Genomic DNA, 62,614 nt, shown 5'->3' with positions numbered 1-62,614 from the left:
CTGAAAAAATACCATGTTGACGCAAGCAAAATGCAGTTCGTTTTTTACCCTTTCCTAAAGCCAAACTAAATTTGTAAAAACTCGACCAACCTAATACGAGAATATGGTAAGTCAAGGGTCGAACTGAAAGGAATGAGTAGGTGTAAGCTATAGCCTATGTCAAGCTACTTTGAAGAATGTAGAAGGTTATGGTTGGTAACTAAGGTCTTGAGATAGCTAAAATAATCGAGAAATTCATTATACTAAACACTAGGGATATAGGCTCCACATGTAAGCTCAGTGATTATGCTAATTAATGGATCACTCAATCAATTCAAACATTACAAAGGACAAACAATAGTTGCAATAGAGGGTATCAAACTTTCTAAAACAACAATGGTAAGCACGTTCTAAGATATCGAGGGTTGATTGAAACATAGGACATGCTAAGTATAGAGAACTACCAAAACGCAATTCACTTTCATCTAAAATTTTTTTTAGCACATTTTCCCAATTGGCTTCAAATCTTCTTTCAGCAAGCATCTATATAGTTCCTCAAAGGAACCGAAAAAATAATAGATTTGAGGTTTTCTTGACATCTTGACATTGCATCCCCTCTCCTTAGGCTTTAACTCATAATGCAATCCCTCGGTATATGACTCAACCACTAGGTCAAAAGGGCTTTTCCAAAGGTTTTAACGTAAGGGCAAAAGGTTAAGGGTAGGCTTAAAATTTAGAATTTGGTGGTACACCTAAGTTGTAAAGCAAAGATAGGCCAAATCTCAACACCAAAACCAAGTGGTCACCAAACAAAAAAAAAAAAAAAAACTAACACCCCCAAGCTTATTCAAAGCTATACCTACAATCATATATATAAAAAGCGTAAGACGCTTCCTCCCAAGCTAGAAAATAGCATTGTCCTCAATGCTTAAAAATAAGGAGATACGTTTACATCAAAATGTTTTAAACTTTTCATTTTTCACTTTTTTTCAATTGTGCCAAAGCTAAATGAAATTGCTTTGCTTTTTCTCAACTTTTCAAGTTTAAACACATTCATTTTTAGGGGGCGCTGACTTTGCATTGACTTTTCTCTTTTCTCTCTCTTCCATGGTTATGTGATTTTGATGGTTCTTCTTCCTTGAGGTCGTTAACAATGGCAAGAAAGAAGAAGCAAGCTACTCCTCTCCCCTAAACTGTTGTAAAACAGACTCATATAGCTCCTATTGATAAAATTTTGTAAAGTTTAAGGAATTATGGGACTACTTTCAACCCAACTTCGATTGATGAAACTGAAGAACTTGTTACCCCAGCTCCTGGGTTAGTTCATCCATCTGCTAGAATGTTTCCCCGTAGTGATGTAGAAATCATTGCTGCAGCTGAGGGTATCAATTTTGGCTTGATTTCAAAGGAATCCAATCGAACAGTAACTAGGGTTTCTCCGATTAATGTTCCATTGGATCCTAATCTCGATATTGCTTCTTTACCTAAATCGAGTGTTTCCATACCAAATGCTGATATGCCAATCCTGGTGGTGTGGATCCTCCTGATTCAAGTTGGGAGACTTTATTCCGAGGGAAACTTGCTGCAAAAGGATCTGCTCTGTCCTATGTTGCCCCTGTTCTTAAGAAAGGTAAGCCTGTTGCAAAATTGGTTACTGCTGATTTGCTAGAGGGTAATAAGAAGTGGTGTAATGATGTAATATTCTATGTTATGGGGTATTACCCTACCATGCTGCTGTTCATAGGTTTATAGCACAGAATTAGAGTGATTTTAAAAAACCAGAAATCTTCTGGCATGATGATGGTTATTTTATCATCAATTTACATTCTGCAGCTAATATGAATACATTGTTATGCTCTGGGCCACATATGTTTTATGGGAAACCAGCTATTGTTAAACCTTGGAGTGAGAAGTTTGATTTTCACTCTAAAGTGCTCAGAACAATTTCTTTATGGGTCAAGCTCCCGAACTTGCCCTTGAACTGTTGGGGAACTGATACCCTAAGCAAAATTGGTAGTCTATTGGGTGTGCCTATTTGTGCAGATGAGTGCACTTCTAGGAAACTTAGGGTGTCTTTTGCTAGGATTCTTGTTGAAATTGATGTGACTAAGGCCTTACCTGATTCTGTCTGGGTTGAGGGACCAACTGGTGATATTGTTGAGCTAAGGGTTTAGTTTGAATGAAAGCCTCTATTTTGCAAGAAGTGTGATAAGGCTGGCCATGATTAATCTTCTCCTAAGGCTACTCAGAAACAAGCTGCTCCTGCTCAGAAAGAAGCTGCTCAGACATAAAAGCAAGTTTGGAAGCCTAAAACTAAGCCTGCTATTTCCCAGGTAACTGTTACTCAGCAAAATGGAGCTAAACCTGCTAATCCACCTATGACTACTCCTGCTCAAGATAATCAATTGGTCAATTCTGATGATGGGGGGAGATTGGTGGGTAAAAAGACCAAGTCTTAGACTACTAGGCAATCACAGCATGTGGTTACTAGAGTTAATGCTTATAATGTGTTAATGGCTGATGAGGTGGCTTCTATTCCTATCGGGGTGATGGTAATCCCCCTCTGGTGCCATGATTATTACAAATTGGAATATTAGGGGCCTTAATGACCCCAATAAAATAACTGCAGATAAGCAGCTGCTTAATGATCACTCAATTGATGTTATAGCTATTTTGGAAACTAAAGTTAAACTTCATAAGTTTGATCTATGAAAAAGAAGTTTGGTAAAGCTTGGGATTGGACTTGCAACTATTCTTTCTCTCCTAAAGGAAGGATATGGGTTGGCTGGAAACCTGATGCTGTCTCTCTTGATGTTATTGCAGTTAATGAGCAATTCATTCATGTTGTTATCACTACTGATGATCAACAACACCAAATTTCTTAGCATAGGTCTCTTATGTTGTCTGGCATTAAGGCCTTAGGTAATATTCAATTGCCTTGGCTTTGTATTGGTGATTTTAATTCTGTTTTGGCTTTTGAGGATGGATTCAATGGAAATCCAGTTACTGATTATGAGGTTAAGGATTTCAATGATTTTATTCATGACTTGGAACTTGTTAAATCAAGAGTAAAGGTTCTTTCTACTCTTGGAAAAATAAAGGTCATGGTATGGATAAGACTGCTTCTAGAATTGATAGAGGTTTGGTTAATGAGGCTTGGTTGATGACATATTGTTAAATTGAGGTTGTCTATCATCCTCCTTCTCTTTCTGATCACTATCCTATTCTTGTGGATATTGTTCATTTTATTGCTGGGAAAGGCAAACCTTTCAAGTTTTTGAATTGCCTTGCTTCTCATAAAGATTTTAAAGAGGTTGTGTCTTCTCATTGGGATGTTCCTGTTACTGGAAGCTCTATGCTGCAAGTTTGGAAGAAGCTAAAATCTGTCAAGATTGGTCTTAAAAGTTTGAATACTAAACATTTTGCTAAGGTCACTGACAGGTTAGAAGAGGCTAGGCTTTCCTTGGTTGAGGTTCAATCTCAGTTTGCTGATGATATTACTAATGCTTCTCTTTAAGCTCAAGAATCTGTTGGAATTGAGAAGGTGAAGTATTGGATGAACACTTGTGAGAGTATCTTGAAACAGAAATCTAGAGTTGATTGGATCAAGCTTGGGGCCTCTAATTCTACTACTTCTTTTCTGTTCTTAAGCAAAGACAGAATAGGAATAGAATTGACTCCATTTACGCCAATGATGATGTTTTGATAAAGGATCCTAATTTGGTTCAAGCTGAAATTCTCAGTTTTTATCAAAATCTATTAGGTTCTGCTGCTAATACTTTACCAGTTGTTGATATTGCTGTTGTTAGGGCTTAGAATTAGTTGTCCTATGATGATAATGATATTCTTGCTGCCCCTGTCTCTTACTCTGAAATTGATCTTGCTTTAGCTGGTATTGGTGATGACAAAGCACCTAGCATAGATGGGTTCAATGTTGTGGTTTTCAAACAAGCTTGGAACCATATTAAAGCTGATGTGTATAAAGCGGTTTTGGAATTCTTTGATACTGGTGTGTTAGAGAATTCTTTGATACTATTACCCTTGTTCCAAAGGTTCAGATTCCCTCTTATGTAAAGGAATACAGGCCTATCGCTTGCTGTACTCTAGTATATAAACTGATCTCTAAGGTCATTATTGCTAGATTGGCAAAGGTTATAGGTTCTGTTGTAAATGAAGCTCAAGCTGGGTTTATCCCAAGCAAGCACATAGGTGATACTATTTTGTTAGCTACAGGGCTGATTAAAGGCTATTCTCACAAGTTTTTCACTCCCAGATGTAGGTTGAAAATAGACCTTAGGAAAGCTTATGACTCTATTGTATGGAGTTTTCTAGAGGTTATGCTTGGTGAGTTGGGGTTCCCTAATAAGGTCATAAACTGGATAATAGGATGTATAACTTCTGTCACTTACTCAGTTCTGATTAATGGCTAGCCTCTGGTCCCTTTCCAAGCTAAAAAAGGTTTAAGATAAGGTGATCTTATGTCCCCTTTCCTCTTTGCTCTGTGTATGGAGTATCTTTCAAGGTGTTTTCAGGACATGACTAAGAATCCAGACTTTAATTTCCATCCTAGGTGTGAGAAACTTGGAATTACTCATTTGATGTTTGCTGATGATCTGTTGGTCTTTGCTAGGGCTGATATGGAGACTGTTAAGCTTCTTTTTCAAGCTTTATAGAAATTTTCTGGGGCTTTTGGATTGTTTGCAAATCTAGATAAAAGTGATGCCTATTTTGGGGGTGTCTTGCAACAAGAGAAATCTGATCTTCAGCAAGTGCTGGGAATGGCTAATGGTTCCTTACCTTTTAAGTACCTCGATGTTCCCCTTTCTTCTAAAAAGCTTACTATTTCTGAGTGTAGGCCTTTAGTTGAAAGAGTTACTTGTAAAATTGATACTTGGGCTGCCAAACATCTCTCTTATTCTGGTAGATTGCAACTAATTAAAAGTGTTCTTTTTGGCATTCAAGCTTTTTGGGCTCAGATTTTTATTTTGCCAAAGAAGATTGTAAAGGAAATGAAGTCTAGATTTAGGTGCTTTTTGTGGACTGGAAAAATTAACCCCTCTAAGAAAGACTTGGTTGCTTGGAAATTTTTATGCTTACCTAAATCTTGTTGGGGCTGGAATATTTCTTCTTTGGAAGAATAGAACAAGGCAGCTATAACTAAGGTTCTTTGGGATCTGGCTAGCAAATCTGATTATCTTTGGGTAAAATGGGTGCATATATACTATTTTGCAGGCAAGGAGATATGGATTGCTGCTATTCCTAAGAAAGCTTCTTGGATTTTAAAGAAGGTTCTTGCTTCAAGAATGCTTGTGAATGATATTGGTGGTTGGAATGTCATTGTTAATGGAAAAATGCAAATCAAGAAGTTGTACTGTGTCATTAAGCCCTAGAGACCTAAAGTTCCTTGGAAGAGAATTATTTGCAACAACCAGGGCTCTCTAAAGAGCTTATTTGTCACATGGCTTGCTATTCTAGACGGACTAGTTACTCAAGACAAACTGCTGTCATGGAAGATTACTTGTGACCCTTGTTATTTTTTCTGTGCTGCAGAGAATGAAACAGTGTAGCATTTATTTTTTGATTGCAGGTTTCTAATGGAATCTGGTCTTCACTACATTAGATTCTGGGTTTCTCTAGACCTATTCTCAGGTTTTCTGAGGAGCATAACTGGATTGCTACGCATTGCAGGAAGACTGACAGTAGAAGCAGAATTGTAGCTATGTGTTTCTCTGAAACAGTTTACAACATATGGTTTCAGAGAAATGCTTTGATGTTCATAGGGAGTTGCAAAACAGGTACTGATTTGATTAGAGATATTGTTTTCCTTGTTGCTTGTAGGTGTAATAGTGCTGACAGGTTTTTATAGTATTCTGTTTAGGCTCTTTGTCTGGTCCTAGTTCTTAGTACCCTTCCTAGAAGGTGCCTAAGTTCTTGAGTCCAGTAGTTTTGTTTCTAGTTCTTCCTAGAACCCTTCCTAGAATGTGGCTAGGTTAGAGCTAGGGACTGGTTTTGGTGTTTGGTGGCCTTTGTGGTCTCTTGGTGTTTGGGTTGTTACAACTTAGCTTTTTGTAGGTTGTAACTTTATTCTCCTTTTGGTAATAAAATCTCTATTTACCAAAAAAAAAAAAAAAAAACTTTTCAAGTTTTCATTTTGGAAAAATTAGAAATAATAATCCCAACTTTCATCAATTTTGGTAGAATAATCCCAACTTTAGATTATACTGGAATAATCTGAACTTTGGGGGGTTTTCTTTTTCTTCAATCCCAAATACCGATTACCGGTTGAATGGTTTTTTTTTTAATGTAAGTAACACGTGTCACAAATTAATTGGTTAAAAAATATTTTAAAAAAAAACCACCAGTTATCACCCAACCTCCAACCCCTGCTCACCGGAGCCCCCAACCCCACCCACTGTCCTCTCCCTCTTTCACTGAAAAACACAAGCTCAGACCCGGAACCTAACCCCGACCCTCCCCTACCCCAAAAAACAAACATCCCTCATCCCAAAACCCCTAACCCAGCCCCACCCGTTTTCGAATTAGCGGCGACCGGATTTGTGAATTAATGGCGCGTAGGGAGGGGATTTAGCGGCGAAGGGGGAGGGAAATTAGCGCGCGCAGGGGGAGGGGGAATAAATGGCGTAGGGCGCGCGGTGAGTTTTGGGGTGGAATTGGGAGGGTTTTGTTGGTGGTTGCGTGGAGGTTTCACGAAGGGGGATGGTGGTTTAGATGGTAGCGGCTGCATCGGCGACTAGGGTGATGGTTGCGTGGACGAGGTGGTGGCTAGGCTGGCGGCGACTAGGGCGGTGGTTGCGTGGGGTCCGACGAGGCTGGGCAGCCTGGGCTGGGTGGTTTTTCTAAAAACAAATTGATTTTTTTTAATTATTTTTTTAAAATTTTTGAACCAATTAAAACTCGACACGTGTCAAGTGACTTGATATAATAGGTCATTGACTTTTGTTGACCGGTTAGGGATTGAAGAAAAAGAAGACCCCCCAAAGTTCGGATTATTCTGATATAATCTAAAGTTGGGATTATTCTACCAAAATAGATGAAAGTTTGGATTATTATTTTTAATTTTTCCTTTCATTTTTTTTACATTATTTATTGTCCTCAACTCTTTTAACTATGGACGGATTTTACAACTTTGAATTTGAATGTCCTTGCCTTTTTTTAACTTTGGACGACTTTTTGATTTATTCACTTGCTATTATTCACAAGATATACAAAACATAAGCTTGCTCACAAATAAGAACCAATATCCAAATTCAAATACCACAATCTCCAGGCCAAGAACATGATCATTTGCTTCACAAAAACCAAAATTGGAACAAAATAAAACAAAAGGCACAAAGTTCTAAAGATGTGGCTTGAAAAGAAGGGCTAAGGCTCAAATGGTTAGCAAGTAGGCAAATGTGAACCCAAGAACTAAAAATAAAGAAGATTAACCTAGAAAAGAAAAATAACCACCCCGAAAAGATGCTTTGTCCTCCCTAGATAGTTCAATATCGTGTTTGAGAATTATGAGTCAAGAGTCAAGATTAGGTCCGCAATAGTCAAGGATCTAATCCGCTCATACAAGTAATTAAAGAAGGCTTGAAAACTATGAAACCTCACAAGGATGTGGCAAAAACTCACTAAAAGCTTCAAAATCACCAAAGGGGAACAATTGCGAGTTTTCAAAAATAAGAGAATCCGGTTTCAAGGTCCCAATAGTTCTAAACGACTACTTTAGCATGTTCTATCCTAGAGTCAACCAAAGAAACTCTCAAACCGTGCAAAACATTGTTCTTAGGAAGAATGATAGCCAATGTGCAAGCTCAAGTGGTACTAAATCCAAAGCAAAAGCAAAATTATTAAGAAAGAATAGCAATGCCTCAAAAACATTTTATTTTTATTTACAAAACATTTTTTGATTTTAGTTGTTTCATTATTTTTATGATTTTTCTAACTTTTTATTTTTTTATTTTCATATTTCATCATCATTTTTTTTGTAAGAAAAGGAATGTTTAAAATCAAAACATATGAAAGCAAAATATAAAAAGGAATGTAGAAGAAAAGAGAAAAAGGAAACAAAAAGAAAAAGGAAAACCATAGGAAAATAGAAAATGAGGAAAAAGATATAAAATGAAAAATAGAAAAGCAAAGGAGAAGTAGAAATGCAACAAGTAAGTAAGCTAACACATAAGTCCCAATCGACAAACGAGTGAACATTTTGCCACAACGCCAATGTTCCCGAACACACTAAGGTGTTAAAAAGCAAACATCCTCGAACCGTTCAACTTCTCTTAATCTAAACCTAAACTAAGCAGCCAAGAAAAGTAAATAAAAAGAAGAAGAACAGAAGGATCTCACCGGACGTCGAAGTTATGCTACATCAAACAAAGTGAAAGAGAACCTTAATGAAGCATCAATATCCAAAGCATAAGCGACGAAGCAAGGTGAGAAAGAGAAAGACTATATACAAAGAAAATTGTTAGTAACTTCAATACAAAAGAAAAGAAAAATATAAAAGAGAAAATGTATGCAAATAAAGAAAAAAGCAATATATGATAGCATCAGGAACAGGGTCAAGTAACGAAATTAGGAAACAGAATCATCATATAGAAGCAGAGTCAAGAAACAAGACATCAAACAATCATCATTAGGAAACATAATCATAAAGAAGCAAAGACACACAGCAGACAACGATCAGAAAAACAAACAACAATACCAAGAACTGGACAGATAAATCAGCAGAAGTACATCATCATCATCATCAGAGAAGAAAGAGATACACAGTGATCAATACCAGAAGCAAAAGAGACCAAGAGTGAACTACAAAAGCAAGGAGGGAAACGGTGAAGCACATAAATAACATAAATCGCCCCCAAGATCAAAATAAACTACCCCCCAAACGCTAAACCTAATAACATATAGGCAAAAGAGAACATCATATACAACACATCTGTAAGGGGGGTAGTCATGATAGTCTCACTTCGCAATATGGTAAGGGGTAGAATGAGAACTCCTATCACCGATCTCCATAACATGACTTGAGCTAGCCATTTCGCTCACCTCCACGGGGGCCTTTCCCCTTAACCTTTCCTCTCTCCTAGGTCGATCAACCGCAAAGAAATGAGACCAATAATCTAAGACCGGCTCGTCCGACCTACCCCACCTACCAAAAGTCTCGGGGTTTGGAAAAGGCATAGGGTTAGCGGGATCATATGTATAATCGCATCCACTGGGCCGCTTATAGTCGTAAGTGGTCAGGGTGGTGCCCATAATAGCACTAGGAGGGATATGGGAACCCTGCCAATAGGGGTAACAAGGTCGAGGACCCACGGTAAGGTTAAAGGGTTCCCATTGAGGGATAGGTCCTTATTGGATCGGGAGGTATGGGTAGTTCAAGTAAGGTTCAATCTCCCCCCTCTTCACATGGTAGTCATACAAGATTAGCATGAAAATCATAGCCAAGAGACGAATCCCGCATCGAAGGCATGAAACACAATACATTAGCAATAGAGTCAAGCTTGGCATGAATAGTAGATAAATTAAATGTATAAGTAGAAGTAGAAGGAGGGATAAGAGTACCTCCCCGTTCAACCAGGGGTAAATCTTGGAAGTCCGTCGAGAGAGCATCAACGGAGGCGGTTCTTGTATGATTCGTCTTTTTCCAAAGAGAAGGGTCAATGTTGCACTTTGGAGGTCTCCAAGTCAAAGAATTTTTCTTCATTTTGCGGTTAGTAGCCTCTTTTCTTAGGATAAAGAACCAATCCTCCACTCAGGATACCTTCCATATGAAAACATCACGCCTCTTGGTACGATCAATGAATTTTTTGTTTACAAGGGCGTAGACATTGAGGAAATGAGAAGGTGTCCTTTCCCAATGGTCGACTATAGGAGGGAGCTCGCATAACAAATCCCTGTAAGAGTCATAGAGGAAAAGAGCGAGGATAGAGATCATCCCTCCTATTTGGATGCTTCCCGAAAGGATATCCATAGACAATAAAGCTTCTCTCGGTAGATGTCTCCCAAAGAATCCTTCGAGCAAACGGCGTATGTGAGAATACGGTTGAAATACCTCATAGCCGGATGAACAATCGATGCGGACTTAGAAGTTTGAGACTCATACTTCCCCTCATCGATGATACGCCACTACCATCGTTGCTCATCATACCCATGGTAACTTGTCATTCTACCATTGGTCGGATAGATAAGATGGTCTTCATCAACGGCCCATGGAAACCGGAAGTAAGAACATAGTTGTGACTCCGACAATTTATGATCATTGTTGAAAATTTGAATGGTTAAAGTCCTAGAGGAGTCACCATTTGCTTCTCGGACCACTTTAAGGGATGATAGAAATTGAAAGGTCCCCCTAGCATAGGTAGGGGCTCTCAAATTCAAGAACTCTAAGAGACCGAAGTTCTTGGCTAGGTAGCGAACATCGTCATCAATTCGAAGTAGCTTGGTTGTTGTTTGATCGTAGAATCTTGTTGACTTAAGCTTCTTCTTGGATAGTTGCTTGAACCAATCCCAATGTAATTCCTTTGAAAATTCAATGCTGTATGTTTCTACCACCTCGGGAGGAGGTGGAACAACGTGCCTAGCTTTGCTTGAACTTGATCTAGCACGCTTCTTTTGACGAATAGGAGCCATCAACAAGAAGCAAAGAAATTCATGAGAAATTCATTTACAATTATTATTATTCAAGAATATGCATAAGAAATTGCTCAAGAATCAAGCACAAATGTAATTCACTTAGAAATGAAGCAAGAAATGGTCACACATGAACTATGCCATGAATATAGAAACATAAGTTGAATCAACTAGGCATGAGTTAAAGGCAAAAGTGAACATAAGAGTCCAAATTATGAAGCATTATGAGTAAATTAATCCCAAAACATTGAATTATCAAAGAAATAAAGCTATCATGAAGAATACCCATGAGAGAGAAAATGACAAACAATGGTGATTCAAGTATTCAAGCAAGGTATACAAATACATTATGAAAAAGCTTCAATTCAACATCCAATAACATCATTCAACACAAATTACAAGTCAAAAGAACCATCAATGGAGTTCTACCATGAAAGCAAAAACAAGGGTTTCAAGCTTCAAAAATGAGGAAGAAGATGACTAGAAAGTGAGAAATTATACCTCAATGAAGTTTTGAATTACTTGAAAATTTCACAATTTGAAGAATATAGAACAATTAGATAAACCAAAGTCAAGTTTCAAGCACCAAAACAAAACCCTCAAAATTCAAAATTTAGCCCAAATTTTCTAAATTCTATTCGAAAATTTTAGATTTTTTTGTTGTTTTTCAAAGATTTGATTATGGTTTAATGTAATTTTGTGAAAAATGGTAAACTAACCCTTTATGTTGGTGATGATTATGTTACTTTTAATCTAGGGAAAGTTTTTGAAAGGGCCTATGCTAGAGGAAAATTGTTGTTATATTGATATAATTGATATAATGGATGATATTTGTGATGATAGCTTGCCACAGGTTCTTGCAAGGGATCCCTTGGAGGAAATCCTTTGTGGGAATTTATCTACAGACAATGCAAGCGTTAGGGGTAATGAGGTACAGGATATTGAAAGAGCTCTTTCATTAAAAGAGTTAGACCCCCAAGGAAACAATGAAGGTAGTAAATTTAGTTCAGGAATCGAAACCTGCAGAGGTCAAGAAACCTGAACTAAAACCTCTCCCTTCTCATTTGAAATATATTTTTCTGGAGGTACTTAATGACCTACAAACTTCCCAACTTCTAGGGGTTCTTCAAACCCATAAGAAAGCTATTGGGTATAGTATTGATGATCTCAAAGGTATTAGCCCTGATTTTTGTATGCACAGGATACATCTAGAGGATAACTATAAGCCCTGCATTCAACCCCAAAGAAGATTGAATCCTAAAATGCAGAAAGTAGTCAAGAAAGAGGTTATGAAATTACTTGATGCATGTATTATCTATCCTATCTCTGACTCCAAGTGGGTAAGCCCTGTGCAGGTAGTTCCCAAAAAAGGTGGGATAACTGTGTTCACTAATGAAAAAAATGAATTAATTCCCACTAGAACTGTAATAGGGTGGCATATGTGTATTAACTATCGTAGACTGAATATCGCCACTAAAAAGGACTGCTTCCCCCTCCCCTTTATAGATCAAATGCATGAGAGGTTAGCTAACCATAAGTTCTTTTTCTATTTGGATGGGTATTCGAGATTTTTCCAAATTCCGATTCACCCTGAAGATCAGGAAAAAACAACCTTTACATGCCCTTATGGCACTTTTGCATATCGTAGAATGCCCTTCGGTTTATGTAATGCTCCTGCTACCTTTCAACATTGTATGATGAGAATCTTTTCTGATTTCATAGAGTCTATTATGGAAGCCTTTATGTAGAGTGTATGGTTCTTCATTTGATTCATGTCCAATTAATCTCGCTAAAATTTTAAAACGATGTGAAGAATGCAACTTAGTTCTAAACTGGGAGAAATGTCACTTTATGGTGATAGAGGGAGTAGTTCTAGGTCACATTGTATCTGATAAGGGCATTCAAGTAGACAAAGCTAAGATTTCAGTGATTGAGCAATTACCTCCCCCAGTTAATGTTAAGGGAGTTAGAAGTTTCTTGGGTCATGCGGGGTTTTATCATCGCTTTATCATAGATTTTTCTAAAATTGCTAAACCACTAACTCAGCTTTTGCTCAAGGATGCTCCTTTTATTTTTACTAACGAGTGTCTTGAGGCTTTTAACAGAACTAAGCAGGATTTGATATCGGCACCCATCATATGTGCTCCCGATTATAATCTTCCTTTCGAGATCATGTGTGATGCAAGTGACTTTGCACTAGGAGCCGTGCTCGGACAAAGAAAGGACAAGGTTTTGCATGCTATTTATTATGCAAGAAAAACTTTGGATGAAGCCCAAGTCAACTATGCCACTACGGAGAAGGAGTTTCTTGCTGTTATATATGCTTAAGAAAAATTTAGATCATATCTTGTTGGTTCTAAAGTCATTGTTTTTACTGACCATGCATCGTTGAAGTACTTGATAGCTAAGGCGGAATCAAAGCCAAGGCTACTCCGATGGGTTCTTTTGCTCCAAGATTTTAACATCGAAATAAAAGATAAAAAGGGATCAGAGAACGTAGTGGCAGACCACTTGTCACGTATCAGGTATGATGAGGGTAAGGATTCTCTTCCTATATATGATTCTTTCCCTGATGACAATCTATACGCAGTTGTAGAGCAACACCCATGGTATGGCGACTTTGCTAATTATTTAGTGGGTGGTACTCTACCTCCTGACTTGTCTACCAACAAAAAAAGAAATTCCTTTCTGATGTTAAACATTATTTTTTGGATGATCCTTTTTTGTTTTGTGAGTGTGCAGATGGATTATTTTGCAGGTGTGTTCCCGAATGGGAAGTCCACGGTGTGCTTACTAGTTGCCACACCTCACCATATGAAGGACATCATGGCCCCACTAAAACGGTGGCCAAGATTAATGAGTCGGGTTTTTATTGGCCTACAATGTTTAAGGATGCTAACACTTTTTTGCAGGCTTGTGACTCTTGCCAGAGGACTGGCAACATCTCGCGACGGCATGAGATGCCTCAAACCAGACTTTTAAAGAAGACCATCTTTCCAAGATTTGGCGTGCCTAGAGCGATAATCAGTGACGGAGGTTCTCACTTTCATGAGCGGAAGTTAGACACCCTCCTCAAAAAGTATGGTGTCTACCATAGAACAGGTTTAGCTTACCACCCCCAAACTAATGGCCAAGTTGAAGTTTCTAACCGTGAGATCAAGGCCATTCTAGAGAAGGTGGTAGCAAAGTAAAGGAAAGATTGGAGCGATAAGTTGGATGACACCCTTTGGGCGTACAGAACTGCATTCAAGGCCCCTATAGGTACTACTCCATATATACTCGTGTACGGTAAAGCGTGTCATCTCCCGGTCAAATTAGAATACAAGGCATATTGGGCTATTAAGGATCTCAATTTGGATGTCAAATTAGCGGGAGAAAAGAGGTTACTTCAACTTAACCAACTTGATGAGTTTAGGTTAACGGCCTATGATAGTGCTCGTGTCTAAAAGGAGAAGACAAAGAGATGGCACGACAAGATGATCTTTCCGAGAGAATTCAAAGAGGGTGACAAAGTGTTGTTGTTCAACTCTCGACTTAAATTATTCCCAGGAAAGTTGAGGTCAAGGTGGTCGGGTCCTTTTATTGTAAAAAGGGCCAATAAATTCGGTTCTGTGGAGGTTTTCGATGAACATGGTTGTTAGTTGAGACGATTAATACAAGAAGGGGGGTGAATTGTATCGAGTTCCTAATGTCTACTTTTCGCGGATTAATAAACAATGCATATAGGAACTTAAAGGCACACACAGATTTTACGAGGAAACCTTCCAGGACCCAACTGGAAGTAAAACCTCGACCCTGCCTTAGGGATTTCAAACATACAAACTCCACTATAATAGGGCAAACACCAAGTTACAACCTATTAGACACGGACCTTTAGTTTCACAAGTTCCTCTCTGGAATTGCTACTTGATAGGACCCTATCCTACCCAACCTAAGCACCACAATTAGATTCACTCGTACTGCCAAAGTACTACACGTACTGCCAAAGTACAAACACTCAGCCTCACCACGAAGCTTGCAAAACTGTGTATAATATAAACGATAAACACACCTAAATAACCCAACCCAATACAAGAATACGACAACTAGTATGTTATGCAAGCAATGCACGAAATTCGAAACTAATATGACAAGTTAGAAGCTTAGTAAACTTACTCAATTACGTACAGAGATTTCTTCACGCATAAACTCACAAAAATCTAAAACTATTTTGCTCTCTACTATTTATACAAGTCACACTTGTATAGAAAGTAGGTTTTCTAAAAGATAAATTAGTTAACTTAACTTATCTTTAAAACACGGTTTTATGTAAATCATATGAATAAAATCTTTTCCGGAAAATAAAGAAAAAAATATATTTTGTTAAAAAGAATTATCTTTTTTACAAACCGATTTAAAGGAAATAAAACTTTTAGAAAATCTTTTCCTAAAATCTATATTTTATTATTTTTCGTTTTATATTATTTACCAAGCTAACTTGTCACGCTTCTAATAAATTTCGTGCAATAACCTACTTAACATATTAACAATAATCTAGAAAGATAAAAACCTTAACTAAATTAATAGTTGCGCCGCGGTTTTGTTCGGCCAGATTACTTGGGCTCCAAGCTTGTTAAGTTCCACCAAAGAACCTCAGCTTGCTGTCTTCAAGTTCCTGTTAGGGAACTCAGTTCGTGTTAGAGAACTAGTTCTTGTTAGAGAACTCTTCTTTTGATTTGTTTAACTTCTTTGATAAAGATCTCTTCATGTCTTCTTAGTTCCAGCTACTTCTTCCCTCACCACGATCAACTTCACCTAAACTAATCAAACACTTGAAAACCTTTATTAGTTGAGTTTGCTTTAGTTTGAGTTCCTCATCATCAAAACCTTTATGCTTCAACAATGGTAACGAGTTCAAGGTTAATGGCTAAAGACTCAAGCTATATCATGAGGGGGCTACGATTGGTGCAGTTGAATTACTTCACCTAAGCGGTTCCGATTCATTTTGAGCTTCAATGTGGTAAGAGGGTCGTGCGGGACCTAGATAAACCAGCGCTTTGCAGGAGGCAACCCGTATTTCTTGCTTTCTAGACTAGTTCTTCGTTATTTTTATTTCTTATCTTTTTTGTTAGAGAGGTGAGGAGAGTGAAATTTTACCTTTCATGAGTGTTTTGTACAGGTTTTAGATAACAAAGTAAGGATTTTTCAAGAGAAAAAGTTCAACGAAAAGAGAAGCTCCAAATTGGGTACGGGCCCGATCGGGCGAACTTCGCCTGATCGGGCGCGCACCTGAGGGTCAGAATCGAGCTAATTTTCGCCCGATCGGGCAAGGAGCCTCGATCGGGCGCGAAATATGGATTTTATCGGAGCATATAATCGCACGATCGGGCGATGCTCGCCCGATCGGGCGCACAAATAAGGAAGAAAATCAAGGGTAATTTCGCCCGATTGGGCGGAAATTTGGAGAAATCGAGTGCCACAATAAGAAATATCGGGCGAAGCTCGCCCGATCGGGCGCGCATTTCACACATCGAGCAAACCTATATTCGCCCGATTGGGCGAGGCTTGCCCGATCGGGCGCGCCTAAATTCCGGAGGATTAAATCCTCCTTCTCCCCATTTCTTTTCGTTTTCTTTCTTACTTCTTCTTCTTTATTCACGCTTTCTCTCTCTAAAACCTCCATTTTCAAACCTTCAACCTCACTTTCTTTCCAAGATCTCCTCAAATTTATCCATCAAAACCTTGAAATTTTTACATATTCTTAATCCTCACACCTTCCTCTACATTTTCCACCCACTTTCTCTCATAATTTCTTAAAACCCTTAGAGAGAGAAAGCTTCAATACCCAAATTTCTCACTACAAATGGCTTCCAAACGACCTAGACAACAAAGGGGTGAAAGTTCAAGGCAACAACAACCAATGGTCGACCCGGAGCTTCAAATAACGGGATGGGAGGAGGTTGTTATCACCTCAACGGAACAATAGGCAAGGATGCTTAACCTCATCGAGAGGCGGGTAATCTCCACTTGTTTTGTTTATCATCCTACATTATCTAGATTAGGTCTTGATAAACATGTAGAGAAATTATTTAAGGGTATAGGCATGAGTGGTTTCTTCCAAATGCATCATGATACTTATGATTACTTGACATTAGAATTTATCTCTAGTTTTACTTTTATTAAAATGAATGCTTTTATCACTCATGTACAATTCCGATTGCTAAACAATGATGTGCGATTAACTCTAAAAGAATTTTGTAAATTGTTTGAGCTAAAATCGGACAAACCTATCGAACCCTCCCAAGACCACATTGTCGTGGTCTACAAGAGACTCACCGAGAAGGGTTTGATTAACCTCCAACACGCCAAAGGGACGTGGTTCAACATCCCGTCCCAAAGTTTTGGCAAAGGTTTTTCGGCCTCACAATTTTTGGGGGCATGAACCGGGAAACGTGAGGAGGGATGAACTTGAATGGTTGGCATCCTATATGATCCCTAATGTTGAGAAATTAAACATACCACATAGGATTGCCCAACACTTTCAAAGGGTGGCCAATGCGGTGGAAACGGGTAGGTCTAGGGCACCTATCTATTTTGGGGGTTTGGTGACCCATATTGCTATTAAACACCTAGGATGGAGCACAAATGGGCATACAAAAGTAGTGGGTTCAACCCTCAGGGACCTAGCTTACTTAGGGAGCCTAAACTGGGTGCAACCCATGGGCGGTGAGACTTGGTGGATAGTCCACCGGGAATCGGGTAGGAGAGATCAAGCTTTTACCCTACCCAACCCCGCCTTGACCAAATTTGATAAGGGGAAACCTTATTACACATTTGAGATAAACGGTCAAGGCGAGGTTCAAGAACCTCACCTTTCACCACAACCCCACCATTCCCCCCAACACCATTCACCACACTACCCCCAACCACCACACTACCCCCAACCACCACCCCAACCCTTTACCTATGGCATGCCCACCTCCTCCGTCGATTATAACATCGACCCCAATGCCCCTTATGACTTTTCGACTTTTTGGAGCCAACTCGACCGTATAGAGATGGGGCAAGGGACGTTAAAGGGCATGGTGAAAAACCTAGATTCTAGGTTAGGCACTTTGGATAGTCGGGTGGGTCATATAGAGAGGAACCTCGGGAGGGGTTTATACCGGATGTACGATGACTTTGCACGCCGCGGGGCTATTCCCCCCGAGGCATTAGTTCCTAATTAGTTCCAATACCCCCAAGGAGGGTATTCCACCCTCGGAGCTTTTGGTACTTATGTGGACTACTCTTCGGTCCATGGATATGGAGGTGATGCTCCTTTTGGGGGTATAGGGGGAAATGTGAACCCTAACTACTTTGCAGGTGGTTCGGGCTATGGTGGTGCTGGAACGAGCCAGGGTGGTGCCGGTTCGAGCTATGGAGGAGGGTACGAGAGGATGGATGATGATGAGGAGTAACTTCTCCTAGCTACCTTCTCAAGTCAATGAGGGCATTGCTTGGTTTGGCTTGGGGGGAGATTTCTTGTATATATGGTAACTCTCTCTCTCTCTCTCTCTTTTCTCTATTTATTGCTTTTCTAGTGTATTTTTTTTTTGCTTTCTTTTATGAAAAAAAATACAAAAAAAATTTGAAAAATAAAAAAAATTCAAAAATACGTCCCAATGAATTGTAAATCATGCTTCCCTGTGTCCCATACTTAGAAAATATTATTTTGATTCTTGGTATATGATAATGAGCTCTGTGAATTTGTTAATCATGATTTGAAGCTTAATTGTTTGGATTCCTAAACATGCGTCAATTTTGCAAACTATTTGTGAATATAGTGCTTGACTAGTTGATTTGGTTAGGAATGTGTGATAGTTCCTGGTATGTCAATGAATTTGAGTATTGGTTTGCAACTATTAGTAATGTTTATATGGCTCAATATTATACACATTGAGGAGGACGAAGACATTTGTTCTCTTAGGTAGCCTTCAGACGATATTATATACATTTATTCCCTTCTTGTTACCCATGTTGTTGCTTGTGCCCTTTTATTGTTTATTTAGCCACATTACAAGCCTATATGAGCCCCATTAGTTACTAGTCCCAAGCTTGGCTTGGGGGAGCTATTTAGTTGGTGAGGTGAGGGAGTTGTGGTGTGCATATCATTTTCACAATGTGGGAATAAAAGAAGAGTGATTGTTCATTGATATTATGACTGGAAAATATTGATGTTTTGTGTTTCAAAGTTGAAAATTTCCAATATGAGGTAAAAAAGAAAAAAAAAAGAGCAAAGAAAAAAAAAAGGTTGCTTCATATGTTCAAATGTTCTATATGAAGGTTGCTCAAGAAAAAAAAAAGAAAAAAAAGAATAAGTAGTTCAAAGTTTGTTTTAATTCACTCTATTTCATATTATCATATTTTGTGAGTGAATATGTAAGTGTTAGGATTGTGTTGTGTATATGATTGTTTGGCGAACTTTTGTGGAGTTTAGTTGTGATTGGAGATGTTTTAGTCATCACTTGTGGTGGCCTTGGGTTTTATTAGGATATGGCTCCCTTAAGAATGATTTTTTTTTTTTTTTTGGTAAATCAGTGTAAAAGTTTTATAGCTCAAGAAAACTTTTTACAACTTGTCCCAAAGAGGGAGCAGACTGAAAGGCTACAGGCAGCCTGGGCAAAAAAACAAAGAAAAACCTATACAATGAGTTTTTCTATCCTTTCTTTATCTATCAACTTCATCTTCCTAGAATTTACACCTAAAATCCTAATTTTTACCTCAAACTTTATACATTTTACAACTGTTTCTATACAAAGAATTTTCTTATCCCAAAAAGCTGCATTCCTAGCTTTCCAAATCTGATATATGACTGCTAAGGCACAGACTGTTAGCAATCTTCTCTGAAACTAAGTTTTTTGCTTCCTTATCTGCCTCAAGAGTGTTGACAAAGTGCTAATGTTACAATCCAGAGTGATCCAGCTCAAGATCTGCATCCATATCTTCCTGCTGTAGCTACAGTAAAAAAAATAGGTGCTTATGTGTCTCCTTTTTATCTCCACATAACAGACAGTCTGTTAAATTTCCAGCACCAAAACTGTGTAATCTGTCTCTTGTCATTAATCTTCCCTGAAGTGCCAACCAAGAGATAAACTTATGTTTAGGCACAACCCATCTTTCCAAAACAAAGCTATCCCATCTGCAGAAAGGGAAGTCAGGCCTCAGAGCCTTGTAATGCTTACTGATCTTATAATCACCTTGCCCAAATTGACTGTTAGAGTATATACTCTTTAGCCTCTCTTTTACAGCACAGAGTTTTTTTCCAATACCAACTTGCATCAGCTTGTGGCTTGTAATCAAACCAATTCTTCCCCTTCAAATACACACTATTCACCCATCTAATCCAAAGATTCTCTTTCTTTTAAGCAATAACCCAAATATGTTTTCCAAGAGCTGTTGTGTTCAAGGTTTTAGCATCCTGAATACCTAATCCACCTGCAGCCTTTGTCTTACATACATCATTCCATGCTACATAACAAGCTTTGTAATGCAAACTGCCATTCCAGAGAAAATTTCTGCATATAGCCTTAATTTTATCAAAAAACAACCTTGGGAAGGATCATTATCTAAGCCCAATACACCTGAATACTCAAGAGAATAGAATTGATTAGAGTTACTCTTGCAGCAAAAGAAAGATTCTTGGAACTCTAAGTTCTAATCCTAGAGCACATTCTATCAATCAGATGTTCGACCACATTCAACTGCAGAAATCCTTTTTGAGCAAATTGGGACCCCCAAATATCTGAAAGGAAGCATGCCCTTTAAAAAAACCAGTAATTTGCAAAATCTCCTGTATTATACCTTCCTGAACACCAGCACAATAGACAGAGGTTTTCTCAGGACTAGCTTTTAATCTAGTGGCTTTGGAAAAAGCCTGAAAACCTTTCATTAGCAATTTAACAGATTTCACATCCCCTTTGCAACAAAGAATAAGATCATCTCCAAAACAAAGGTGGGTGAGCCCTGCTGCTTTGCATCTAGGATGAAACTTGTAATCAGTTTTTAAACTGATAATTTTCAGAATTCTAGAAAGATACTCAATACATAGAACAAAAAGAAGGGGAGAAAGGGGATCCCCTTGTCTTAATCCTCTTTTAGACTGAAAATAACCATGCAAAGAGCCATTGATCATCAGAGAAAATCTAGTAGATCTGACACAAACCATAATCAGCTTGATGAAATGCGCAGGGAAGTTCAGCTCTTGCACCATTTTTTCAATAAAGTCCCACTCAACAGTATCATAAGCTTTCTTCAAATCAAGCTTAATTAGACAACTAGGATTGGCACCAGAACGTCCATAATGCCTCACTAAATCTTGACAGACCATAACATTGTGAACTATGTATCTGCTCTGGACAAATGCACTTTGATTCTCAGAAATAAGAACAGGTAACACTTGTTTCAATCTTTCACAGAGAACTTTGGAGGTACATTTGTGAAGGACATTGCAGTAGGCAATGGGTCAAAATTCAGTAACATTTAGAGGAGATTTGGTCTTAGGAACCAAAGTAATAGAGGTTGAATTTATTTCTTTCAACATTCTTCTAGTTTGCAGAAAATTAAGCACAGCATTGCTTACTTCCTCCCCTACTGTATTCCAACTTTTCTTGAAAAATTGCTCCTTAAACCATCAGGGCCAGGTGCTTTATTATCATCATTATCAAACATTGCTTTCTTTATTTCCTGCATAGTGAATTCCTTTACCAGAGTATTCTGCATGTCTTCTTCAAGAATGGGACCAGAATTAACAACATACTTATGAACATGTGTTCTCTGAGTATCAGAGGTACCTAGCAAATAATCATAATATTCTAAGAAATCTTTAGGAACATCATTCATCCCAACTAGTGTACCTTTCATATCATGAATTGTATAGATCTTGTTTTGCATTTGTCTTTTCATGAGAGCTCTGTGAAACATAGCTGTATTATGATCTCCATCCATTAACCAGTCCATTTTAACTTTCTGCCTCAAAACAGAGAAGTAAGTATCCTGAGCTTGCAACATTTTCTTCCTAGCAGCAATCTCATTGTCCCTAACCTCTTTATTATCTGGATTTCTGTGAAGATTATCTTAGCATTTGTCCAGATCATTCTTTGCCAAGTTATACTGAATTTCCACATTTTGCACTCCATTCTTGTTCAAAGAAATTAAACTTCTCTTCACTGCTTTCAGTTTCTGAACCACACAGTATATGGATGTCCCCTGAACTGGAGTTTTCCAAGCCTGGGAAGCTGTATCACTAAAATCATCTCTGCTCCTCCAAAGATTAAAATATATGAAGGGTTTCTTGCCTCCCATGTGATCATAAACTGAGATAATTCCTGAGCAGTGATCAAAATCACCTTCATTCCCAAAAAACATTTCTGCTTGTCTAAACATATTATCCCATTTCTCATTAATCAAGCCTTTGTCTATTTTTAAGAAGACCCTAGCATCACCACTCTGCTTATTATTCCAAGTGTAAAAATTCCCACCATACTTCATATCAAACAAGTCACAATTCTCTATATAGTTTCTAAAATCAGCCATATCACTCCATGACACAGCAGCTTCAATCCTCTCATTAGCCTCAAGGACACAATTAAAGTCACCCAATACAATCCAAGGTTCCTTAATTGAGGTGCTTAAGGCAATCAAATCCTTCCATAAAGGTACCCTATCATAGTTAGCATTAAAAGCATACACAAAGGTGCAATGAAAGCTTTCAGTCATGCTTTTTGGCTTAACTAACCTTAAGCATGGCTTTACTCTTACATTTTCCTAAATTTATCCTACCCTTTACCCTAGCCTTACATTACAAGCTTTAAATACCTTCCGACCTTTGTGCATAAGAGTTGTATGAATGTGAAAGTGTTGGTTATCAATGCAAGTTATGATTTGACATATTTCGAGTCGACTAGTAGGTTGAGCGTTCATTGTTTTAAACACACGAGAGTGTGAGTTGGGAGGGCATTGTTCACAAATAAAGGGGTTGGTTGGAGAGCGATCGAGTACATCTTTTACTCGTCACATAAATGTGAGTTGAGTGTGTGAGCACTAGTCTTGAATTCTATATGCTTATGTGGTTTGCTCTACTTGAAAATTGTTGGGGATGAAGGATGATTAGATGAATCAGATTGATTGACATTGAAGCATGTTCATTAGATTTATCTTGAATCGTTTGTGTTTGATTTCGTTTATTGGGATGAGGCATGTTTTATATGTTCATTGATGAGCTCTTTGCTTAGGGACAAGCAAAGGTTTAGCTTGGGGGAGTTTGATATGTCCAATTTATATAGTGTTTTACCCCCGTCCCATGGTCATAATTAGTAGTGTTTTTGGCTCTTTAGGGCCACTTTTATTACTAATTTGTGTTTTCTAGTGTTTTTGTAGTTTTGCTTGAGTTTTGTAGGAAATTGCATACTTGGAGCGTTTTTCGGGTTTTTCACGAAGCAACTACGAGTGTTAGGAGGACACGACCATCCTTGAAGCCCAGGACCGGTGAGAGCCGGTGATTAAGGGCTCGATATGTGATACCGGGGCAATTGGATCAAGTAATCAAGACCCGATGAGGAAATCCGGATTGGGCCGAGGAATCGAGCCCAATCGAAATCCAAGCCTCGAAGAAGAAGCCGGGCCCGATCGGGCAAGCATATGCCCGATCGGGCGGTCGCGCGCAAAGCAGCATCAAGAAAGAAGCCGCGCTCGATCGGGTGAGCGTAGGCTCGATCGGGCGCAGCACACTAGCAAGGGCGTAGAAAAAAAAGGCAGGCACACTAGCATCAAGAAAGATGTATGGCACAAGTTACACAACTAATCCACTGACTTCAGAATCTGATTTCATGAAGGTATGATATTTAGTTGAAACTAATACTTTTAATGTATGTTAATTGTTTGATTGTATATGTACGGAGTTGAAAATAATAATTTTTATCTCTTTTCTATTATTGTTAGGATTTTCAAGACAAGAGTTTGTCGCTTCTCCTAAGAGTGAGCTGGAACTTTATTTAGAGGAAGCAAAGTTACCCCCATGATGCAAAAGTTGATATTCTTGCTTATTGGAAGAACTACCAGTTTCGGTTTCCTGTCTCTCTCAAATGGCAAGGGATATTTTAACTATTCCATTGTCTACTGTGGCTTCCGAAGCTACATTCAGCATAGGAGGGAGAGTGCTTGACAAGTACAGAACCTGAAACAGTTGAAGTTGTGATTTGTCTTCGGGATTGGGTATATGAGGAAGAAGGTAAATGGTTATTTTTTACACATCTTAATTCTTAAATACTTCACATATTATTCTTTATATCTTTAACAGTTAGCAATTAAATCTTTTTTTTTTTTTTACTTGTCAGCTCTTGAAGAACTCAAAGTCAATGATATTAGTGATGATATAACTCAGCTGAAGTTAGATGTGGATGATTCTCCTCCTTCAAGCTCAAATGAAGCAAGTAGCAGTCAAAGACCTCAAAGTGGAGCAGCAAGCACAGTTAAATAAACTTAATCATACATGTAATCCCCGAAATTAAGTATTGATGCATGTTTTAGAAGTTGTCATTTTGAAGGTTGGGACTTGGGACAACTCTTATGTATTGGTTGGGTTGCTAAAACCACTAACTTTAAGTTCTTGTAGTATCTTTTGTTAAAATTAGTAGCTTTAATCTCTTGTAGTATCGTTAATGATGTATGTCTTTTTAATTATTATCATATTATGTTGAATATTAAGTAGTTTATTATATAATTTATGTGGGCTAAAAGGTTACCCGGGTAACTCGTTTAATAAATGGGTTAGGTTTGGGTCAAGGATTTTCAACCCGTTTAATAAATGGGTTAGGTTTGGGTCAAGGGTTTTCCAACCCGTTTAATATTGACACGAACAAGAACACGACACGACACGTTTGACAGCCCTATGATTATGTTTATATTTCATCTTTAGAGCATTTTGAGACTTGTTTTACTCAATTTTGTGAGAAAATAAGCAAATTGCAATTGTTGAACCCCTTGAGTTCGTGAGAACAATGTGACTTGTTTCTCGTATTTTTGCTAGCCATTCTTGTCAAATTTGTCATAGTATTGCAAGAAATTGTTTGATTGTTGAAAATTACTATTTATGTTTGAATTGAAATTATACCCTGTTTTAGTACTACGTACTCTGTTTTTTGCGAAGATAATATCATGTGGCTAGGCGAACTATAGATACTATAGAACCTTAATTTTCTGTCATTTTTCATAATATAGCATGGCTAGACGACAAGGTTCCAGTTCTCGTTCTAGGGAGGCTCATCGGGAAGATGATCCCGTTGATGTCGGCGTAGGGACCTTTTCTTCCCTAGTGAGGTTCCCAGAGTGTGACAAGCGCACTCTGTATTTCGCGCCCGAGTTTCACATTTCGGAGCGCGTTCAGCGAGGGATTCACAGCGGGAGAGTTCGCAGCCATGGTTCAGGCAACATGACTGTCGGCTCTTTGTACGATACCTATTTCCGAGACCATAACGGTCTACACCTCCTGTGGGAGTTGTAGGGAATATTTTAAGCATTATCCCTAGCTTGAACCCCACTGTGATCATACACTAAAGTATGGTGGCGTCCAAAGGGAAAGAAGATAGAGCAAAAGAGTCGCCAACAAGTTTTAGGAACTTGTAAACCGTTCACAGGGTGAAGGTTACACCCCTTAACGATCCAAGAGATCGTCAACTCCAATAGGTCTGGAACCATGACTGGTAGTTCGGGGATGAAGGTACAAATCCAACCTAAAAGAGATTGAACCTGCCCTAATAATAGACCTCTACTTTATTCTGATCATATTCATGTGCGCTTTCTGACTAACATGCAATCAATAAGTTTACCCTAAACCTGTTTATCTATGTTGGTTGAATATTAATGCACAAATAATACTATTGGCGATCACTTGAATTATAATCATATTAACCCTAACAAGATTATTAATGATCTTATTACGCGTGATTACAAGTACCATATTCCCTTTAAACATGCATAAAAGGTGTGATCAAGCAATAACAATAAATATCAAGCAACATAATAATAATCATAAATAATAATCATAATCATAATCATAATCATAATCATGACAATTATAAAAATAATCATGTTAAAGCATAATAATAATAGCAAGATCCTAGGCATGATACTAACAAGATTAATAACAAACCCTAGCATGTTACTAAACATTAAAGATCAAAGCTTTAACCCTAACATGATACTAACATGATATTAGGAAAGAAAAAAGGAATACGAAGCATCACAACAATCATACTTGATATCAGGAATTTTTAGTTGTTACCCTGAACATGATACTAGGAAGCAATAAAACATCCTAACATGATACTAGGAATCAAAATAATAATCTAAATATGATTTCTATATCATAATATCAATGCAAACAATTAAAGTACTTACTTTGATGCCTCGTACCTCTTTCTAATAACAAAATACACACGTTAGTAACTTCAAGGAAAATATAAAATAAACAATTAAATTAAATAATTGAAATAGAGATTAAGAAAGTTTAGACTAGATTTGGGACCAAACCCTCAGAAATTAAAACCTTTCACGTCTAGGGCGAAGGCAACTTCGAACTTGGCTAGGTGTTTCTAGATCTTGTGCGGAATTTCGTATGTAAAAGGCTAGTTTAGAAAAGAGAGAGAGAAGAATCTTAAAAACTAGAGAGAATAAGAGAATTGATGATCGAAAACAGAGGTTTTAAGAGGCTATTTATACAGAAAATCACCCGGATGGATAGAAAAATAAATCAGAGTTTCGAAGAGAATAAAACGACTATTGGCGCCAGACGCCAGACATTAGCGCCAGACGCCAAGCCTTAGCGCAAGGCGCTAATGCTGTCGTCAGGCGCTAGAAACAGTTTTCACACGTTTTCTTAGTTTTGATAAAATTTAGCCGTACAAAAGGGCAAAATCGTATTTTCCTTAAAAACACTTTTTTTATTCTGATTAAAACTCTAAAAATTCAACTAAAGTCAATTTATCAATGCTAATTAAATTACGAATGAAAAGAACCTTCTAGAAGAATCTAGAAGACTAAAATCAATTCTAATTACATTAGGAATGATAAATCAATATAAGGATCTCCTCTAGATCATTGGGCCGCACGTAAAGATCAAACCGGACCCAGTTTAGTAATTTGGCCATAACTTCCTCATTATTCATCGAAATTGGGCTTATAATATATCGTTAGAAAGCTCTTTTCAAACCCCATCCAACTATTCTATTATTGGACCCTTGATTTGGACCAAACCAAACTGTATTGGCCGTTTTCTTAAAATAGGTTTTCAAAAACATAGAGAAAGAAAAGAATTAAAAACTAACCGCAACACTAGACTTTCCACACTTTCACTTCATTCGATTATGATTCAACGTGAAAGGTACTCATCACCGGGTTTGGTTTTGGGGAGACACAAATGGGTGTCTACATGAGTCTTGCGGCTGGACTCCTATGTTGCAAGCCACTCGGGCTATGTACTCTTTCGGACAGAGCCACTATGTAGTTCGAGCTTTGGTGGAGTTCTTTTGGGACACCACCAACACCTTCCATTTTCCCTGGGGTAAGCTAACTATTACCCCTATTGACTTCAGTCTCATCACGGGATTGGAGTTTACTTCGGTCGTGCTTCCTTTCGATAGCGAGATCTCTGTATTTTTCCAGAGGTACTAGAGATGTTGGGCCCTATCCCCATTCGGGCTCGTAGTGAGGCTGAGCCGACACAGCTAGCTCTAGGTGCATTCGTCGGTCCATGCTTGTGACAACCTTTCTAGACAGCGCGACCACCCCTGAGCAGCGGGTGCGCATATTCGCTCTCATCTAGTTGTCAAGGACCTTTTTGCCTGACAGAGGTAGTCGAGTGCTACTCTACTACCTGCCTGCTCTTTGCGACCTTGCGATGGTCGGGTCGTATGATTAGGCCATCTTGGCCTACGCGAACTTCCTAGTTAGACCACAAATTGTTAGTCGTCATAGCTCCTTCGAGGGAGATATCGCTCTTTCCAGGTTTTGGAGAGTCGTAGAGGTACACATTATTTCGTTTATTAAAGCAAAATTGAGCATAATTGGGTTTGGATTTTTCAAAAACTGCGCATGAACATGTTTAAATTCAACATAAACCGAGATGATTTTGAGAAAACCTTACATAGATCAGGAAACTAGATGAAATAAGCTTTGATTTGCAAGAAGTTTGAGTGAATTTGGTGGACAAACGAGCAAGAACGAGTGAATTGAAGTTTTCGTGCGCAACACAAACAACAGCAACAACCATGACAAAAATGAAGAAAAAGGGGTTTTATTTCGGAAAACCCAACATCAGCACCAGACAACAAGCTTATCGCTAGGCGCTAACCTATGTCGCCTGGCGACAGAGCAAAATCCTGGCGACGGCGTGTTCCAATGTGCGCTGGTGCGGCGATAGGATGTGTTGCCCCCACGAATGACTACGCAGACTTATACATCAATTTTGGGTTCCTTGGTACGCTAGTAAGCCCCTATAATCAATTTAACATGATTAAGTAATCGACTCGATTACAATCACAGTAGGTGATCGACCTAATAAAAGATCGTCTCACTTAGCTTAAAGCGCCTAAACATTGGCTCATCAAAAGCACTGACGTAATGGTTTATAAGCAGCAAAATGCGCTGACGTACTGGCACCGCGGTAATTTCAGCAAATATCGCAACAACAAAGTTCAAGCGAGCTTTAAGGATTACCAAGCGTTGGTCTTCGGTAATTTTCTTCAGAATATTATCACAACAACTACAGATGGATGCAGACGGAGTTATCTTCGACGGTGTTCCCTAGCTTACGGAGGGTTGTCACAACAACTAAGGAGGGGTTCAAGCAGAGTTATCTTCGACGGCGTTCCCTAGGATGTGGAAGATTGTCAGAAAGCAGGAGGTGACTTCAAGTGGGGTTATCTTCGATCATGTTCCCTAGGATGTGGAAGATGGACTTAAAACAGCGGAAATTGAAGGCAGCTGCAAGCGGAGCAGTCTTCGGGCTGTATCCCCTAGCTTGAGGAAGATCGTCAAATAAAATCGGTTACTCCAGAGACGTGTGCTCGACGGTGAAAAATACGCATTTCTTAACTCTTTTATTTGTTTTAACTAACGCTACTTTGCAGGTATCGACGTTACAAGAACGATTTAGGATCGCCTAACGTTCTGAATCATTCTCCGTCCCTATCGCTACTTTGACTTTTATTTTCGAAACTTGCGTTTCTCCAAACTCTGTCAAAGTGGGGGCTTCTATAGACACCCAAACGTGTCTCCCCAAAAACAAACCCAGTGATGAATACCTTTCACGTCATTTGATTATCGAACAAAGTGAAAGTGTGAAAAGCCTAGTGATGAGGATGTTTTTAATAAATTATTTATCTTTCTGTTTTTAAAAATATTTCTTTTCTTAATCTATTTATGAATAATAGCCAGTCCATGATAAGGGTCCAATAATAGTGTAGTTGGATTGGGTTTGGAAAGAGCTTTCTAATGATAAATTATAAGCCCAATTCCGATGAATAATGAGAAAGTTATGGATTAAATTAAATTAGGCCCAATGATTTTAAATGTGGCCCAATAATCTAGAGGAGGGACTATTAGTTATTATTTCTAAAGTAATTAGGATTGACTTTAATCTTCTAGGATTCTCTAGAAGGTTCTTTTTAATTCTAATGAGATTAGGATTGATAATTATAAAAGATGTTTTATTTTGAATAAAATATATTATTTGTCACAAACATGATTTTAAATATTCTTAGACCCGGAGTTACTTGTTAACCGGTTTAAAAGATGGTTCCGTGTATGAAAACATGTTGTATTTTTGAATCAGCGCAAGACGACAAAGCTGTCGCCTGGCATTGATAGCTGTCGCCTGGCACTGCAGCTGTCGCCTAGCGCTGCTCTTGTCGTCTGGCACTGAATCATGTCGTTGGCAACATGAGGTATTTTATTCCGAATATGACTTGCTTTGATCCCAGACTATTTTTCTATAAATAGAGGTCGTATTTCCCCATTTTTTCATCATTCACAACAACAATCATCTCTCTCTTTCTCTCTCTAAAAGCTAGGAGGTTTCTCTCTCTCTATTCTTTTTCTAAACCTTCCCTCCCACAAAATTCTTCACTCATTAGAGCTAGATACACCTAGCCAAGTTCGAAGTTGCCTTCGCCCTAGAAGTGAAAGGTTTGATATTTATGAGGGTTTGGTCCCAAATCTCTATTTCAATTTTTTAATTTAATTGTTTGTTTATTATTTTTCCTTGAAGTTACTAACATGTGTATTTTATTATTAGAAAGAGGTACGAGGTATCGAAGGAAGTACTTTAATTGTTTTATTGATCATTTGATATAAGGATCATTCTTAGATGATTTTGTTGATTCCTAGTATCATGTTAGGATGTTATATTGCTTCCTAGTATTATATTTAGGGTTAACTAAAATTTCTAATATCACGTATATTATTATGATGCTCCTTACTACAAAAGGTGTGTTTTTTCCACACTGTTTCCTCGACACTAAGGGGAGTCAACAGGTAAATTTATCATCCCGCGTCTTTACAACGCTTTTAGGTGACGAAAGCAATTTTCGTCGATATAAGGCGTCGAGAATACAAGCACATGTACGTGAATGTAAGTAGTGCCTCGTGACTCAGCCCACATTTTCAATTTTAGGGGAAAGAAATTAAACCAATAAGAAAAAAAAAACAATTCTGACTACTCAAGTTCTCAACCCTAACTTTTCATCTCTCCTTTGTGAGATTCATGGATTGTAAATCGAGATCTTAACTCTCTCACTGCAATTCCCCAAATTATTGCTTGGTATAATTTCTCTTCACTTTGAACAGTACTCAATTTTGTCATTCTTTATGCCGTCGTTATTTCTAAGGTACATCTTTCATTTTAGAATTTGAATTTCGTCTTTGATTTGAAGTCTAATTAATTCTTTTTAGCAATTTTTTTTAACATCATCACAAAATTATGATCTGGTATTGTTTGATTTTTGAATAACAGAAATTATAGTGTTTTATTATATTTATATATATTGTTATGCTTCATTTTGCGATACTTTTGATCTGAGTAAATATTTTATTATAAGAAATAGTATAGTCAGATTTCATGTATGAATTCAAAATAAGTTTATAATTGCTTTAATTGGAAATTTATAAGTAAATTTCTAAAGAGAACTTGAGATTTTAAGAAGCATTAAGAAATTAAGCAAAAAGAATTAAACTGGAACGAAAGCTTCTTGTTCCTTTTGACTGTATTTAATGGTGTTTGATTAATTTTTGTTTATTTTTGGTTAGTTTTATTCAAATTCAATTCATCTTTGGTTGTTGAAAAGCAATTGTTACTTGTAATTTTGTCATATCTGATATGATTTTTCAATTGAATTATTGATTCGTCCTCTATATCTATGCATCAATAATTATAGTGTTATAATGCTTTTGGTTTGCTTTTGTCCATTCTTTTGTCCATTTTTGATTTTTGTTCTTCACATACATAATTGAGGGGTTTCTTTTCCCTGACATTTTTTTTAGAATTTTGATTCAAAATGAAATTAGTGGTACTAAATTGTATAATCAGGTATAATTGTTATTTTTTGATTATGTACTAATAAGTTGATTTTGTGATGGAAATCAGAACCACTACAAATTTTAAAAACAGATCAACTTGTAGTTAAAAATTATGAGTGCTAAACATCCATTTTAGTGTATGATGTTTCTATGGGGTGCAATAATGAATTATACTACTGATTACATGGCAATTTACTACTACATACACTTTGGTATTTATTTCTCATGTGATTTGTGACTCTGGGAGTTTGCATTGGATTTCAGAATAGTGATGCCAAGATTTGATATAGTTGGTGTAATGTTAGAGGTGTTGTCAAAGTCCACTTGCTTGGTCAATGGGTACATCACTTTGCATAATCTTTTTGTTAGTTAAGAACTGAGTTGAAGACTACTTATTATCAACTATGAAATGAGAGGATTACTCCATGCTCGATCAGTAATTTAGTGGCTTAAATTTGTTTTTTTGTTTACGAGTTGATATTTATTTAGATAATAATTGAAAATTCCTGTGTAGGAACCAATACATGAAATGGGTCTTGCTAGCTTTTTGCAGTATGACACATCTTTGTGTAATCAATGAGATCCTTCATATTTGTTAGAGAAAGTTAGGGATAGTTAATTTATTTTTGGTTTTATTTGATTTCAACTGAATTCTCAATGGGGAGTATTTAAGACTGCCACCTGTGGCTTCAAGGTCTTTCATATTACTCCATGCTCGATCAATAATCAAAGAGATCTTTCATATTTGCAAACTAATTCCTATTTTAGGGTCTATTTAAGATTGCCACCAGTGGCTTCTAGTCTTCAAATAAAGTAGGAGAAGGCAGCTTTGGCTCTGTCTACAAGGTAGCAATAATTTAAGTTATTTAACTATTTGACTAAGATAGCCAGTTCGGTAGAAATAAGTCTTTTTGATTAGCTTAACGCAGTTTTTTATTGGATATTTTAAGGCATACCTCAAAGATGAATCAACCGTGGCAGTCAAAGTACTTTCAGTTGAACTCGAGTCACTGCAAGGAGAACGAGAATTTATCACTGAAATCACAACATTATCTAACATCAAACATGAAAAATCTTATCACTCTTAAAGGATGTTGCAGATCTGTTGCCAACAGATTTTTGATCTATGACTACATGGAAAAGAACAGCATGACACTGGCCTTCTAGGTAATTAAAGAGTCCGCTTGTTCTCTAAATTTGATAACCAATTCTTTCTAATTCGTGATCATGGAAAATACAGGAGGATAAGAAAGCAGAAGAAAGTTTAGTTGGAAAATGAGGAGGGGAATTTCGTTAGGAGTAGCACGAGGCCTTGCTTTCTCCACGAGGAAATTGAGCCTCACATTGTGCACCGTGGCATCAAATCTGCCAACATACTTTTGGATAAGAATTTCACGCCGAAGATTGCGGATTTCTGTTTGGCAAAGCTGTTTATGGACAATACATCTCATGTGAGCACTCTCTTCTCATGTGAGCACTCTCTTGGTAGGCACATTGTAAGTGAAATCCTAAACAATTTATTTCTTCCATCTTGTGTCTGCTTGCTGTTAATATTGATTATCTTTCTTGCTATGTCAAAATTTGAAAGGGGATATCTTGCTCCAGAATATGCAGTTTCTGGTCATTTGACGAGGACATCAGACGTATATAGTTATGGGATACTGCTATTGCATATTATTAGGGGACACGAAGTTGTAGAATTCAACTTAGAACAAGGAGATCATACTTAGTTGACAAGGTAATGTATTATTAATGTCTAATTTTCCATCAAATAAAACTGAAACAAAAGAGATGTTTAATGCTTCGTATTAAAAAATTCATGAATTATGTTTGGAAGGAGTAAAAATTTGACAACCTTCAACACCTGTTCGACCCCTCACTCGATTAAGAGTATATAGATGAAGCTAATGAACTGCTAAAACTTCTTGAATTTCGCTTTACGCCCTCTTGCAAGCATATTAAGGAGCAGCTAACTGGATATTGATTGAAGTTTTTTTGAGAAGAAATGAGCAGATTTGTTCCTCTAGAACTAGTCACGAATGAATTATAAGTTGGAATTATATCTGTTGTAATAGAACACTCATTACTATGTAATGTGGTACATGTACTATAAAATACTTCTATGAAATTAAAAAAAAAAATTGGCCCAATTTTTTTTGGTATATATACATATCTTTGTTATACTAGTAATACTTTTTTTCAGTATGAAATACATATTTTGGTAAATTTTTTTTTTTTGGCGCATGTTTTTTGGTAAATATATTTTAGGTATTATTTTAGAAATATGGACAAGAAAAAGTGTCCCCAAAATTAAAATAAAGAAAGAAAAAAGTGTCGCCAAAATATTGAACATCAAATACTTGGAACTCTAGACACAAAAGAGCATCACCAATCTAAGGATTTTAGACAAAAAAAGCGTCGATAAAATTGAGAAAGTACGCCAACTACTGCAAATTTCGACGCTCGATGCTTTTTTATGTGTGGCAAAATTCTCGACTAGCTTATTTTCGACGCTTTTTAGAAGTGTCGAGAAAGATATTTGCGACGCTTTTCTGTGTCAAAAATAAGTCTTAAAAGCATCGAAAATTACGCCTTTTGTAGTAGTATATTTCTTTCCTAATATCATTTTAATGTCATGTTAGGGCTAATTGATCTTTATTGCTTTTTATTATTTAGTGACATGCTATGATTTGTTATTAATCTTGTTAGTATCTGTAGACACCTAAAAATGTCTCCCCAGAATCAAACCCGATGATGAATACCTTTCACCGCCATTATTGGTTGGGTTGAGTATTTAATCTTTGAAGTGATTAAATCCATGTTTTATCCAATATATTTCATAAACCAATCCTATTTCTAGTTCATTTCCCTAAATCATAACATATTTTCCACTTTTCGTATCCACATCACAAAACAGATCTGAACTGATTTTATGGCTATATAATTTTTATCCAATTATTATTTGGTTGGATAGGCCTTGAAATAAGCTTTCCAACCATATATCATAAGCCCAATTTCGAGCTATAACGGAAAAGATATGAGCAAAACACTAAACTCGGCCCAAAACCGACACCCTTCCACTAAAACGGCCATATATTAAAATATAAACATCATTTTGACCTGATTCAAATTGTGTTGGAAAATAGACTTGATAAGATTTCCAATGATATATTATATGTCTTATTCCAAGTTACGGATCAAATGTTATTGCAATTTTAAAAACGTGTAAAAAAACAGGAATTACCGCGCACGACGCTTTATGACGTGGCACGGTGCCTGGTGCCATGACACGGTACTGTACATCGTGTCACGGTGCTATTTTTGAAGCTTTTTCGCGTCAAATTCCACCATGGCACAGTACATGTTGCCGTGACACGGTATTTCTCACCGTGTCACGGTGCTTTTTCCGTGTAATTTTCGCGTTTTCCTATACCGTGACATGGTGTAATGTACCGTACCACGGTGGACACTGCCATGCTACGGTACGTGTGCCGTTTCACGGAATTATCTTGTGTCTTTTCCGCGTAAACTCTTCACGCGTTTTCACTTCTCGTAGGTCAAATATGTCCCGCGTCACTCCAATTTTTCCCGCGTCACGTGATTTTCCCCCATCTGAAAGCACCGTGTCACGGTGTTCTCTGCCGTGTCGCGGTGTTAATTTTTAGTGTTTTTATCTTTTTAGGGTTCCGTGTGTTCTCTCTGCTCATTTTCCGTATAAATAAGAAACTCACTTCTGCAGTTCGAGGCATCAAATCACTCTCTCTTCCTCTCTTTTACTCCAAAAATCATTCTCTTCTCTCTCTCTTTCTTATTCTAAGCCTTAAACCTGTATTCCTAATAATACCATTCTTCCTTTAGCACTCCAAGGAGTCCATACAACACCCGAAGTTCTGTCCTTAAACCAAGGCGTGAAAGGTATCAATAACTGAGGGTTTGGACCAAATTAAATCTACATTTATTTAATTTAATTTTCATTTGATTTATATTTTTATTGAAGTTACTAACAATTTATTCATGATGTAGCAATTTAAAGGAACTCGGAAAATGTGAGTAATTAATTAATTTAATTCCTCTTATTTTATTTTTATATTGCTAGTATCATGATTAGGTTATTATTATTATTTGATTTGACTAACGATATTATTGTGAAATTGCTTCCAATATTAATGTTTATTTTATTATATTTATTGATCACCATATTGCATGTTTAAAGGGAATATGTAATTGAAAATCACGCCTAATAAGATAATTTGGACAACCGGTTTAGGTTCCTTTTTAATCTTGTTATTGATTCAAGTGGTCACAAATATTTTAGAATTATGTGTTGCATTAATATTTAACCAATTTAGCATAATAATAGTTTGGAGCAAATTGAATATTTGTTTGTATGTCTCTGGGATTGCATGAATCACATTTCACTATAAGAATCGAGTAGAGGGCAATACGGACGAATGTGACTCCATGACTCACTTCGTCCCATCATCCCCGATCCTCCTTTCGTGGTTCCGAACCATATGGAGTTAGTAATCTCATGGATTATGAATGGGGTGTAACCTTCACGGGTCAATTGTTGTTGCCTTCGTTGTCCCTTATTCGTGGTTGCCTTAAATGATCCGTGAACGGTTTACAAGTTCCTTAAAAACCTTGTTGGTGGCTCCCTACTTTCCTTGTCCCTAATTGTATATGTTAATTCCCACTTCCTATGAGTGCGAAGCATATTCACCACATGCTTTAACGTAGGCGCACTTCGAGCGATGCCTACAGTATCATGCCTAGGATCTTGCTAATAATATTATGCTTGATATTATGATGATGGTTATTGTTGCTTGGTATTATTTATTTAATTGTTATTTCTTGATCACACCTTTTATGCATGTTTAAAAGGAATTTGTACTTGTAATCACGCTTAATAAGATAATTAATAATCTTATTTAAGGCTAATATGATTATAATTCAAGTGATTGCCAATAATAGTTTTGTTTGTGCATTAATATTCAACCAACATAGATTAAGCAGGTTTAGGGTAAACCTATTGATTGCATGTTAGTCAGAAAGCGCACATGAATACGATCAGAATACAGTAGAGACCTAATATTAGGGCAGGTTCAATCTCTTTTAGGTTGGATTTGTACCTTCATCCACGAACTTCCAGTCATGGTTCCAGAGCTATTGGAGTTAACGATCTCCTGGATCGTTAAGGGGTGTAACCTTCACCCTGTGAACGGTTTACAAGTTCCTAAAACTTGTTGCCGACTCTTTTACTCTAGTTCCTTCCCTTAGCACGCCACCATGCTTAAGTGTATGATCACAGTGGGGCTCAAGTGTGGGATGCTTGAAATATTCCCTACAGTACCTAAAATTAAGAAAACTAATAAGAATAAGAAAAGTTCTCAACAGTAAAAGAAATATAGAGAATTGAAAAATTAAAAGAAAAGAGTTAGAAAACCGAGTTGCCTCCCAGGTAGTTCTTGTTTAACGTCATATCTCGACGTCCTCCACCTGTTGAGGTGGTTGTCGGAGAAGCAATATGTGAAGAAGGCCAACAAAAGCACCATCGAAGTACTTCTTGAGTCGATGGCCATTGACCTTAAACAGAGACAAAGAATCCATCATTGAAACCTCTACAACACCACTAAGAAAGACATTCTTAACCAAATAAGGACTGCTCCATCTTGACATGAGCTTTCCTGGAAACAACTTCATTTTCGAATTTTAGAGAAGAACTTTGTCACCAACACAAAAATCTTTCTTCTCAATAATCTTGTCATGAGTTTCCTTGGAACGAGCTTTGTAAATACTAGCACAATCGTAACCATCAATTCGAAGCTCCTCTAGCTCATGAAGATCTAACTACCTTTTCTCCCCCGCACTTGCCAAATCAAAATTTATCTTCTTGATTGCCCACAAAGAACGGTGTTCGAGTTCTACCGGGAGATGGCATGATTTTCCATAAACTAGGAGGTATGGAGTGGTACCTATAGGTGTCTTGAAAGTCATTCTATAGCCCCAAAGAGAATCATCTAAATTTTCCGACCAATCCTTCTGATTTCTCGCAACCATCTTTTCAGGGATCCCCTTGATTTGACGATTAAAAACCTCAATTGGCCGCTTGTTTGAGGATGATATGGAAGGCCAAATCGTTGATGAACTCCATACTTTCACAACATCTTTTAAAAGGGCATTGTGAATGAAATGAGAACCCTTATCGCTTATCACCGCCTTAGGTACATCAAACCTTAGAAAAATGACCTTCTTGAACAACTTCATTACCACCTTGTGGTCATTAGCTGGGGAAGCAATGGCCTCAAACCATTTAGACACGTTATCCACCGCCATAAGGGTATATTGATTTCCAAAGGATGAGGGAAACTATCTCATTAAATCAATTCCCCACACATCAAATACTTCCAACTCAAGTATGGGTTGTTGAGGCATCTCATTTCGCTTGGAGATATTCCTAACTCGTTGACAACGGTTGCATGTCTTAACAAAACCCCATAAATCCTTGAAGATTTATGGCCATCATAAACCTCTTTGAAGAATCTTAGTAGCGGTTTTAAAAACACCCATATGGCCACCACTTGGATCCGAGTGGCACATCTTCAAAACACTAGGCACCTCTTCATTTGGAACACAACACCTAAGTAAGCCATCGACTCTTCTCTTGTACAAGATGGGATCATCCCTCACATAGTGTCTAGCCTCTCTCTTAAGCTGCTTTCGTTGATTCTTAAAAAAGGAAGGTGGAAACTCCCCACAAGCAAGAAAGTTCACTAAGTCGGCGTAACATGGGAGCTCCTTTGCCTCAATAGCATATAAGAAGTCATCAAGCATCTAATCCCCTAAGAACAAAGTTACTCTAACATATGGATGAATCGAAGGTGTTGACTTTTTGTTGACTTTCTCTCTAGGCGATTTCCATGTCGATTTCTGCTTGCTAGGTCGGGATCTTCATCTAGCTCCTCATCATCATGGCTTGTAAGAAGAAATATTCAACCCCTCTTTCACAAAACAATGCCCTTATTGATAAGATTCTGGATAAGCTGAGAAAATCTGGAACTTCTTCCTCTGAACCGATTGCTGAAGAAGATGAACTGGTTACTCCTCCTCCACATTTGGTACATCCATCTGGTGGAATGATATCTAGAGGTGAAGTTAGAATACTTGAAAGTTCTTATAGAAGTTCGATTGCTCAATCTCAGACTAGAACCAATGGAACAGTAACTAGGGTTTTTACGGTTACTGTTCCATTGGTTTTTGGTCAGAATCCAAGCTCGATTATCCCTGAGCTGTCATTCCGGGCTCTTTTGAGGCTCCTGATAACTTGAATCAAGTTCCTGAAGCTCCTGGGGAATGGAAGGATTTATTCAAAGGGAAGCTCAATGCAAAAGGGACCTCTCTGTCTTTCATTGCTCCTGAGATCAGAGATGGAAAATTGATTGCTAAGCTTAGCTCTGCTGATATTTGTGAGGGCAACAAAAAATGGGGTAATGTTCTTATCTTCTATGTTGTTGGTTACTCTCCCACTATTTCTGCAGTTCATAAGTTTGTTGCTGATAATTAGAGTAACATTGCTAAACCAAATATATTTTGGCATGATGAGGGATGTTTTATAATCAATCTGAAATCTAATGATGATAAGAATGCTATTTTATGTTCTGGTCCTCACATGTTCTTTGGTAAGCCAGCAATTGTTAAAGCGTGGTCTAACATATTTGATTTCCATGCTGAAATATTGAGAACTGTTCCTCTATGGATTAAGCTTCCTAATTTGCCATTGAACTGCTGGGGAGCTGAAACCCTAAGCAGAATTGGTAGTTTACTTGGCGTTCCAGTCTGTGCTGATGAATGTACCTCTAGGCAGCTAAGGGTTTCGTTTGCTAGACTTCTTGTTGAAATTGATGTTACTAAAGCTCTGTCAAGCTCTGTTTGGGTTGAGAGCCCTGCTGGTGAATTGATTGAGATCACAGTGCATTATGAGTGGACTCCTCCTTTTTGTAAGAAATGTGATAAGGTTGGACATGACTGTTCCAAGCCTCAACCTGCTAAAAAGAAGCAAATAGGTGATCTAAAGACCACTCAAACTCAGACTAAGAAAGTCTGGGTTCTTAAGAAGAGTAACAAGGTTCCTGCGGAGGCTGCTAAGGTTCCTGCTCCTGTTAAGGAAGTTACACCACCCCCTCAGACTCAGAATAATGATGATTGGCAAATTCCTAGCAAGAAATCCAAGAAAAAAGCCAATAGACAGATCAATTTCCATGTCTCTAGTTCTAATGTTTATCAATCTTTGACTTTGGATTCTGATGGTATTGAAATTACTGATGAAACTAATGAACCTAACGGGGGTGATGGGATTCCCCCTCTAGGGTCATGATAGTTCTTTCATGGAACATTAGGGGTCTTAATGACCCTGGGAAGGTGGCTTCTGTTAGAAAGCTACTTTCTGATCAGAAGTGTGATGTTCTTTGCCTTATTGAGACTAAAGTAAACCAACATAATTTTGTCAAGATTTAGAGGAAATTTGGGGTTGATTGGACTTGGTTTGCTAACTATGCTAATTCCCCAAGGGGTAGAATTTGGATAGGTTGGAAAGCTGATCTTCTCAATTTAGCTGTTCTTTCTTCACAAGAACAGTTAGTACATTGCTTGATCACTACAAAAGATCTGCAAACTCAGGTTTTCATTACCTTTGTGTATGGGTTACATACTGTTCAGGATAGGCTATCTCTATGGGCTGGTCTTAGGCAGTTGACTGGTATCTCTGGAACCTGGTTATGTGCTGGTGACTTTAACTCTACCCTATGTTGTGAAGATAGAATTAATGGGGCTGTGGTTACTGATTATGAAACCAGGAATTTTCAGAACTTTATTGATGATTTGGCTTTGACTAAAATTAAGAGTAAGGGTTCCTTTTTCTCTTGGTGTAACAAAGCTCATAATGGTCCTAGGACTTATTCTAGAATTGATAGAGGTATTGTTAACCAGGACTGGATGGATACTTATGGGCATGTTGAAGCTATTTATTTGCCCCCCTATCTCTCTGATCACAACCCTATTCTCTTTGATATCATTCATTCTCAGCCTGGCAAAGGGAGACCTTTTAGGTTTCTTAACTATCTTGCTGATCATGAAAGTTTTCTAGATATTGTGGATTCTGCTTGGCAATGTTCTGTTCCTGGTAATGCAATGCATAAGGTTTGGTCTAAGCTTAAACAAGTTAAGACTGCTCTTAAGGCTATGAACATTGAGAAATTTGGTAATGTGTCTGAGAAGGTTGAAGCTGCTCAGAATGCTCTAACTTACATTCAGCAGCAAATTATACATGATGTTTAACAGTGTTGATTTGCACTCCGAGGAATTAGAAGCTATTCAAACTGTTAAATAATGGATTAATGTCCAGGAAAGTATTTACTGGCAGAAATCCAGAGTGGATTGGCTTCAACTTGGTGATATTAATGATGAGTGACATTTATGTTACCCTTAGGGGTAGTGTATTGGTCTCTTTTCTCCTGTTTTTCTTAGGTTTTCTACCTCTTTTCTCCTCTTATGGCTTCCTTTTCTTTTATGGATGAAAAGTATGCTTATTTGCGCTTGTTTTGATAATCTTAATGCATAATTTTATCATCCCCATGCTCTCGTGATCTTTGCTATCTTTTGCAGGTTCCATGACGGTCCTAAGCACGGTAGGAGGCCCCTTGGCCAAGTATGGAGGCATGGACAAAGACAAGAGAAGCAAAAGGGAAGAAGAGGAAGTTCAAGAGGAGGTGTGGCCAAACCTCTAAGAGGTTCGGTCGAACCAAGGTGTGGTCAAACTTTTGAAAAGTTCGACCGAACCTCCAAGGCAGTTTCAACCAAGTTTTCAGCATGTTTACAGGAGGGGTCGAACCAGGAAAGTTCGACCAAACATGGATCAGGGAGGTTCGACCGAACCTACCTTGAGTTCGGCCGAACCTACCCTGAGTCCGACCGAACCTACCCAGAGTTCGGTCGGACCTTTTCCCGTTTCAGCTGACGTTTTACGGAGCTTCCTAAGCAATTTTGTAAGGGGTATATATAGTTTTTTTTTTGCTCATTAAAGAAAAAAGGATTTTTCAGTTTTAGAATAGTTTTTAGGTTAGTTTTAGGTTTTAGAGAGAGAAACTCTCAAAATTTTAGAGAGAGAAAGTGAGGAGCACAATGGTTTTCATGGATTTTGGATAATCAAATGAGGAATTTGAAGATCTCCACCTTATATCAATGAGCATTTCTTACTTTCTCTTCTCTTATTGCTTTATTTAGTTGCTTTCATTATGCTTGAGTAGTTTCCCTTCTACTAGGTGTTGAGTGAGACTTTGTAATGATTGTTTGAGTTATTTGAGATAAATTTGATGATAATTGTGTGATTAAATTGATTGAATTGATGTTGGCATGTTGTTTGTTTTAGATTGGATTGATCTCCCATGATAGCACACTTAATTGCATATTGGTTTTAGTTTGACAAGGGATTGTGAATTAGAATTGATATATTTGATTGCATTTTGGGTAATTTTCTTCTATGCACCTAGTCAATGAGGGATCTAGGCTAGGAATTTGAGAGATTACTTTTGAGTGTAGTTAATTCTCATTATAATTCTTTCTTTGCATGATTGATTATCAAATGGATTCTCATTAGCTTATTAATTGTTCTAAGTGGATCTTTTCCCCTAGTAGACTTTATCATACCTTGTTCTTTATATGTGTTTTAGTGTAGTTGTAGTGTCCACTATCCATAAACCGATTTCGGCGTAGCTTAAGCATTAGATCGAGAACAATCCAACATTACCGTTCCTTGTGGTTCGACTCCGAACTTACCACTAGACTTGTTTAGGGGTTAGTTTTAGGATTTATAAATTTATTTGGTTGAGTGTGGAATGTGCGACCGTTCTAACGCCCGTCAAAATGGCGTCGTTGCCGGGGAACGGTGTCAATGCTTGATTGTTTTTGATTGCTTGAGTCTAGGTCTCTGTGTATACTTTTCTTTTTATTTTTATTTTTATTTTTTAATTTTTGCTTGTTTTTGTAAAAAAAAATGGCAAGTAACTCGTTTCCTCAATATGACAATGAGCCTTTTTGTGAATATTTCAATAGACTTGTGGGATATTTGGATTTTGATTGTTGTAGTCTTTGGGAGGCTTGTGAGATTTGTTATTTTGGTTTGAATGAGCAAACTAGGGATGAAGTTGAATGCATGCATAATGGTGAATTTAGAGCATTATCAATTGATGATGCTTGGGATTTTTATGTTTGGTTTGCTTGGGATGTCTATAATAAGGGTAATCATGATTCTATTATTGATATGCAATGTGTTGATACTTCTAATATTAGCATGAATTCCCATGATTTGTTACATGATCCATTAAGTGAACCTAAAACACATGATTTCAACTCTATTTCCTCTTTTGTTCATGATGATGAGGTACATGCTCAAGTTGATGCTAATGGTGTGTTTCAATATTCTTCATTATTTACCATGCCTTCTTGTGATGTGCTTCGTTCCCTTAATGATGAATCTCATGTGTTTGATTGTGCCCCCACTCCCCAATGTGATGTATATGCTCATGATCTTAATGTTGATTTTTCCAATCTTGGTTGTACTTCTTCTTCTCTTGTTGAGCCTCAACCTTTAACACCTTTTGAATCCCTTATTGCTACTTTTGAATCTCAAATTAGGTGCATTGAGCTTGATAATGAGCTTGGGCCTAGTAAGGAAATGATTCTTAATTCTATGAGAGGTCAATTAGAGATAATGAAAAAGAATGAGGAGCGTCTTGAGGAGGAAAGGAGAAGAAAAGAAGAGTTAGAAAGCCAATTGTCACCCTTGATGCTTGTTTGTGAAAAATCCCAATTTAATGTGTGTGTTGAGGATGATGATGATTATTTTGAGCAACCAAGAGAGTGTGAGGATCCCATTGGTGAGCATATGAGTGATGGTGAAGGAGTTGAGAATGAAGAGAGTGTTGATTTTGAAAATCCTAACCCTTTTTCCCATCTTGATGAGTCTCAAGTGCATGATTGTGATCCTTTTATCCATGAGTATTTGGATTCATTTAAGGTTATGTCTAATGTGTTCATTGAGTGTCAAATGAAAACCCATAGCCTTTTGAGTGAGTTCATTAAGAATGCTTTATGGGAGAGAGATGATTTTGAAATGAATTTGCATCCATTCATGCATGGCTTTGAGATTTTAGGCTTTAAGGAAGTTGAGGGAGTTGTTGTTCATGATTGTAGTGAAGGGGATTATGTAGTTCCTCTTGGAAGTTGGATGTTTGAGGGAGATTATGATCATGAGTGTTCTTCTTTTGAGGATTCTATGATTGATTTTCATGCTCAAATTGGTGATTTGAGGAATGGTGGTGAAGAAGAGACCATTTGTAAGACCATTGCTCCTATCCCCTTCTCTCATGTCCCTTTTTCAAGGAATTTCAACCATATCCCCTACACTCCTTTATCCTTTCCTTCCTTTGTTAATGAGCCTATTGGGGACCCCCTTGCCTATGAAGATTTTTATGTCCCTCATTCGTCTTCAATTGAGGAAAAGGGTGATTTTGCCACCCAAAAAGATTTTTGTGAAGAGAGTTTGCCTTTCTATTCTTCTTCTTATTTTCTTGAATTTTCTTTTGATTCTTCTTCTTCTTGGAAACTCCCTCTTCACCTTCTTTTGCGTGCACTAATCTTGGTGCATGCCCTTCTTATATCATTTGCTTACTTGTTATCTTATGAGATGTGTAGTAGTGCATTTGACAAGCTCTTGCGATCGTTGCAATATTATTACTAGAGCGGTCAAGCTTGGACCTTAAGCAAGCCTTTCTCGGGAAGTAACCCGTGTTTTATTGCTTTCATTTTATTTTATTTTTAGAATAGTTTTTGGCCTCATGGAAATGTTTGTGTGCTTGGTGCTAGGTACATAACTTAATATACTCTTATGCATTGGTTTGGATCAAGAATCAAGGAAGTTTGACTCCACTTTTGCTAGCACATGGAAAACAAGATTCAATTTTAGAGGTAGTCAGCTTCAAGAAGGTTTAATTGGGTCATTTGCGGGTACTATACCCACCTAATATCCGGTAATATCCTTCCTTGCTCTTCCTCTAATGATATGTGACTTGTTGGACATATGTTGGTTGGTTGGATGACTTTCTTTCTTTTCTCCTCCCATGGATTCTTTGGTTTAAAGTTTGAGCATGTTGCCTCATTCAAGCTTGGGGGAGGGTATTCTATCATGTTTGGTGGAATTTTGATTCATATATGCCATGCACATTTGTATATGCATTTCCATTTTCTTTATTTTGAAAATTCCAAAAAGATTTTGTTTCTATCAAGGCAAATTTGCAATGTGTTTTGTTTTGTTCTTACTTTTGACATAATACGCTTGGACTTGTATTCTTGAATGTCCTTATTCCTAAATTATAAAGGTATGCACGGTTTGAGAATGTGTTAGGTTGACTCTAGGATATGATATGCTAAGGTAGTTGTTAAGAACTTTGAGACCATGAAGCCCTAGTTCACTTGCTTGTGGTAAGATGGAGTTGCTCTCGATGGTGGATATGAAATCAAGAGTTAGTTATTGCTATCCCTAGTGAGGTAAATTGTTCAAGCCTTCATCATACTTTGTTGAGCGGCATATTTGGATCCTTGGCTATTGCATTCTCGTATCTAGAACATGACTTTTAGCTCCAAAGATCGCGACCGTGCCACTTTAGGGGATGACAAAGGAATTTCTCTTTTTATAGGATAGATTTTCTATTTTTGAGTTTAGTTTATATTTTCCCCTCTTGCTAGCCCTTTTGAGCCATATACATTCTTTTCTCTAACCTTAATACAAGCCTTCCAGCCTTGGTTTCACTTTAAATCCTACCTTTAGTTTTGTGAAGCAATTTAGTTTTCGAGCTTGTTTTATTGTTTATGGTGCAAGTTTAGAATTATAAGTTCATTTGCAAAGCAAGTATGTGTTGTATATAATTTTTTGCATAAAACCAAATACATTTTGAGAAAAAGCCGTCCAAAGTTAAAAGAGGCAAGGACATTTTTAAAAAAAAAAGCTTGGAAAAAGGAATTATTGAAAAAAAAAAGTAAAGAAGAATGTAAAGCACAAAAAAAAAGGGTTTTGTTATTGTTGTTCTCCCTGTTTTTGTTATTTTGTGTTAAATAAGCTTGAGGGAAAGTTATTTAATAAGCATACTTGGCACTTTTGTTTTGGAATCGTTTGGATCTTGTGGAAGAAGTTCCACCCGTGCTTCACATAGGTTTACCACCAATTTCAAGAGTTCTCCACACCTTTACTCTCCTAGCTTATATGTTAATACCTTGAAAGTCATTTTGATCCTAGAGGGTTAAGTCATGCAATGATGGCGGGAAATAGGAATCAAGCCTATAGAGCGAGTTTGCATAGCCAAGATGTCGGGTAACCTTCTCAATGTTTTTAATTTCTTATTTATTTTTCGGTTTCTTCGTGGAATCATGAGAAGCTAACTTGAAAGTGGATTTGAAACTAGTAGAGAGAACGTGGTTTGATTGGTTGAAACAAAAGGTGGAATGTGTTTCCTTTAGTTCTCTATGCTTAGCATATGTTATGTTTCAATCAACCTTGGACATCTTAGAACGTGCATACCTTTATTATTTTAGAAAGATTGACATTCATTAGTGTTTGTTCCATCATAAAAGTCCACTCTAGAACGCTTGTAACTTTTCTCTTACTTCGATTTATTTTATTTTATTGTTTTTTTTGCCTTGCCTTGATTTTTGTCAAGAGTTATGGGTTAAACTTTTAGGATACCCTTACGAGAGCATACTCGTCCTCTAGAGCGATCTATGGGGTTTAAAGTGCTTGATGCATGCGCTAAATGCATTCGTGATTCCTACGAAAGTGAGTTAGTGTATATTCTTTCTCTTCTAGTTTTATTTATTTTATTTTTTTTTTATTTTATTTTTTTATTTTATTTTTTTAAAAAATAAAATTATACATCGTTTTCCGTTGTGTTTGTTTTGTTTTGCTCGAGGATGAGCAAAAGTTAAGCTTGGGGGTGTTTGATGAGTGACATTTATGTTACTCTTAGGGGTAGTGTATTGGTCTCTTTTCTCCTGTTTTTCTTAGGCTTTCTACCTCTTTTCTCCTCTTATGGCTTCCTTTTCTTTTATGGATGAAAAGTATGCTTATTTGCGCTTGTTTTGATAATCTCAATGCATAATTTTATCATCCCCATGCTCTCGTGATCTTTGCTATCTTTTGCAGGTTCCATGACGGTCCTAAGCACGGTAGGAGGCCCCTTGGCCAAGTATGGAGGCATGGACAAAGACAAGAGGAGCAAAAGGGAAGAAGAGGAAGTTCAAGAGGAGGTGTGGCCAAACCTCTAAGAGGTTCGGTCGAATCAAGGTGTGGTCAAACTTTTGAAAAGTTCGACCGAACCTCCAAGGCAGTTTCAACTAAGCTTTCAGCATGTTTACAGGAGGGGTCGAACCAGGAAAGTTCGACCAAACATGGATCAGGGAGGTTCGACCGAACCTACCTTGAGTTCGGCCGAACCTACCCTGAGTCCGACCGAACCTACCCAGAGTTCGGTCGGACCTTTTCCCGTTTCAGCTGACTTTTTGCGGAGCTTCCTAAGCAATTTTGTAAGGGGTATATATAGTTTTTTTTTGCTCATTAAAGAAAAAAGGATTTTTCAGTTTTAGAATAGTTTTTAGGTTAGTTTTAGGTTTTAGAGAGAGAAACTCTCAAAATTTTAGAGAGAGAAAGTGAGGAGCACAATGGTTTTCATGGATTTTGGATAATCAAATGAGGAATTTGAAGATCTCCACCTTATATCAATGAGCATTTCTTACTTTCTCTTCTCTTATTGCTTTATTTAGTTGCTTTCATTATGCTTGAGTAGTTTCCCTTCTACTAGGTGTTGAGTGAGACTTTGTAATGATTGTTTGAGTTATTTGAGATAAATTTGATGATAATTGTGTGATTAAATTGATTGAATTGATGTTGGCATGTTGTTTGTTTTAGATTGGATTGATCTCCCATGATAGCACACTTAATTGCATATTGGTTTTAGTTTGACAAGGGATTGTGAATTAGAATTGATATATTTGATTGCATTTTGGGTAATTTTCTTCTATGCACCTAGTCAATGAGGGATCTAGGCTAGGAATTTGAGAGATTACTTTTGAGTGTAGTTAATTCTCATTATAATTCTTTCTTTTCATGATTGATTATCAAATGGATTCTCATTAGCTTATTAATTGTTCTAAGTGGATCTTTTCCCCTAGTAGACTTTATCATACCTTGTTCTTTATATGTGTTTTAGTGTAGTTGTAGTGTCCACTATCCATAAACCGATTTCGGCGTAGCTTAAGCATTAGATCGAGAACAATCCAACATTACCGTTCCTTGTGGTTCGACTCCGAACTTACCACTAGACTTGTTTAGGGGTTAGTTTTAGGATTTATAAATTTATTTGATTGAGTGTGGAATGTGCGACCGTTCTAACGCCCGTCAAGTAACAACAAATATTTTTTTGCTGTTATGAAAAAAAGACAAGGCAGGAATAGGATTGATACTTTTTTTACTAGTGATGGTACTTTATTAAAAACCCCTGCTGCTATTGAAGAAGAAATCACTGGTTTCTATAAAGCTCTTCTTGGCTTCAGTTCTGATTCCCTCCCTGGGGTTGATCTTGGTACTGTGAGAAGAGGTGCTCAGCTTTCTAGATATTCTCAGCAGTCTCTTATTGCTCCTATTTCCACTGAGGAAATTGACTTAGCTTTGAAAGATATTGATAGCTCCAAAGCTCCTGGAATTGACGGGTTTAATTCTCACTTCTTCAAGAAAGCTTGTGATGTTGTGAAAAATGATGTTTATGCTGGTGTTATGGAGTTTTTCAATATTGGTGTTATGCTGAGGCAATGAAACTGCACAACTGTAACCTTAGTTCCTAAGGTTCAGAATCCTTCCCTTGTTAAAGATTTTAGGCCAATTGCTTGCTGTTCTGTTCTTTATAAGCTTATTTCCAAAATTCTTACTTTAAGGCTTGCAAATGTGATTTCTGAGGTGATTGATGGCTCTCAAGCTGGGTTTATCCCAAGGAAGCATATTGGTGACAATATCTTGTTAGCCACTGAGCTTATTAAAGGATATGGGCATAAGTTCCTTTCTCCAAGGTGTATGTTAAAGATTGATCTGAAAAAAGCTTATGACTCTGTTGAATGGGGTAATCTGAAGACTATTATGTCTGAGATTGGTTTTCCTAACTAATTTATTGCCTGGGTTATGGCCTGTTTGTCTTCTGTCTCCTTTTCTATTTTGATCAATGGCATTCCTTCAAATCCATTCCCTGCAAAGAAGGGTCTTAGGCAAGGTGATCCCATGGTCCCCTTTCTTTTTTCCATTGGAATGGTGTACCTCTCTAGATGTCTTTCTGAGCTTCAGCTGAATCCTGATTTTAATTATCATCCTAGGTGTGAGAAAATGGGGTTGACCCATCTTATGTTTGCTGATGATTTGCTGCTGTTCTCTAGAGCAGATGCTCAGTCTGTTTCTTTGCTTTTCCAAGCTTTCTCTAAGTTTTCTGAAGCTTCTGGTTTATCAGCTAACTTAGATAAAATTGAGGTCTATTTTGGTGGGCTCCTTGATTCTGAGCAGGATGAGTTGAGAGATTTGATTGGGGTTTCTCCTGATACTATTACATTCAAGTACTTAGGGGTTCCTCTTTCTTCTAAAAAGTTGACCATTGCTCAATGCAAGCCCCTTGTTGATAAAGTGACTGCTAGGATTAATGGGTGGTCTGCTAAGCACCTCTCCTATGCTGGTAGGCTCCAATTAGTTAAGAGTGTCCTATTTGGCATACAAACTTATTGGGCTCAAATCTTCATTCTTCCTAAAAAGATCCTAAGAGAAATTGAATTTAGATTTAGAGATTTTATTTTGACTGGGAAAGCTAATCCCTAAAAGAAATCCCTTGTCTCTTGGTCTCAAGTTTGTCTCCCAAAAGTTAGTGGTGGCTGGAATCTTCTTTCTCTTCCTGAGTGGAATGTTGCTGCTATCTCTAGACTTCTTTGAGATCTTGCTCATAAAGCTGATAACTTATGGGTGAAATGGGTTCATACCTATTATTTTAAAGATAAACCTTGGTGGAATAAACCTGCCCCTTGGAAGTGTTCTTGGGCGCTGAGTAGAATTCTAAAATGTAGAACTGTTATTGATAATATTGGTGGTTGGGATGCTGTTAAACATGGTGATAAAATCAAGATTAAGAAGATTTATTTGAAGGTCATGACTCAAGCTCCTAAAGTTCCATGGAGAAGGCTCTTTTGTAACAATTCTACTACCCGTAAGAGCTTGTTCATTCTCTGGCTTGCTGTTAGGAACATATTACTCACAAAAGATAGATTGAGTCTATGGAATATGCATTGTGATCCTACTTGTTTCCTTTGTAATCTGCATCCTGAGCCAGTTGAGCATTTATTTTTGAATGCAGTTTTACTAAGGTTATTTGGGGAAGGATTTTGGCTATCTTTGGTTGCAACAGGTCTATTTTAAGCTTTGATGCTGAAGTTATGTGGGTTTCTAAAATCTGCAGGAAGGATAGAGCTAAAAACAGACTGTTGGGAATGTGTTTTACTGAAACTGTGTATCATATTTGGTTATAGAGAAACTCCTTGATCTTTATAGGAAGATGCAAATCTGGTGAAGCTGTGCTCAGAGATGTATTATTTGTTGTTGCCTGTAGATGTTCTGGTTCTGAAAGGAATTTGCTGATCCTGTAATTTTGTTTCTTTGGCAGTTTTGTCTATTCTGGTGCTCATCCTGGTTTTCCCAGTCTTGAGTTTAGTTTGCTGTTCTGGTCTGTATTCTCAGAGTTGCTGTATTGCCTCTTTTGTCTAGTCCTGCTGCTTTTTGCGGCTGAGTCTAGGTGGGGGTTTATTATTTCTTTTTACAGTTTGCAGATTTGTTATTAGTGTGTGTTCTTTGCAGGTTTGTCCTGCTCTGTGTTTGTTTTGTGTTGCTGGGCCTGACTTCCAGAACCCTTCCTAGAAGGTGGCTGGAAGCTTGAGTTCAGTTTGTTCTTGTCTCTTTCTCTTGAACCCTTCCTAGAAGGTGGCTAGAGAAAGGGTTTGAACTGTTTGGTGGGTGGTTGGCCTGTTTTTCAGGTCTTGTGGGGTTTGGTGCTTGTTATAACTTAGCTCTTGTAAGTTGTAACATTTTCTTTTGGTAATAAAATTTTCTATTTACCAAAAAAAAAAGCATCTAATCCTCAATTGGAGAACGATCATCATGAATTTGAGAATCCTTTATGCGAGAGAGATGGTTCGCCACAACGTTTTTCGCTCCTCTCTTATCCCTAATCTCAATGTCAAAGGTTTGAAATTCAAGTAACCACCGGATCAACCTAGGCTTGGACTCTTTATCGGCATAAAGGTAGTTGAGAGCCGCATGATCCGTGAAGACAATGGTCTTGGAACACAGCAAATAACAACAGAACTTCTCAAAAGCATGAACAATAGCAAAAAATTCCTTTTCCGTTGTGATGTAATTCCGTTGAGCACCATTTAGAGTCTTGGACATATAATATATCACATGGAGCTTCTTTGCCACTCATTGACCCAAGACACCTCCAATTGCCGAATCACTCGCATCGCACACCAACTCAAAAAGTAAATCACATCTTGGGGATTAAACAATAAGAGTAGAGATTAGGGCCTTCTTTAACTTATTGAATGCCTCCAAATACTTATCATCAAATACAAACTCGACATCCTTTTGAAGGAGATCATAAATGGGCTTTGCAATGTGCGATAAATCCTTGATGAATCATCTATAAAACCCAGCATTTCCTAAGAAACATCTCACTCCTTTCACATTGACGGAAGGTGGAAGCTTCTCAATAACCTCAATTTTTGCTTTTTCCACCTTTATCCCCTTGTGAGAAATCTTATGGTCAAGGACTATGCCTTCCTGCACCATAAAATGATACTTCTCCCGATTCAAAACCAAGTTCACATTCTCACACCTTGCTAGACATTTCTCAAGGTTTTCAAGGCATGCCTCAAATGAATTACTTCATATGGAGAAATTGTCCTTAAACACCTCCATCTCCTCCTCCAACTTATCTCCAAATATACTCATTATGAATCTTTGAAATGTTGCGGGAGGATTACAAAGGCCAAACGACATTCTCCTATAGGCAAATGTACCATATGAACAAGTGAAGGTTGTTTTCTCTTGGTCATCCGGGTGGATAGGGATTTAGAAAAATCCAGAATAATTATCAAGAAAACAATAGTACTCGTGCCTCATTAGTCTCTCAAGCATTTGATCAATAAAAGGTAGGGGGAAGTGATATTTCATTATAGATGAGTTTAGACGTCTATATTCTATACACATCCTCCATCTCGTGATCGTCCTCGTCGGAATGAGCTCACTTTTCTCATTCTCGATGACGGTCATACCTCCTTTCATTGGGACGAAATGAACGGGAGAAACCAACTGGAATTTAAGATGGGGAATATAATTCCTGAATCCAAAAGTTTGGTTCTCCTTCTTCACTACCTCTCCCATTTACGGATGAAGCTTTCGTTGCCTCTCAATATAAGGTAAAACACCCTCCTCAAGGGTTATGTGATGAGTACATAAAGAGAGGCTTATACCTTTGAGATCATCAATGGTATAACCCAAAGCACCTTGGTGATTTCTCAAAACACCACACAACTCTTGAGCTTGGGGCTAACTCAAAGAAGAGTTAACAATCACGGGAAAGGTTGAGTTGGGTCCTAAGAATTCATACCTAAGGTGTGATGAAAGAGGTTTGAGCTCAACCATTGGAACTACACCTTTACCCTTCTTTGATGTAGCCACTTGCAACGATTCTTGGCTAGAAATGCTCATACACATTTTCTCTTCAACGTCCTCAAGGTCTCCATTGAGAACATCTTCATAATAAGCCATCTCCTTGCTAGGAGCACCTATCTTTTCCTTATTCAACAAAACATTCTCAAGAGAATTATTAGAAGTGAGCAATTGCTCATGCATGGAAGACACAACATGATCAAGAGAATCAATCAATATGCAATTTTCTAAAGAAGAACATGGATACTTCATACTATCATTCAAGTCAAATTCTATCACCTCATCCCATGCTTTGAGTAAAATTTTAGCACTCTTCACATCTATCATAGCACTCGAAGTAGCAAGGAATGATCTCCCTAGAATGATAGGAATGATAGCATCTTCGTCCATCTCAAGCACCACAAAATCCACCAGAATAAAAAATTTCCCAACCTTCAAAGGGACATCCTCCACCTTACCCTTACGAAACTTAATTGACCTATTGGCTAATTGCAAAGTGATGTTGGTAGGTAACAGTTTCCCTAGCTCAAGTCTTTGGTATACCAAATATGGAATAAGGCTAACACTAGCACCTATTTCACATAAGGAATTCTCGATTTGCATTTTTTAAATGGCACAAAGGATGGAAAAGTTTCCGGGGTCTTTTAGCTTAGGTGAATCTTGTTCATTATAATTGCACTACAATTTTTGGTCAAGTTCACCGTCTCTACAACATCACAAGTCCTCTTACCGCTCAAAATGTCTTTGAGGAATTTTTCATAGTTGGGCATTTGGATGACAACTTCGGTAAATGGTAGAGGGAGGTAAAGTTGCTTAAGCATGTCAATAAATCTTCCAAATTGTTCATCCAACTTGTGTCTCATGAATTTTTGTGGATACGGAAGCTTGGATTCACAATTTCTTTCTCAACTCTCACCTCACTAGGTTTCTCATTCTCAACCTCACTCAAAGATGCACCATTTCTCTCATCTTCTACCAATACCTCATTTGTGGCCTCCTTGGTCTTACTCGTCCTAGGTAAACTCTCCTCAAGAACCTTACCACTTCTTGTAACAATAGCATTGACCGGTCTCTTGGGATCTAGGCCTTGAAAAGGTAAAGAAGAAGGACTAGCTTGGTCTTTCAAAGCATTTGAAAGTTGAGAAATTTGGTTTTCAAGCATCTTATTATGAGTCATCATTTCATTAGATTTCTTGTCACTTACGGCCATGTTAGTGTTCAACAAATTCGTTTGATTTTCAATGATTTCTTCCAAATTAGTCCTAGAAGAAGAAGAAGAGGATTGAACATAGGAATTATCATTTTGGGCTATTGGAGCAAATCCGGGTGGAGGGCCCCTTTGAGAGTTGTTTTGAAAATTTCCCCTATTTTGATTCTTCTAATTATCTCTACCTTGATTATGGTTACCATAACCTTGGTTATGATTACCATAATTTTGGTTTGAATTTTGGCCACTATAACCTTGGTTGTTATAGTTACCTCAGTAATTTTGGTTCCCATGGTTCCTATTACCACCACCTTGGTTGTAGTTGAAAAAATTGCCATGGTTGTTGTAATTCCTATTCCATTAGCCTCTTTGATTCTCAAACGTAGAATCATTATTGTTTGACACATAGTTCACATGCTCATTCACATTTCCATCTTGATTATCACAAACATCCATACATGCATGAGGCCAATTAGAAGCATCATGATCATACGATCCACAAACATCACAAAACAAGCATCCACTAGGCATGTTACTAGAAAAGGGAGAGGGTTGAGGATTAGAAGACATACCTCTCCCCTTAGATTGGGAGGGAAGACATGAGACTTGGGAGGTAGAACTTTCCTACATTGCCTTGATATCGGACATTTCCTTCCCCTTGTTTGTCATTTGTGAGGAGAGATTGTTGATTGCATTTAGATGATCAACCGAGTACACCGAAGAGCAACTCTTGCTAGTTGACTCTTTTTCTCCATCTAGCCAATTCCTATAATATCTCACTACGTCTTCAATTATGTCTACCACTTCCTCTTCCGTTTTATTCATGATGGGACCTCCGGCTCCTCCATCTAAACATGATTTCCCTTGAGGACTAAGGCCTCCATAGAATATTTGAATAATTTGGAAATTAGGAATTCCATGGTAAGAACAATCTCTTTGATACTCTTTTTATCTCTCCCATGCTTCATATATGCTCTCACTTGGCTTTTGTTTGAAACCTTGAATTAAAGCTCTAGCCTCCGCCCTTTTCTTTTGTGGATAGAAACGGGATAGAAACTCCTTGGTCACTTCGTCCCATGTCCTTAGAGAATTTGGCTTGACCTCCTTGTCTAGACATTCCAAGGCACACCCTATAAGGAAAAAAGGGAAAGAGCTTGAGGCGGATGAATTCTTGGGAAATTCTATTCACCTTGACAGTATTGCAATATTTTTCGAACTCCTTGAGATGATTTAGTTGGATTTCATGGTTAGCCCCACTAATTTATTGCCTCTCTATCAAAGTGATCATTGTCGGCCTTATTTTAAAATCATTCGCCAGTGTTGTAGGTGGAGCAATCCCACTCTCAAATCTATATGCACCTGGAATCCACAATACTTTCAACGCTACCCTTGGATTTTCTCCCATTCTTACTTGTTCTTCTTGTTGTAGTTCTTCTTCACTTGAAGTGCTAGAATTCAAAGATCGTCTAGCAACCCTAAATCTTGCAATAGTCCCCTCCATCTCCGGATCAAATGGCACTAGTGAATGACCACGTGCTCTATGCGTATAATTTCAAAAGAAATGATTAGTAGCACATATACAAGTGTAGCCTAAAAAAAAAAATCTTTTTGTGTGTCTTTTTTTTCAATTAAAGATGAAATAGACTCAACAACTATAACAAAGCACCAATATCATTCCCCGACAACGGTGCCATTTTGACGCAAGGAAAATGTAGGTCGTTTTCTACCCTTTCCTAGAGCCAAACTAAATTTGTAAACACTCAACCAACCTAATAAGAGTATATGGTAAGTCAAGGGTCGAACCCACAGGAATGAGTAGGTGTAAGTTATAGCCTATGTCAAGCTATTTCAAAGAAAGTAGAAGGTTATGGTTGGTAACTAAGGTATTGAGAAAGCTAAAATAATCGAGAAATTCATTATACTAAACACTAAGGATATAGGTTCCACATGAAAGCTCAATGATTATGCTAATTGATGGATAAGTCAATCAATTCAAACATTACAACGGACAAACAATAGTTGCAATCAATGGAATTTAAGAGCTATGTCCTATAAACCAAACTAGGGTTCACTATGAATGGAAATCAAGGAAAATCACATCAAATTCAATCAATTAAATAAATTTTCAAATCAAGGGTTCATGTCGTTGAAAATTACAATGTGATGAGTGACATTTATGTTACCCTTAGGGGTAGTGTATTGGTCTCTTTTCTCCTGTTTTTCTTAGGTTTTTCTACCTCTTTTCTCCTCTTATGGCTTCCTTTTTTTTATGGATGAAAAGTATGCTTATTTGCGCTTGTTTTGATAATCTTTATGCATAATTTTATCATCCCCATGCCCTCATGATCTTTTCTATCTTTTGCAGGTTCCATGGCGGTCCTAAGCACGGTAGGAGGCCCCTTGGCCAAGTATGGAGGCATGGACAAAGACAAGAAGAGCAAAAGGGAAGGAAAGGAAGCAAGAAGAGGAAGTTCAAGAGGAGGTGTGGACGAACCTCTAAGAGGTTCGGTCGAACCAAGGTGTGGTCAAACTTTTGAAAAGTTCGACCGAACCTCCAAGGCAGTTTCAACCAAGTTTTCAGCATGTTTACAGGAGGGGTCGAACCAGGAAAGTTCGACCAAACAAGGATCAGGGAGGTTCGACCGAACCTACCCTGAGTTCGGCCGAACCTACCTTGAGTCCGACCGAACCTACACAGAGTTCGGTCGAACCTTTTCCCGTTTCAACTGACTTTTTGCGGAGCTTCCTAAGCAATTTTGTAAGGGGTATATATAGTTTTTTTTTGCTCATTAAAGAAAAAAGGATTTTTCAGTTTTAGAATAGTTTTTAGGTTAGTTTTAGGTTTTAGAGAGAGAAACTCTCAAAATTTTAGAGAGAGAAAGTGAGGAGTACAATGGTTTTCATGGATTTTGGATAATCAAATGAGGAATTTGAAGATCTCCACCTTATATCAATGAGCATTTCTTACTTTCTCTTCTCTTATTGCTTTATTTAGTTGCTTTCATTATGCTTGAGTAGTTTCCCTTCTACTAGGTGTTGAGTGAGGCTTTGTAATGATTATTTGAGTTATTTGAGATAAATTTGATGATAATTGTGTGATTAAATTGATTGAATTGATGTTGGCATGTTGTTTGTTTTAGATTGGATTGATCTCCCATGATAGCACACTTAATTGCATATTGGTTTTAGTTTGACAAGGGATTGTGAATTAGAATTGATATATTTGATTGCATTTTGGGTAATTTTCTTCTATGCACCTAGTCAATGAGGGATCTAGGCTAGGAATTTGAGAGATTACTTTTGAGTGTAGTTAATTCTCATTATAATTCTTTCTTTTCATGATTGATTATCAAATGGATTCTCATTAGCTTATTAATTGTTCTAAGTGGATCTTTTCCCCTAGTAGACTTTATCATACCTTGTTTTTTATATGTGTTTTAGTGTAGTTGTAGTGTCCTTTATCCGTAAATCGACTTCGGCATAGCTTAGGCATTAGATTAAGAACAATCTAGCATTACCGTTCCTTGTGGTTCGACTCCGAACTTACCACTAGACTTGTTTAGGGGTTAGTTTTAGGTTTTATAAATTTATTTGATTGAGTGTGGAATGTGCGACCGTTCTAACGCCCATCAAAATGGCGCCGTTGCCGGGGAACGATGTCAATGCTTGATTGTTTTTGATTGCTTGAGTCTAGGTCTTTGTGTATACTTTTTTTTATTTGTTTATTTATTTTTTGTTTGTTTGATTGTTTTTGTTAAAAAAAATTAAAAAATGGCATGTTTCTCATTTCCTCAATATGATAATGAGCCTTTTTGTGATTATTTCAATAGACTTGAGAGACTTGTAGATCGTAATTGTTATAGTCTTTGGGAGGCTTCTGAGATTTGTTATTTTGGTTTGAATAAGCAAACTAGGGATATTGTTGAAAGCATGTATAATGGTGAATTTAAAGCATTATCAACTGATGATGCTTGAGATTTTTATGTATGGTTTGCTAGGGATGTTTACAATAAGGGTAATCATGTTTCTAATATTGATGTGCAATGTGTCGATTCTTCTAATGTTAGCATGCATTCCCATGATTTGTCACATGATCTCATTAGTGAACCTAGAGCAAATGATTTGAACTCTATTTCCCCTATTGTTCATGATGATGAGGTGCATTCCAATGTTGATGAGCATGGTGTGTTTCATTATTCTTCATTATTTAGCATGCCTTCTTGTGATGTACCTTTTTCTCCCAATAATGAATCTTATATGCTTGATTGTGCCCCCTCTCCCCGTGATGATGATTATACTCATCCTTCTAAAGTTGATGCTTACAATCTTGGTTGTGATCCTTCTCCCCTTGTTAACCCTCAATTTTATTCATCCTGTGAGTGTCCGATTGATTATTTAGAATCCCTTATTAGGTGTGTTGAGCTTGATTCTACTTTTGGGCCAAGTAAGGAGTTGTTTTTAAATTCTATGAGAAGTCAATTGGAGATGATGAATAGGAGTGAAGAGCGTATTGAGGAGGTAATAAGGAGAAAGGAAGAGCTAGAAAGCCAATTGTCATCTTTGTTGCATGATCTTGAATCTTTCAAATCCCATGTGTGTATTGAAGATGATGATGATGATGTTTTTGTGCAATCAAAAGATTGTGAGGAAGACAACAATGAGCTTTTGAGTGAAGGAAAGAGAGTTGAGAGTGAATTGAATGATGATTTTATGAATCAAAACCCTCTTTCTTATTTTGACCAAGTGCATGTTTGTGATTCCTCTATTCATGAGTATTTGGACTCATTTGAGATTATGTCCCATTTATTTTGTGAGGTTCAAATGAAAAATAATGACATTTTGAGTGAGTTCATTGAGAATGCTTCATGGGAAAGAGATGAATTTGAGATGAATTTGCATCCATTCATGCATGGTTTTGAGATCTTAGGCTTTCAGATTTCTAAGGGAAATGTTGTTTATCGTCGTGATAGGGAATTGGAAGATGAGGTTGTTTCTCTTGGAGATTGGTTGTTTGAGGGAGATGTAGATCACGAGTGTTCTTCTTTTGAGAATTCAATAATTAATTTTCATTCCCTTAGTAGTGTTGAGAGGCAAGGTGGTGAAAATGAGATCATTTGTGAGACCATTTCTCCTATCCCCCCACGTCATCATATTCCATTTTCAAGAAAATTTGATCATGTTCCCTCCTATCCCATGTCACTCCCTTCTTTTCTCAAAGAGCCTATTGGGGACCCTCTTTCTATTTGTGATCTTCAAGCTCCCCACTCATCGATTATTGAGGAAAAGGGTGATTTTGCCACCAAAAAACATTTTAAGGAGAGTTTGCCTTCCTTTTCTTTTTCTTCTTCTTCTTCTTCTTCTTCTTTTGTTGAATTTTCTTTTGATTCTTCTTCTTCTTTTTCTTGGCATCTCTCTCCTCATTTGCGTGCACTGTCCTTGTTGCACGTTATCTTCCCGTCATTTTCCTACCTTCTTTCTTATGAAATGTGTAGTAGTGCATTTGATAAGCTCTTACGATCCTTGCAATATTATTTACTAGAGCGGTCAAGCTTGGACCTTAAGCAAGCCTTTCTCAGGAAGTAACCCGTGTTTATTACTTTCATTTTTTTTTATTTTTAGAATAGTTTTTGGCCTCATGGAAATGTTTGTGTGCTTGGTGCTAGGTACATAACTTAATATACTCTTATGCATTGGTTTGGATCAAGAATCAAGGAAGTTTGACTCCACTTTTGCTAGCACATGGAAAACAAGATTCAATTTTAGAGGTAGTCGGCTTCAAGAAGGTTTAATTGGGTCATTTGCGGGTACTATACCCATCTAATATCCGGTAATATCCTTCCTTGCTCTTCCTCTAATGATTTTTGACTTGTTGGACATATGTTGGTTGGTTGGATGACTTTCTTTCTTTTCTCCTCCCATGGATTCTTTGGTTTAAAGTTTGAGCATGTTGCCTCATTCAAGCTTGGGGGAGGGTATTCTATCATGTTTGGTGGAATTTTGATTCATATATGCCATGCACATTTGTATATGCATTTCCATTTTCTTTATTTTGAAAATTCCAAAAAGATTTTGTTTCTATCAAGGCAAATTTGCAATGTGTTTTGTTTTGTTCTTACTTTTGACATAATACGCTTGGACTTGTATTCTTGAATGTCTTTATTCCTAAATTATAAAGGTATGCACGGTTTAAGAATGTGTTAGGTTGACTCTAGGATATGATATGCTAAGGTAGTTGTTAAGAACTTTGAGACCATGAAGCCCTAGTTCACTTGCTTGTGGTAAGATGGAGTTGCTCTCTATGGTGGATATGAAATCAAGAGTTAGTTATTGCTATCCCTAGTGAGGTAAATTGTTCAAGCCTTCATCATACTTTGTTGAGCGGCATATTTGGATCCTTGGCTATTGCATTCTCGTATCTAGAACTTGACTTTTAGCTCCCAAGAGCGCGACCGTGCCACTTTAGGGGATGACAAAGGAATTTCTCTTTTTATAGGATAGATTTTCTATTTTTGAGTTTAGTTTATATTTGCCCCTCTTGCTAGCCCTTTTGAGCCATATACCTTCTTTTCTCTAGCCACAATACAAGCCTTGAAGCCTTGGTTTCACTTTCTACCTTTAGTTTTGTGAAGCAATTTAGTTTTCGAGCTTGTTTTATTGTTTATGGTGCAAGTTTAGAATTATGAGTTTATTTGCAAAGCAAGTATGTGTTGTATATAAGTTTGTGCATAAAAGCAAATGCATTTTGAGAAAAAGTCGTCCAAAGTTAAAGCGGCAAGGACTTTTAAATGAAAAAAAAAAATGTCGAAAAAAAAGGTAAAAGAAGAATGAAAAGCACAAAATGATTTTGTTATAGTTGTTTTTTTTTCCCTATTTTTGTTAGTTTGTTTTAAATAAGCTTGAAGGAAATTTATTTTATGAGCATAGTTGGTACTTTTGTTTTGGATTCGTTTGGATCTTGTGGAAAAAGTTCCACCCGAGCTTCACATGTAGGTTTACCACCAATTTCAAAAGTTTTCCACATCTTTACTCTCCTAGCCTGTGTATTACAACCTTGAAAGTCCTTTTGATCCTAGAGGGTTAAGTCATTTAGTGGTGGCAGGAAATAGGAATCAAGCCTATAGAGCGAGTTTGCATAGCCAAGATGTTGGGTAACCTTCTCATGTTTTGAATTTCTTACTTATTTTCCGGTTCCTTCGTGGAATCATGAGAAGCTAACTTGAAAGTGGATTTGAAACTTGTAGAGAGGTTGTGGTTTGATTAGTTGGAACAAAAGGTGGAATATGTTTCCGTTAGTTCTCTATGCTTAGCATATGCTATATTTCAATCAACCTTGGACATCTTAGAACGTGCATACCTTTATTTTTTTTTTAGAAAGATTGACATTCTTTAGTGCTTGTTCCATTGTAAAAATCCACTTAAGAACGCTTGTAACCTCTCTTTTACTTCAATTTATTTTATCTATTTGTTTATTGCTTTGCCTTGATTTTTGTCAAGAGTTATGGGTTAAACTCTTAGGATACCCTTACGAGAGCATACTCGTCCTCTAGAGCGATCTATGGGGTTTAAAGTGCTTGATGCATGCGCTAAATGCATTCGTGATTCCTACGAAAGTGAGTTAGTGTATATTCTTTCTCTTCTAGTTTTATTTTATTTTATTTTATTTTTTTTTAAAAAAAACATCGTTTTCCGTTGTGTTTGTTTTGTTTTGCTCGAGGATGAGCAAAAGTTAAGCTTGGGGGTGTTTGATGAGTGACATTTATGTTACCCTTAGGGGTAGTGTATTGGTCTCTTTTCTCCTGTTTTTCTTAGGTTTTTCTACCTCTTTTCTCCTCTTATGGATTCTTTTTTTTTATGGATGAAAAGTATGCTTATTTGCGCTTGTTTTGATAATCTTTATGCATAATTTTATCATCCCCATGCTCTCGTGATCTTTGCTATCTTTTGCAGGTTCCATGGCGGTCCTAAGCACGGTAGGAGGCCCCTTGGCCAAGTCTGGAGGCATGGACAAAGACAAGAGGAGCAAAAGGGAAGGAGAGGAAGAAAGAAGAGGAAGTTCAAGAGGAGGTGTGGCCGAACCTCTAAGAGGTTCGGTCGAACCAAGGTGTGGTCAAACTTTTAAAAAGTTCGACCAAACCTCCAAGGCAGTTTCAACCAAGTTTTCAGCATGTTTACAGGAGGGGTCGAACCAGGAAAGTTCGACCAAACAAGGATCAGGGAGGTTCGACCGAACCTACCCTGAGTTCGGCCGAACCTACCTTGAGTCCGACCGAACCTACACAGAGTTCGGTCGGACCTTTTCCCGTTTCAGCTGACTTTTTGCGGAGCTTCCTAAGCAATTTTGTAAGGGGTATAAATAGATTTTTTTGCTCATTAAAGAAAAAGATTTTTTTTTTTCAGTTTAGAATAGATTTTAGGATAGTTTTAGGTTTTAGAGAGAGAAACTCTCAAAATTTTAGAGAGAGAAAGTGAGGAGCACAATGGTTTTCATGGATTTTGGATAATCAAATGAGGAATTTGAAGATCTCCACCTTATATCAATGAGCATTTCTTACTTTCTCTTCTCTTATTGCTTTATTTAGTTGCTTTCATTATGCTTGAGTAGTTTCCCTTCTACTAGGTGTTGAGTGAGGCTTTGTAATGATTATTTGAGTTATTTGAGATAAATTTGATGATAATTGTGTGATTAAATTGATTGAATTGATGTTGGCATGTTGTTTGTTTTAGATTGGATTGATCTCCCATGATAGCACACTTAATTGCATATTGGTTTTAGTTTGACAAGGGATTGTGAATTAGAATTGATATATTTGATTGCATTTTGGGTAATTTTCTTCTATGCACCTAGTCAATGAGGGATCTAGGCTAGGAATTTGAGAGATTACTTTTGAGTGTAGTTAATTCTCATTATAATTCTTTCTTTTCATGATTGATTATCAAATGGATTCTCATTAGCTTATTAATTGTTCTAAGTGGATCTTTTCCCCTAGTAGACTTTATCATACCTTGTTTTTTATATGTGTTTTAGTGTAGTTGTAGTGTCCTTTATCCGTAAATCGACTTCGGCATAGCTTAGGCATTAGATTAAGAACAATCTAGCATTACCGTTCCTTGTGGTTCGACTCCGAACTTACCACTAGACTTGTTTAGGGGTTAGTTTTAGGATTGATAAATTTATTTGATTGAGTGTGGAATGTGCGACCGTTCTAACGCCCATCACAATGCAATCTAGATTAATCTTATAGGTTTATCACTCCTAGTCTAATTAATCACATGCAAAATTATGCCCACCAATTATATTGCAACAATTCAATCAATGAAGGATCATCAACTAGCAAAAATCATCAATC

At 37.4% G+C, this 62,614-nt stretch overlaps 3 protein-coding genes and 1 long non-coding RNA gene across 9 annotated transcripts; 3 read left to right on the top strand and 1 right to left on the bottom strand.

Moving 5' to 3' along the window:
* Positions 1-30,255: 30,255 nt before the first annotated feature.
* On the top strand, positions 30,256-33,356 carry LOC110729973. Of its 6 annotated transcripts, XR_002512978.1 has the most exons (5): positions 30,256-30,524; positions 31,981-32,058; positions 32,163-32,379; positions 32,453-32,708; positions 32,801-33,356. It is a non-coding gene; the product is annotated as an uncharacterized LOC110729973 (long non-coding RNA). The 6 variants fall into 6 exon arrangements; XR_002512980.1 differs by lacking the exon at positions 31,981-32,058; XR_002512976.1 differs by having other exon boundaries at positions 31,981-32,379.
* A 3,706-nt stretch (positions 33,357-37,062) lies between these two features.
* LOC110729969 lies at positions 37,063-37,548 on the bottom strand. The gene has a single exon (XM_021909759.1). The coding sequence runs from the start codon at positions 37,546-37,548 to the stop codon at positions 37,063-37,065; it is 486 nt and encodes a 161-aa protein (XP_021765451.1).
* Positions 37,549-39,582: 2,034 nt separating this feature from the next.
* On the top strand, positions 39,583-40,545 carry LOC110729968. The gene is made up of 2 exons (XM_021909757.1): positions 39,583-39,696; positions 39,928-40,545. The coding sequence occupies exons 1-2, from the start codon at positions 39,583-39,585 to the stop codon at positions 40,543-40,545; spliced, it is 732 nt and encodes a 243-aa protein (XP_021765449.1).
* Positions 40,546-47,740: 7,195 nt separating this feature from the next.
* On the top strand, positions 47,741-48,469 carry LOC110729967. Its single transcript, XM_021909756.1, has 2 exons — positions 47,741-48,117; positions 48,244-48,469. Exons 1-2 carry the CDS (start codon positions 47,741-47,743, stop codon positions 48,467-48,469), a joined length of 603 nt encoding a protein of 200 aa, XP_021765448.1.
* Positions 48,470-62,614: the final 14,145 nt, after the last annotated feature.

The sequence above is a fragment of the Chenopodium quinoa genome, unplaced genomic scaffold, assembly GCF_001683475.1.
Source record: "Chenopodium quinoa cultivar QQ74 unplaced genomic scaffold, ASM168347v1, whole genome shotgun sequence".
NCBI classification, from domain to species: Eukaryota; Viridiplantae; Streptophyta; class Magnoliopsida; order Caryophyllales; family Amaranthaceae; genus Chenopodium; species Chenopodium quinoa.
This window is presented reverse-complemented; position numbering and strand designations above follow the sequence as displayed.

What these genes read in the sequence shown, in the direction of transcription:
- LOC110729969 (XM_021909759.1), bottom strand. Translation starts at nt 37,548, where the DNA reads ATGGCGGTGGATAACGTGTCTAAATGGTTTGAGGCCATTGCTTCCCCA.
- LOC110729968 (XM_021909757.1), top strand. Translation starts at nt 39,583, where the DNA reads ATGATAGTTCTTTCATGGAACATTAGGGGTCTTAATGACCCTGGGAAG. An exon ending in TTTGCCTTATTGAGACTAAA is followed by an intron (nt 39,697 to 39,927) that starts GTAAACCAACAT and finishes CATACTGTTCAG; the next exon opens with GATAGGCTATCTCTATGGGC.
- LOC110729967 (XM_021909756.1), top strand. Translation starts at nt 47,741, where the DNA reads ATGAAAAAAAGACAAGGCAGGAATAGGATTGATACTTTTTTTACTAGT. An exon ending in AATATTGGTGTTATGCTGAG is followed by an intron (nt 48,118 to 48,243) that starts GCAATGAAACTG and finishes TCTTACTTTAAG; the next exon opens with GCTTGCAAATGTGATTTCTG.